The sequence below is a fragment of the Lissotriton vulgaris genome, chromosome 8, assembly GCF_964263255.1.
Source record: "Lissotriton vulgaris chromosome 8, aLisVul1.2, whole genome shotgun sequence".
Lineage (NCBI taxonomy): Eukaryota > Metazoa > Chordata > Amphibia > Caudata > Salamandridae > Lissotriton > Lissotriton vulgaris.
Window position 1 is genome coordinate 267,919,604 of NC_141696.1, and position 72,089 is coordinate 267,991,692.

The window sequence follows — 72,089 nt, forward strand, 5'->3', positions numbered from 1 at the left end:
ACCATTGATTCACACAACTCACACCAACCAGGATTTTGACCAGCCCATTTAACTGAGGCAATTATCCTATCAGTCGTGGATGACATGTGAGAAGAAGCTGATATGAGCAACCCTCAAGTGTTGATACTTCTCGACCTTTCAGCTGCTTTCGAAATGGTTGACCATGAACTCCTCATCAACTGTGTTGGTGCTACAGACCTACATGGCACAACACTGGATTGGATCATCTCCTTCCTGAAGGACCACCATCAGTCAATCTGCCTATCTTCCCTCAGCTCTCCCAAGGTCCAACTTAACTGTGGCGTACCCCAGGGGTCCTCTTTGTCCCTTACCATTTCAGTCTGTACACTCGCCCTCTTATACATTTTTGGGAAACGATAAAGGTCAAAATATACAACTCTGCATAAGATATGCAATTGCCTTTTGCTATCGACAACTCATCTGAATCCAAATTTACTGTCCAAAATACAATACTATTCATCCATGACTGGATGAATAGTTATCAGCTCAAACTAAACTGATAAGATGGAATTGATCATGACCAGCAGCAAATGTGTGTTGTGGAATCCCACATTCTGACCAGCAGGAAATGAGTACCCACCTCCATCCCCCAATCTAATCATTGACAGAAATTTTCTGTGAAACCCCAATTGATGGCTGTGAAATGTCTTGTTTTTTACAGCTATGCAAAATCAGAAAGATAGGTACATTTCTTACCTTTGAAACTCTCATCCAGGTCAACATTGCATTACTCATCAAGAGGATAGACTATGCAGACGCTCTTTACCTGGGTCTTCCAGAGGGCTCAAGTGTAGACCGCTTTTATCTCTGCCCTTATCCAAAAATATACACCCACCGGCAATTTGAGATCCACTCCCCCAAACCTTCATACCATTCTTTCTTTTAAAAAGGAAGTGACTTGGTGGCTCCAGATTCTCTGTACATCTGGAAACCCCTGCCTTTAGAAATTAAGACAGCCCCCTGCTACACAAGAATTATACAGCTTTTAAAAACTTTTCAAACATGCATACAAGTAAAACTGTGAGCTGTGTGCAATGTTTTTGTTATTCTAGTGCCAAGAAACCGCTCGCCGTATGTGCACTCTATAAGTGATTTTAACATACCATTCAAAGCATACTAATGTGGCATTTGAAAGGGACATCTAAAGCACTTCCCTTGCAAATACTGAATTTATAGCCAGTTGCAATCCCATTTTAGGAGTCATTACATCTTTTCAGACTCTTAATCTGGGATTGATAAATCGGAAATCCTTTATGTAGACACCAACTCCAATAAAGGGTGTTAGCAACCGTAAATATTTTAGTACAACTGGCCTCTTTTTGTGTTGTTTTATTTAATTTAAAATACTTCAGATTTCACATGAACTTATCTAGGAATTGCTTGCTACGTGTTTAATAGCTACAAGGGTTGACTAGGTTGTAAAGGAAATTGATTTTAGCCTTTGCAGATTTTACTGGCTATTAAGGCTCGCAAAATAAATAACCAAATTCCGACACTAGGCCATCTCCTCTGCAAATGTTCCTCTATTATGTGTGCACCCACCGTTTTTCGAGGGTGGTATTTGACTAGGCACTGTCTGTAAAACTCTACCTATACAACTCAAATTTGATTGAAGATTAGGGGGCATTATTCAGAAACTTTCCACTGGTGCAAATAAAAAGAAATATCTATTTTCACAAATGTTGCTTACTATGTTTGTTATGTTATATCTTCTTTATCATCTTTATTTCGACAACATTGTCATAAAAGAAGTCACATTACATTCAACAATATAAATTAGCACACTTCAATTCATTTCATTGGATTACGTTATATCAAGTGATAAGCCAACTTAGTTCCAGCACATTATATATAACAATTTTTTCACTATGGGAAAAACAGTACATTTATTGTAAACACATTAGGGATCATTTTAAACGAGCAATGCAAATGCTAATAAATATAACTGTCAAATAAAAAACATTTTTGGAAAGAAAAGTCAAAAGAAAAAACAGGTTTGCAAAAAACAAGAACAAATATTGTGCCTCTGAAGTTTTTTCTGGTGCTGCGGCAAGTATGTCTTTTTACGCTTTATTGGAATAGATTAGGGATTTTGATGTCGGTTTCCAATTTCTGCAGCATAGAATACTGTTTACTCTAAAAATATAGTATGTCACTCATTTATTTACAACTTCATATGATTCTTCAGCATCTGGTCATGGCCCAAACAAATGTTGGCCTCGCTGGTGTGGATCAGATTTATGGCTCATCCAGCATATCCAGACAATGTTACAAAGTGGAGAAGTGTGGCTCAATGGTTAGAGCGGCAGACCCTGATGAGGAGATCTGGCCGGGACCAGGGTTCAATTCCCGACGTGGCAGGGTCTTGGGCTCAATGTCCACAGACTCGATAATTCTCACCTCGGTGCCTATTCTTATCATGGGTCCCACTCTGCAACTCTGGACAATAGCTTGCTTAATCTCCGCAATGGCCCTAAAGCACTGGGATGCCTGGTTTCACCTTGGGGGTGCCCAGTAAGGAGCATCTCACAGGGAAAGCCAGGTCGGGTTCCACAGCGGTATACAGCGCCAAGATGCCTGTCAGGTGATAGTGCGCTTTACAAGTATACATACATTTACATTTACAAAGAAGGTGCCCGTAACCATTGACTGTGCTGCTTTGTGAATACTAAAGGCAATCAAGAGGTAGCTAGCACAAAAGTTGTTGTGAATCTCAAAAGCTTTTGGGGAGGGTTATCCTTGATAGGATCTTAGGTTGGATTGAGGATAAAGGGGTTCTGTCCATACTCCAGGCAGGCTTTAGGTCTGGCACCTCCACTCTAGATCAAATATTTCGCCTGTAGGTCCTATATTGGAAGACTGCCAAGGTGGAGGGTGGCAGCCTCTACCTTGTGTTTGTTGACCTGCGGGCAGCATTTGATCTAGTTCCACTGGAAAAACTTTGGAGAGTACTAGCTGACCTGGGCCTCCCGCCCTACTTGTTAGCCATCCTTTCTAAGCTCCATGATAAAAATTTCGCTCAGGTGAGGTGTGGTATGCATGGCGAACTCACAGAGCAATTCCCTGTCCAAAAAGGAGTTCGCCAAGGGTGCGTACTGGTGCCAACGCTATTCAGCCTTTATATAAATGGCCTTGTGGAACACCTGAATGATGTAGAAAACAATGATGCCCCTAAACTAGCCACAGGTAGAGTGCCCGCTCTGATGTTCGCAGACGACACCCTGTTGTTGTCTAGAACATCATCGGGCATTCAAAGAATACTTGATGGGTTTGTGGAATTTTGCGACCTTCGGGGGCTGGAAATCAACTTAAGTAAAACCAAATTTATGATTTTTAACCCGCCGAAGCGTGAACGCTCAAATCCTGTTTTACATGGCACTCCCCTTGAAAGGGCTAAAACATTTGTTTATTTGGGTGTCACGTTAACTGAGAACTTTGGTTGGAATATGCAGATCGCTAAATCCACACTCAAGTTATCCCAGTTAGCGGGGGGCATAGGTAAAGTTTCCAGGGCATCTATTTTCAGTCCGGCATTTCCAGCCCTAGAGATATACTGCCGGTAGGCTAGACCGGCAGCTACCTATGGGGCTGAACTTTGGGGGTATAAGCAGATCATGAGTCTCAAAAGGGTGGAGCACTCCTTTGTTAGAAACTTAGTTGGGTTACCACCTAGCACGCCTCTGATCCCTCTCAGATTTGACCTTGGCATGTTGCCAATAGAGGAGGTCACTACTGCTAGACCTATAATGTATTGGAAGAGGTTATGGCCAGTCCCTGAATTGGATGCATATAGAACTGAACTTTCTGAGATTTTGCCTCTTCTAAAGAACAAAAAGATCCCCTGGCTCCAGCATATTCGTGCTGTTAGTACCCGTTTAGGTTTTCCTGAACTGTGGGAAACTCCCGAGATCTTTTGCCCGGGGATATCGAAGAAAGAACTCCTCTCTCAGATATATACGTTAAATTATCAACTACTAATGAGCTCTACATCATTGCGTAAGCTGACATCTGAATTCCTCCTAGTCAAATCAGAATCTAAACTAGAGGAATTTATGGATTTGATTGAACCCCCAGCTGCCCGAAAGCTTTACCTACAGTTAAGACATGGCACCCTTCCAGTTAGGTCCTTTACATCCAAATGGTCAAACTGTAATAGTGAAGCTTGCCCAGCTTGCAGCCACAAAACCGAGAACGTAACTCATGTACTGTTTTTTTGCCCCACTTATTCCGCAATCAGAAAACGTTGGCTAATACCCATTTGTAAGAACTTGGGCCTTTTGCACTTTACACATGTAGGATAATGATATATGATACACATCCACCTATTGTGTTCACAGTCTCCCGTTATTTATTTAATATGTGGCGTAGGAGATTTACCTTTTTAACTTGATTGTTGTATATAAAATTTTGTCCAAATGTCTTGTCTTATGATAACTTCCAGTTTAATTCTCTTTTTAAGATTTTATGAATATTTATTGTTTTATTGTCTTTGCTGATGTATTATTATGTGCACTTTTTATGGTCTTTTGATCGAAATAAAAGTTATCAAGCAAGTTGTGAATGCCTCTTATGCTGTAGCCTTCAGAGTTGGGTCAGTAAGTAGGAAAAACATGTCAGATTGAACAGAACACAGACACTCTTTCAAGCTCAGGTAATTTCAGATATTGTTTATTCAGCATTGTACTGAATTATGCATCATAACATAAAAAGCGAGTCTTCCTTTTCAGACAAAGTGTTGTTTGACGGGCTAGTCCTGTGATCAGGACTTTGCATTTTCAGTGATAGACTGCAGAACCTTTGCTGTATTACTCCAGCTGTAATCTAATTCTAAAGCACTGGTTTCACAATGTATCTTGTACATCATAATAAAATGGTGACAGCTCTGATAGAAATTGTCTTATTTTATATCCAGGACATGACACTCATATAGGGTTAGATGTATTAGACCAAGGGTATCCAACCTTTTCTATACTGAGAGCTATTTGTGCTCAAGAAAATTCACCCTGACCCACTGACACATTTTACAAGTTACCAAATCAGTCAATAATATAACAGTGATCACCCAAATTTCAGATAGGGCTATTCAACAGAATTGTCAGAAAAAGAATTAATAACATGAAATTCCTCTAAACAACTAAGAAATAAACAGCTGGAGCAGCCTGCACCCCGTGGCACAAATAACATAACTACATCAATACTTTCCCCAACACAGCTTGAATTCCCATTCAACTACCAGCTTAAATAATGTTTTGCAAATGCAATCTTTTTGTCTTTACAAGCATATCGCTTTCTGAAAATAATCATATTTTTCCATCTATCAAAAAAATCTTATATTTTGGGCAATCAAACTCAGTTTCCTAACATTCTTTGCAGAAAGAAACATAACATTTGACTGCGAAATATAAGTATTATTTTTAATATATATGTAGTTCCAAACCATCTATTTGTCATTTTCATTAAGTAAGACACAAGTACAAATGCTTCACAAGGACAGAATCTACTTTACATTTACAGGCTTTATGGTCATATGCCATGAACGATCATTATGATGTCAAGGATGAATCGAATATGTCAACAATCATCACCATTATACCAGAGGCACCACTTTGCCAAAGATGGACATCTAATACATTAATCAATACATTAGTCTTGGCTATTGTTTTGCTCAATTGCCCCAAATAAGACTAGTCATGCTCATAGAATTCCAATTATAGCTGCCAGTATGTAAAACTAGATAGAGATACAAATGTATATATCACAGATTTAATTGTTATGCCAGGGCCACTATTTTGCCAGGAATAGGTATCATGTTGGGAGTGATGTAGGCCAAATAATAGGGAGTCACATATAAAGTTGGTCCTCCTTGACAACAGGCATAGCTTCCAGGGTGCAGACATGTTTATCAGGGAGGCACATAATGCCAAAACACATGTTTATAGACCCACAAGTAAACATGCACACAAAAAGATGCATGTACAGTGAGTCTTGGAAGTGTATCTAGGCTAATCATCCACACAATTCACACACATTGTGATCGATTAGCAAAGGTAAACTTAGACGTTTTGTCTAAACTTAGACCAAACGTAAACATTTCTAAATTTGGCAATCCGCAAAGGGCATTTATGAGTACTATCTGTACAGCTCGTCCCCTAATGGCAACATAATAAAGATAGTACTCGTAAATGCCCTTTATGAATTTCCAAAGTCTTAAACATAGATGTTGGTCTAAACTTAGATCAAAAGTCATTTTTTTTTACTTTAAAAGGAAAGTGTATCAGCAGTTGATATAGTATAATGAAGCACACCAAACAAAAGAAAGTAAATAGAAAAATAAATCTTACAACATGGTGAGAAGATACTTAATAAAACAGATAATAAAGAATTCATGGGGCTTTGAGAACTTTTTCCGTTTGAGGATCATAGATGATGGTTGATTGTGCTAAGGAATCCAGAAAATTCACCTGAGGATGCCACAGATTGTCTTGTTTAATGCCAAGTGATATGAGATTGACATATGCTCTATCCAGTCTATGGATATAAAAAACACTATACCATTTTGCTTGAAAAGATAAATTCAAGGAATCTTTCTAAGACCTGTGAGCTCATTATGATGGTGGGCAGACTTGGTCCGCCTGCCACCAGAGCGATGTTTGGACCTGCCTGCCAAACATGTGGCGGTCCCACCACTGCTATTATGATGCACCCACCATACTGGCAGGCGCACCCTGGCCTTTATCATTGCAGGCAGTGCTGAGGGCTGTAGTACCGTCCTCAATGATAAAGGTGCATGCACCACATTTCGCTGCACCACGTGGCAGGCATCACGCGTTGCCTGCCACTTGGTAAAGGGAAATGCAAGGGGGTACTATGGGTACCCCCAGTGCAGTGACAACCCCATACAAGGGGGGCCCACCATGGGCCCCCAAAGCCAATCCCCATCAGCCTATCCTTGGCAGTATCGCCGCCATGGAAAGGCCTCCTGCAACCCACAACCTAATATGGGGGGGCAGTGCCTGCTAGGCACCTCCACCATATATTAGTGGACCTGCGCCGCCGGCTAGACAATTGGTGTGACTGCCACCGGCAGAAAAGTGGCAGACAGACTTTACATCCGCTGTGATACCCACAGCCATCCTAATTTGGCAGTGGGTAAATCACTGAGTGATTGTGGAAGGACAGCCACTGCCGGCCTAGCGGTGGCGGTTCTTCCTACATCACAAGGAGCCCACTGGTTATTTGTTGAAATGCTACTGCAAAAAGGAAGTCTAATAAGGTAATTTTAGCATTTGTTATAATGCTACAGCAAGAAGTAAATATAATATAGTAATTATCTCACTGTATAAAGACCAATCTTCTGAAAGGCTACCTAAAAATATATATTTCAAATTAGGAGGGACAAGTATATTTAAACAGTATTCATTTGTTTCCAAACCCTCAGTCAAATTTATATGTGGAGGAACATTCAAAAAGCGTATGTTTAAGATCAGAGGGAAATGTGTTGCAAGAACAAAAGGAAAGGGATGTTGCGTGACATATCTTCTGTAATATGGTAGGTGTAAATATTAGGCGATTATAAATAAAAAATAAGGTTTGACTGGCATTAGCTGCTTGTTAGAATTTTGAGCCAAATTCTATTCCATAAAGGAATTTAAAAAGAGGTGCCTAAGTTGTGCTCTTACTGTAACTCCACATCTGTCTTATCTCTAATTTCTGAGGAAGCAAGAATTGTATTATAAATTTGTGATGCAGAAGGGAAGGATAATAAACAGAAAGCTGAAGGAGGAAAGGGAATTTGGGAAAAGTGTCATATGGAAAAGTAATATAAGCAGAGGAAAAGGTTGATACTAGGGAAGTGTATTTAATTGAAAACGAAGAGGGAAGGGAAAAACACTGTTGAGCCATGGTAAATAAAAGACCAGAGCCATTTTCAAAAAGTTTATAGATACATTTTAAACCCTCCAATGTTAAACCCTCCAATGCCAAGTTTTCTGATAAATAGTTTTAATATTTGTTTTAACATATTTATTATGCCACATTGAGGATTGTAAAATTATATTTAGAAGTATTATGGAGAACAGAAATTAGGTGTAAATGCTTACAAGAGTTCTTCAAAATAAGAAGAGACATAGAAAGAGCTCCGTTCAGTATCAACCCAGAGTGGTGAGGAGACTGAATAGCACTATCCTTTTTTAGTAAGAAGATAGCTTGTCTGAAGAAGAAAGCAGTATGATAAGTGTGGAAACTGGGTAAATGAACTCCTCCTAAAGGTTTGGGTTGGTGAATTTTCTGTAGGGACACACAAATCTTTTCCTTAGTCCGATCTGCCATACGAGGACAAAACTAGAGGATTCCATTGTGACATAAGACAAGTGATAGACAAGAGAACTTGTTTCATGTTAGTAAAGACTGTTTCTTTAATGGTGGAATGAAACCAAAGCCCAAGATATTTGACTTTATCTTGGTTCCAGTGAAAATTAGAATCAATGAAATCAGCAAGAAAATTAAATTAGATTCAATTAAAGGGAGAATTTGACATGTATCTCTATATAATTTATATACTGAAATAGAATCAAAATATGTAACTTCTGTTAAAAAGGCTGGCAAGAAACTTTGGGGATTAGTCATAAAAAGAAGAATATCTTCTGTATAAGCAGAGCATTTTAATTGGTATTCTTCATGTTGAAAACCATAATTATGCAGATTTAGACAAAGTTTTGTTAGAAAAGGCTCCGCAGCGAGAATAAATGAAAGCGGGGATAAAGGACAACTCTGCCAAAAAACTCTATGAAGAAAAAATGTTGAAGATATAACACCATTAACCACCATTGAAGCTTTAGGAGAAGGGTATAACAGAAAGACAAGATTTATAAATTTAGAACCAAAGCGAAACCAAGAAAGAGAGGAGAAAATGACGGGGCAAGTAACACGATCAAAATCTTTTCCTCTATTTAATGCAATAGCTGCTAAAGACTGTTTATATGATTTCGATTTACTTAAGACATACAAAAATTATGTAGTTTTATCAGAGAGATGTCTTCCCTCTAATAAAACCAGAGTGTTCCCTACCTCTTAATTGTGGAAGTAAGGGGCCAAGACGTAGGGAAAGAATTTTTAGCAGACATATTATAATCGAAGGGGTAAATTATGTGTCTGGTGGTCTTTGAGAGTCAGAGAGAACACCAAAAGAAAAGCCTGCCAGACACACGTTGAACTTGTAATCTGGTGGGCAGACCATTGCACAGCTTTGATGGTTCTGTGCCGGCGTAAAGCTGTAACAGCACTGCCAAAGTTGTAATCAGGCCCTAAATGCACAAGGGAAATGGGCTATAGTTTTTGCATATTGTGAGATCTTTATTATCTTTGGGAGTAAGGCAGATTAGAGCATCCTGAAATGAACTTCCAGGAGATTTGGATGAAATAAAAGGATGATGCAATTTGGGAATAAAAAATTTGGAAAATTCAAATAAAACAGTATATTAAAAAAATTTGCACCAGGAGGTTTCCCTTTTTTTAAGTGACCGCAAGGCAAAAAATAACCTTAATTGAATTATTGTTATCTAAAGAAGTGAAGTCAATAGAATGAGCTCCTCACCCACGCACACAAAGCACTCCACAACACCGGACCAGTCTACCTGAACAACAGACTCAACTTCTACATCGCCGCCCGCCAGCTCCGCTCCACCAGCCTCGCCCTCGCCACCATCCCGCGAATCCAACGAACGACCTCCGGCAGTAGATCCTTCTCCTTCCTCGCCGCCAAGACCTGGAACACCCTCCCCACCCATCTGCAGCAGACCCAAGACCTTCTCACCTTCAGAAGGCTCCTCAAGACCTGGCTCTTCGAACAGTAGGAGCCCCCTCCCTCAGCTCCTTAAGACCCTCACGGGTAATCAGTGCGCTTACAAGTTCACTGATTGAATGAGGTGGGTTAATAGAAGGTAAATACTGTAGAATATCTTATTGGGAAGTTTGGGAATCAGGAGTATTTTTATTACTAAAATATTTGAAAATTAAAGTGAAAAGTATTCATTCTTACTAAGAAGGGTGTTAGTCGAAGATAAAATAGAATCTATTTTAATATGTTCCTTTTAAATTTTAAGATAATTAGCAAGTATTTTACCTCATTTATTTTGTCCTCCATAACATTTAGCACTGGATTTGAGGAGATGTGAATTAGCAATTTCTGTCAAATTCTTATTAAACATGAATTTGGCTTAGATTATTTAATCTAAATACACCTTTGACTTAGAAATATAACACTTATGTTCCGATTGTTTTATATGATTCATAAGCTAGAGTACATTTTTAGAGGATGATTTCTTCTTTCGGCTCACAAAAGAAATAATGAAATCCCAAGATGCAGCTTTTAAAGTGTCCCATGCTGTCTGGGAAGAAATATTGGGTGTTTCATTTTCTTTTTTTTTTTTTAAATTTTTGAAAACCTTTATTGTGCATGAATAAAAGAACAAATACGGGCCTACAACCGTCAGGCCGGCCACGATACAATGTCAGCACAGGTGCAAGCTTTACAATTCCCCCGCAGCAGTAGTTAAAAATTCAAAAAGCAAGGAGCGTTACACTGGAAGAGTCCTGTCGCCGGGGGAGAGGAGAATTGAAGGTTAATTTTTTATGGTTTTTTTTTGCGTTTTCATCATAAGATAAGTCAGTGAAGAGTAAAAACTAAGAAGATTCGAGTCCGCACAATGGCTTCACGACACGGGTAAGCGGCGTTGTAGCTGAAAACAACAGTGGAAATTAACATCAAGTACAATATGGCGGTGCAAAATAACGGCAAGTCGTCATACAGTATGTGCGCACCCCAATAAGCGCCGCCCCCACCCTGCCAACCCCAGTTCAGACCCAGAATCGAACCAGATCAAGAAAGCGCAGAGAATAGAGAAAAGAAGGCCCATAGAACTAAAAAATGCCAAATTACCCCACCCACCCTGCATCATTGTGGAGGCTACGGCCTACCCCCCCCCCCACAGAGTGCCTGTCGCCCTTTAAAGAACCCGAAATATAGACAAGAAAGAAGAAGGAAAGAATGAAAAAAGAAGAATAACATTAACACCTATAATATAGGGAGTGAGAAAGAATAAATCAACCTAAACTCCCAAAGAGAAGAAAGTGGGGAGGAGCCCACTCGATATCAGATCACCCGGAGTTCCCGGCCCTCCTCAGACTCCCACACCATGGATATCGTCCATTACTAAAGCGTCAGTACAAAATCAATCAGCAATGACAATGCAGTTGAAGAAAGTCATCGTGTGATGCGTGCCCATGAAATATATACGAATCAGTTCCAGCCCCATCCCCGTCAGCCAGCAAAACAGTTAGTGACAAAAACAGCCTAGCCCTGACCCGATCGTGGATGTAGCTTTGAGCGTATGTCCCCATGAGAGCCCTCCCCCCTGTGCACAAAGGGACAGTATGGCCGCTTGAAAGAAGAAGACAAAGCAGGATCACAAAATGGCCGCCGATTATCGGTAGAAGGTCCTTTGTCCACAATATATAGTTCCATAAGGGCATCTGGAAAATAGAGACTCCACAGGGGGAAGGGTGAAGGCCACCAAATAAAAGTCGACAAGTCAGACAATAGTTGCGAAGCTGGATCCATAGACAAAAACGATGGTACAGGCAACAATGAGGCCAGCCCCGAGGGAAGGGGAGACAATGTATCAAACACAGAGCTTGAGGGCTGCCAGCCTTCGAATCCGTTAGAGGCAGCAGCAAGCACAGGATCATCATAGGCACAGGGAAACATTGTATCCTCATAGATCGGCAAAGGCAGGCCCACGCCTCGCTGGAGGCAGACGTTGCGTTCGCGAGCCTCATCAGACAGCATTCTATCAAATTGCTCACCCAGTGCTCGGAGGCCAGCACACATCTCCGAGTGGAAGTCACGCAGGGCGGCCAGGATGGATCCACAAGATGGTGGAGGCTGCAATTCCCTCGAGTCCGGTTCCAGAGCCGGTGCTCGCATGCCGGTGCACCACGCAGGCAGGGCAGGGCAGTCTATGGGCAGGGACGGGTGAGCTCCCCCCAGCCGCGGGTGGTCAAACGGGGCCATGATTCCGGTAAAGAAGTATTGGAGCTGGGGAGGGTTTAGCACAGGCAGGCACCACTGCAAGACTCCGACACTAACAGGGTCGAGAGCAGACGGGTGCACCTCCCATAAAACCGCCTCGCATCAGGCTGGGCACCGGACGAGAAAATCGGCAGTCTGCGCTGAGCCGGCCCGCTGGGCACCCTACGCCGCTCACCTCCCACTCAGAGCCGAGAATCCGCGTCCTCGGGGCTTCACCATTCGGCCGTCTCGTCACAGGCGCAGCATGGGTTGACATCGGTATCAGCGCGGCGGCGACCGCCTCACATGAAACGGCGCCGCGTCGAAGTCCTCGGCACTATGCAGCTGTTCCGGCCATTTCCGAGCCTCCGAGAGCCGATGACGAGCGGCATTTCAGGCGAGGGTCCGGGGCGGAGGACGTCACATCAAATAATTCCGGCATCCGGGCAGGCTGAGACGTCGGGAAAAGACCAAAGTATTCAGCTCCTCCTCAAACACATTCCGCCACCGAAATCGATCAGGATGGAGTACAGGATCCCGTTGCGGAGCTCAAGGGCCGGTGGAGCCGGGTGACTACACGTCCACTCCGGTCGCCATCTTGGCTCCTTCCTCGGGTGTTTCATTTTCAATAAAAAAGTTAGCTGGGAACTGTTCAAAAGATTGAGTGAAATTAGTGTCAAGAAGAAGGGAATTATTGAACCTCCAACTTTTCTTCCAAGAGGTGTGTGGAAGAAGGTTGAAATTCAACGTAACTGAAGCATGGTCAGAAATTACTATGGAGCCAATTTTCAGATTACATGAAGTGTTGTACTGAAGCCTGTGAAATAGATAATCAATCCTAGATTGAGAAAAATGAACCGGATAGAAAAAAATATATTCTAGTAGGATGGGGTTACACACCTTCCAGGCATCAAGGAATGCCATTTGACTAATTGTAGATGTGAAATGTGAGTGCATATGCATAATATAACAAATCTGGAATTGGAATGTCTCTCAATGAAAGGATCCAGAGCCATGTTACAGTCACCCCCAAAAATAAGTGTCAGTGAGGGTCATTGATTTAGAAATAAGATTTATCTAGTTGATTGTGACATATATTTTGAATATTATAATAGAGATTGTATTTATAATGTGTGAAAAAAGCAAACCATCTACCAGTAGTATCCAAATTGTGAAAATAACTTGAATATCCAAACATTTGTTACATAGTATTGACCACTGCTTTTTAAGTTTAATAATTTCTAATTCCTCCACATGAGTTTCTTGCTATAAAACAATGTTACTTTTCTAATTTAGAAATATGAGTTAATACCCTTTGATATTTTATAGGAGAACCCAACCCCTTAATATTCCAAGAAACAGCTCATATAGTATACTAAACGTTTGAAAACAAATCTGCACCATGAAAATAATTCAAATTAATAATCTGTTAGTTTTCATGAAATATTTGAAAAGATAAGCAATGAATAAAAAATATGCAAGGACACTTGGGAATAAGTTGTGAGTATGTAAACAAAAAGTAAGAAGGAAAGATTTATATCGAAGAATGGGGCATTTAGAAGAAGAAAGAAGAAGGAAAAAGGAAGTGGAGAAAGGAAGAAAAAGAGAACAAAAAAGAAAGGAGAAAGAAAGCAACCAAAAGAATCCAATAAACCACAAAAATAATGTACCTATAGAACAAACAAGAAATCGAGGTGGGGAAAGCCACATAGGGGGATGACTCTACCAAAACCCGAAGCAGTCAACACAAGGTACTAGACCATGTAAATGACTTCAATCAAATTATTTTGGGCACACAGAAAATATCTAAGAAAAAGAGAGGAAAACATATTAACAAATTAGAAAGCATACTTAAAACAAACAATTATTAAAATACATATAACCAATCATCAGAAACTGGAAAAATAAAATTTGAGATTTTATTCTTAGACTATAAGCAAAAAATATGAACACAGGAACACCAGGTGATATTATTCATTAGAAGTTTCCATCACCACTCCACTGCAGCTGCCAATACATTTCTGAAGAAAAGAGGCGTCTTCATATCTGTTAGCTTTATGGAACTTTGATAAACAAAGGTGAGGTGAAAAAGACAAAATTTGGCATTTAGCGAGTGAAGAGCTTGATCATTATCTAGAAGTTTCTTCCTTCTGTCCACTGTAGTTTTGGGAAAGTCTTGCGCAAAAATCAAATTAGAGCAAGACCACAAAATGCAACCTTTGGCTTTGGCTGCCTTGATAACTCTAAGAAGATTAAGATATTTCAGGAAATAGATGATGACTCGTCTAGGTTTGTGCCAAGTTGATGCAATGTGAGATGGATGACTACGTCTATGTGCACACAGGTAGTGGCCCCTGTTGTCTCTGCAGGCCATACATGCACGTCTCTGAGACACACACAACATCAATGTTGATGCACAAACCACATGGATGTGGAGACTGTCTCCCATTGGGCCCATGGAATCAGAGAAAGCTGAGACACAACATGTACACAGACTGTGGATGTACATCAGAATTGTGGCTATGGGTCTCGCTGTGACGTACATACCATCCTACCCAGGACTCATACACATATCCAACCTGCAACTGTGTCCATGACTCATGCCCATAACTGAACAGTTGCACATCACAGTGGTAATGTGCAAAAAACACAAAGGATTCTGTCCCTATGAACATGTGCCCAGGCTGGGAATGGCTGCACCAAAGTGCCACACAACAAACCAAGTGTTGCCCCTGATGAAGCAGACTTTCAGAATAAAGTTAGAATAAAAGCACATTGAATTAAAACTCCCATAATTTTTAATATACTAATAAGTGTTGCATGTTTTTGTATTAAACCAACCTAGAGTAATGTGCACCAACATAAACACACGGGTTTAATTATTTGTGCTCTTGTCATGTTTGTCATTTTGTTTTAAATAATACATTTACCTTGTCTTTCGTTTGTCATTCATTAACTGCGGCTGTTCCAAATAATGGCATGTGCTTTCTTTAAATGTGCTTTTATTTATGTTGTGTCATTTTATGTCACTGTGCTATGTTTGTTTTTGTTTGCAAAGCTAGGTAACATAGATTAATGGGTTAAATATTAGTCAAGCGGGTGGGTAACAGAACAATTATCATTTCTTGAATGAATTATTGTTTTGTGTTTCCTTGCATACTAAAGTCATGCTATAAAGGCCTGAGGCCTATTTCTAAAATGGATGTCCGAAGTCCTGTCAGAGTTGGGCCTTGCACAGCAGCGTTTGTGATGGAAAAGAATTTCTGCAATAATCCTTTGAAAGACGCTTGTGAAAGCAAGGCTGTGTGGAAGCATTAGATGTTCATTTGTCTATGTTTTCATGGTCAAGGACAGGATGTGCAGTGGCGGAAAGGCTTGGATGGAGGAAGCAAACGATTGACTTTACCTAATGTTGCAAATCACGGAAGAACCTGTGGCACTCTTAGTCTATGAACAATGCCGCTCTTGAGGAAACGTGGTTTCTGCTATGCGAAAGGCAAATGACTTCATCGGACGACATTTCTTGTCCAATCGCGCTTCGTGTTGCATGAATATTTGTATTCTTTTAGTTAGTTTCAGATAGGAAAAAGGTATAAAAATTGCCCCCTTAGAAAGAGCACTGCTGGCTCATTCCTGTGCTCCAGAGATGCTGTAGGACTTTCGTTTCACGTAAGATCCATTAAGACTTTCCTTTTTCCCTTTAGGTTTTCTTTAGTTTAGTTAGGGAAATAGGGTTTTGGGGGTAATCCTTAATGTTTGAGCACTTCTCATGCTGATTTTGGTTTGAGCGCACTGTCAAATGTGCCTTTCTAATAAATAGTTTTGCACAATAAAAATGCTAATAAAAGAAACTACGCTTTAAAAATGCATTTTGTTCTTTAATAAAGTTAATAAAATAGATTTTGAAATGACAAGCTGGTCTTGTTTGTTTCCTTGAGTTACCATTAGTTAATCCATTGCCTATGATGCTGACTTAATTAAATGTTTTATAAAGTAATTCTGATTAATTAGGTCATATGATTCAGTTGGTCAATTCATGTCTCAGTCATTTATGGGCCTAGTGTTAGATTTATGAAAATGGTGATTATCCTGGTGTAGAGTTGTACATATGAGACTGAATTTCTCTTGGCCCGCTGGATCAAATCCTTGGTAGCAGAGTGTGGTTACTATGGTAACTGACATGTTACATGGTAATTACATAGGATACATGTTTAACACATGTTAAGTTTTGTCTAGTTGTTATTTGTTGTCGAAAATTTTTCCAGCAGTGTGAAAATCCTATGTTCCGGCCGGCAGAGTAGTGTGACAGGTGAAGTTACACAGTTCATTTGTTTCCTTTCAAATTAGTGGTACAGAAATATCACTAAGTGTTGTTGACGTACAACACAAGTTTAGGGATTTAGGTATGACAGGTTGTATGAATAGTGAGGTTTGCCTATAAAATTGTAGCTTTGAGTATTGGGACTAGGAGCCCGTTTTAAAAACTCGTTGTGAAAAGAGTAGCAGGCTTTTTCCGAGCTTGTGTGAAGGGTGAGGTAGCGTTGTCTATTCTTACTGGCATTTCTGGATTTCTATTGGTTGGTTAAAGTCCTACCGAAGATTTCATGTATGCATGAGTAGGTTTTCCGTGTGAAAGTTGTAAAATTGTTTTTGTGAAAATAGCGCCGCCTATTTCACGAGAGTGGATTCTTGAATGTCTGGTAAAACTATAATTTTATTAGCGAAATGGACAAATGGTTTGTTTTTTCGTAGTTAATAACTGAAATCCATTGAAAAGGATTGTTTTAAAATGGCGCTGTGAAAATATGTTGTAAAGGAGGGGTGAGTTTACGGAGTGACACTGACAAGCGCTGCTTCGCTGCAGTGGCAGTATACGTCACAGGGTTCGCGCTGTGATTGGTCGGCATACGTCACAGCGAGCACGCTGATTGGTTCACGTGACTAAAACGAGCTGTTAGCTGATTGGTCATTTCTGAAAACTGGTTTCTCATTGGTTGAGCAAGGTAGTGACGTGGCTTAACCTGATTGGTTTGTTGGTGAGTTTCGCGCACGGATTGGTCGGAGTAGCGGAACAACAGAAAAACATTTACGGTCCTTTTTGAATTGTACGGAATAGTTTAAACATGAGTTATTGGTATTAAGAAGAGAAAAAGCCTTCATGGTTTCAGAAAATTAAACATTTATTCTACCCTCACAAGAAAATTGAAGCGCATGGTTGAAAATGACTTCATAAGTACAAAACACCTGCAGCATATATGGAAGGAGAATATGGTTATCATACTGTTCTCTGGTTTGAGAATTGGATGCAATATACTAAAGATGATGGTGTTTTAGCCTGGCCAGAAGATGGATCATTTAATGTTAAAGTTTTAAGAAACTTAAGAGATAAAATGATGGCTCTTTCACCAAGACCCAGACCCACTCAATTTGAAGCTTTAGTTGAATGGGAAGTTGAAATGATGGAACTTGAGCGAGAAAATTGGGGAAAACCGAGAGGCATAGATAGGGAAACCCACCAAGATAAAGTGCGTCGTTGGATGAAAGGAGATATGTATGAAGGATTATATCCGGTTTTAGAAATGGTTATAGAAACAGGTCAAAAGAATTCTCAAAAAAAGGTCATCTTGATCAAGAATTAGATGATGCAGTTTTAGAGGATATGCTAAATAGTCATCCACCGTATCAGCCAGGTTGTTCACATTCTACCCCAAGAAGTCTTTCAGGTATTTCTCCTAGTGCAGAGGTTGAGGATTCACCTAGATTTATGAAATTACCTGAAATAGCGAGGAGCAAAACTAATAATCCAAGAGAGAATTCTAATTCGAGAAATAATAAATAAGAAATGATAAAAGAACAGAATTGCCTGGAGATATACCAAATATTAAATAATATTTTAAGGCAAAAGGAGAATTAATTCAACAGCTACCTAAAGGCATGGAAGCAGTGACAGTTCCAGTTACAATTGGTCCTGTTGTACCAGTTTTTGACCAGAGTGAAAATAGACATTCTGTTATAGTAAATCCTTTGAATGCAGAAATTCAAAAGGTAGCTGAAATGTTTTATTCTGAGTTAACAGAAATCCATAAAGATAAGACAATGCCGAATTTAACTTTAAATCAAGGTTTGTCAAATGTCACACCATCAGCTGCAGAATCAGATTCTGGTTCCATAAATAAAATACATTTAACACAAGTTCCTGAGTCTAAACAACTTGATGTTGCAAAATTAAAAGCAGATTTAGAAGAATTAATTATTGGCACAATTGGTACTGACTGTTTAAAGCAATATCAGGATGATGAATTGCTATTTATTTGTAAGAGCATTCAGTGGAAAACTAAAAATAAATATGAAAAGTTTGAAGAGGTGGCTGCTGAATTGGAAATAGATTTAACTCACCAGAAACAATTACAGAAGCATTACAGAGTGGATTTTTCCGAGAAAGATATAGAGAACCTAAATACCACAGACAGAATAACCTGTATAAAAGAATTAATTGTGTTTCTAAAAAGATTGGGTGATTTAAGTAAATGGAGAGTTAAGTGGACATAGAAAAGAGAAGAAGAAAAGAGAGACAGCGGAGACGTCTTTGGTGAACTTCCTATGAGGGAAATAGCTGGTGGGGGTTATGTTCATGTTCCATGGACAAGACAGGATATCCTACTCTTTACAAATGATTTTCCTCGGCTGAGAGAAAAGCCGGTGGAATGGTATTGAAAAGTTGACAGATTCATTAAAGTCTCAAAAGTTCTGTGGATTGATCTTGATGGTTTCTTTGACATTGTTGTCCCATCAGATCTTTGGACAGAATGTAACATTTCTGTTAGCTGGCCTAAAGAGGAACCGCCTCGACATAAAGTAACAGGCGCTCCTTCAGACATTGTCATGGATTTCTATGACAAAGTAATTGTCTGGCTGAAAGACAAAATTCCTGCTAAAGAAGTATATTGGGTTAAAATAGACAGAACAAATCAAGAACCAAAAGAATCAGTCCATTCCTATTATGAAAGGTTGCTCCTGGTATTTAAACAATACAGTGGCTATGAAAAATTAAGTGAAAGTGACATGAGACACTTCATTTACAGATTTGATTATGGCCTGAACCCTGAAATTGGGGATATGATTAGAACAGGAATTGTCGGTTGGCAATCACTCTCAGTTGATGACGTCCTGAGAAAGGTAAAATACTGCAGTGATGAGTTAGGTGCGAAGCAGAAGAAACTCAAGGAAAAGGCAATGTGGGCACAAGTGAAGGTAGCTGAACATTAGATAGCAACATTGGAAAATAAAAATCTTCAGCAGAATCCAGGGAAGTTCAAAGGGAACTTTCCAAATAAGCCAAAATTTAATATAAATATTGAAGAGCTAAAACAAAATCTACCTTGTTTTAATTGCGGCGAAATTGGACACTGGAAGCGTGAGTGTAAAAATCCGCCCAGAAATGTAACAAATTCATCATTAAATCCACAGATGCAGATTGAGGTAAATCAGCAGCAACAGCTACAGCGACAGTTAAATGAAATAAGTCAGCAGCAACAGCTACAGCGACAGTTAAATGAAATAAGTCAGCAGCAACAGCTACAGCGACAGTTAGCGAATCAGCAGAGCCAATTGATTCAGCAGAACCAAATTCCACAGCCACCTTTGCCAAATTGCATGAATACACAGAAATACAGTCCAGAGACGGGTTTCTGCAGGGCTGAACAGGTAAAAAGATCACAAAAAGCAAATGTGTCAAATGTCTCTCAGCAATTTTGGCTAAAAGAAAATGAGAGCAGTGACTCAGAGGATTACTCATGAAGGTGCCTGATGGAGGTAGAAGAGTGTGTGCTTGGAGCCACTCTTGAGGTAGATCAGTCAGGTCCATTTGTAAATGGTAAAGTGAATGATAAAGATTTCACTTTTCTGGTGGACACAGGTGCTATCCGTTCTACTGTTAGATCAGTGGAAATTGAAAATCTTCCTCTCTCGGGTGAATCTATCCAGGTAGTTGGTGTAGCTAATCAGCAGATTAAAACAAACCTGACAAAGCCAGTTGATGTAGAAATTGGAAATTACAAAGACAAACCCAGATGTGTTGTCTGTAACAGCAGTCCTGTTAAACTTTTAGTACAGGACTTGCTTTGTAAGATGAATTGTAAAATGTACTGCTCACCGGAGGGTATTGAGCTTCAAACTTTAGAAGAAGATGGTTTGTACAAATTACCACTGCTAATGGTTGACGAAGAAAATTAAATGTTCCCTGCTTTTGATAAAAATAATTTTCCTGAGGAATTGAAAGAAACAGTAAATCTGAAAATGTGGGATCTAACTGGTGATGAAATGGGTTTGATGAAACATGTGGACCGGTTAAAATTACTGTGAGACGGGGAATAGACTTTTCAAACATTCCCCAGTACAAAATAAAGCCTGAAACTATTGAGGGTGTCATTCCTGTGATAGAAAAATTCATTAAGCAAGGTGTTTTGAGAGAGATTGAAAGCAGCCCATGTAATTCACCGATTATGGGAATTAAAAAGCCAAATGGAACGTACAGAATAGTTCAGGACCTGAGAAAGTTTAATAAGATAGTCATTCCTTGCTGTCCAGTTGTACCAAATCCAGCGGTGATTCTATATCAGATTCCACATGATGCAGAATGGTACACAGTCATTGACCTGGGTAATGCCTTCTTTATGGTTCCACTGCATCCAGATAGCCAGCAAATATTTGCATTTCGGTTCCAGGATCGCATATTAGCATGGTGTCGTATCACTCAAGGGTATACTGAGAGTCCATCTATCTTTAATCAGTTGTTAAAAAGATCCCTGGAAGATTTAAAATTACCTGGAGAGTCAACATTGGTCCAGTATATAGATGACCTCCTGATTGCAGGAAAAACAAGAGAAAATTGTGTGACTGACACCATTACACTTTTGAATCGTTTGGCAGATGAGGAGCATACAGTGTCACCTGCAAAGCTACAGTTTTGCAAACAAGAAGTTAAATACCTTGGTCACAGAATTGCAAAAGGAATTTGACAAGTGACAATTGAGAGAATAAAAATGATTCGAGCAATACAACCACCGACAACACAAAGACAGATCAGGATGTTTTTAGGAATAGTTGGTTATTGTCGCCAATGGATTTGTGGGTTTTCAGTAATTGCAAAACCTTTGCAAAGATTAACAAAAGCAGACATAAAGGATCCGATTGTTTTGACAAAAATAGAATTGGAGGCTTTTGAAAAGCTAAAGAAATGTCTCTGTGAAGCACCGCATTGGGTATGCCTGAATACGATAAGGAATTTGAGCTGTACTGTAGTGAAAGGGAAGGTTGTGCATTGTCAGTTCTCATTCAGAAACATGGAAAAATGAGAAAACCTACAGCTTACTTTTCAGCTGTTCTCGACCCTGTTGCTAAAGCATTGCCAGGTTGCTTAAAAGCAGTGGCTGCAACAAGTGTAAGCCTTGAGCAAAGTGAAGGAATCATAATGGGGTTTCCTGTAAAAGTTTATGTACCTCATTCAGTTGAAACACTTCTTACCAGAAGCAAAACACAGCACCTGTCAAGTAACAGACTGACCAAATATGAGAAAGTTATTCTGGGATCAGATAATGTATCCATTGCGAGATGTCTTAATCTCAATCCAGCTACACTTTTACCAGATAATGTGGTTTCTGAAAATGACAATGAAACTGATGATGTTGATCATGAGTGTTTGGATGTTTTGGAATACTGTACTAAACCCAGAAAAGACATTAAAGATGTGCCTTTACCAGAGTCAGACATTGTTTACTTTGTTGATGGCTCCTGTTTAAGAACAGATGAAGGCATTTTGAGAGCAGCTTATTCAGTCTGTACAGTTTCTGAAATAGTTGAGGGTTCAACTCTTGAAGGAATTCGTTCAGCACAAGTGGCAGAATTATTTGCTTTAATTCGTGCCTTTGAAAAAGCAACAGGGAAAAAGGTTACCATAGTGACTGATAGTCAGTATGGATATGGCGTAGTACATGACTATGGTCAGCTCTGGTCTCAGAGAGGTTATTTAACCTCTGCAGGGACTCCAATCAGGAATGCAAAATTGATCAAAAGATTGATTGATGGCATTCAGTTACCAGAAAAAATCGCTGCGGTAAAATGCGGAGCACACAAAAAAGAACAAGATTCCATTACTGAAGGAAATGCCTTTGCAGATGAAACTGCACGATACTGTGCGAAAAATAATCTTTCACTTAATCGGGAAAAAGATATTGACCATATAATGAACTCTCTCATGCTAATATATGTGGTAGAAACATGGCAAGGAGTAAAAGATTTACAGGATGAGGCAGACGATGAGGAGAAAAACACATCGTTCAAAGAAGGTTGCAGACAGAGGAAGATGGAATTTGGGTCTATAAAGACGGTAGACCTGTTATGCCCAATTGCATGATTGCTGACATGGCACGGATGTACCATGGACCAGGTCATTTAGGAAGAGACACAATGATCAAACAGTTCAGGGAGACTTGGTATAATCCAAAATTTAGGGTTATTGCAGAGTCGCTTTGCCAATGTTGTTTGATCTGTCAGCAAATCAATCCAAACAGAAAAACAGTTGTAAGCATGGGAACCATAGGTCAGGAGGGTGGTCCTTTTACCAGATTGCAGATGGATTTCATTTACATGCCACAACATAACAAACTGAGATATGTTCTGGTTATTGTCTGTTTGTTTTTAAGATGGGTGGAAGCGTTCCCAACACGTCACAACGATTCAATTACTATGGCAAAATTGCTTTTAAGGGAGATCATACCCAGATATGGTTTTCCAGTAACTATTGAAAGTGATCGTGGCACACATTTTGAAAACAGACTGATTGAATTAATTTGCGAAGCGTTTGGCATTAAACAAAAGTTACACTGTGCTTACAGACCAGAAGCATCAGGTGTCGTAGAGCAAATCAATGGCACAATCAAAAACAGAATTTCAAAAATGTGTTTAGCTACAGGAATAAAATGGACAGATGCACTTCCACTTGTTTTAATGTCTTTGAGAAGCACTCCAGATAAGAAAACAGGTCCCAGCCCTCATGACATACTCATGGGAAGGGTAATGAGACAGGCTTTTGTTCCAGTTGGAAAGTTGTTAGCAATAAATGATAGTGCAATTTTAGACTATTGTAAGCAGCTCTCCGATGTCGCAACTTCTGTATTCCATCAGGTGGGAACAGATGTGATTTCAAAAGAAAAGGAGCAGGCTCATGATCTATTGCCAGGAGATTGGGTCAGGACAAAGGTTCATCGGAGGAGGAACTGTTTGGTACCCAGGTGGCAGAAAGCAAGACAAGTGATTTTAGTTACAACAAATGCATTGAAGTGCAGGGGTCTGAAAAGGTAGGTGCATGCAAGCCATACCCTTTGTGTACCTGCACCTGATAACCCTGACGAAGATAGTGATAACACTACAGCTGATTCAGATTCAAAAGAAGAACCTGAAAATCCAGATTCTGAAGATCGACAGGGAAGTCGACATCTGGAAAACTCAGAACCGAATCAAGCATCAAATATAAAAGATCTAGACATCGTTGTTGTTGATGCAGAAAATGATGATGTTCTAGAAAAGAGGTCTGAAAAAGAAACTGTGTCAGAAGAGATTCAATATTAAGAGAGTATTGAAAAGCAGATTGGAAGCTCTGAAAGCAGGAACGGAAATTTTGGAACTGGGAAGAAGAGGATGAATTGCTAAGTACCAGCTACCGAGATGTTGTTCCTAATGGAGTGAAGCTGCCAAGTAAAGAAGTTCCTAGACACAGTATTGAAACTCTGAAACTGATTCTGATGATAGTGATGAAGAGTCTGAAATAAGAAGATTCAAAAAAAGAGCTTGGAAAGCTGAATGTAATGAAATTGAGCTTGAAAAGAAACTTTTGAGAAAAGGTGACGTCTGGCCAAAAGAAGACTTAAAATTCAAATTGGTTAATAGATCGAAAGAACAAGTTAATGAAATTTCAAGTCAGAAAAGTGATTCAGGCAGAAAAGAGCAAGCTGGAAAGAAAATTGAAGTAATTACTAGAAAAAGCAAGAGACCATTGAAGCCAAATCACAAGTACAAATCTCCGGAGTGGGCCTACATCTTGATTCCACCAGTAGTTGAGGTTAGCAGTAGCAGCCAAGAGGATTTGGGAGAAAATAGTGACAATGATTAGGGTTTAGCTTTCTTTAGGTTGAGGTTTGTTTTTGGCATAAGGCTGAAGAAATTGTGTTAGGTGACACAAGGTCAAAGAAATTGTGTTAGCTGGTTACACTTTTAAATTAAAAAGAGGAGGGTGTTAATATTATTTAGAGACACTACACTAATTTTAGTTTTAAATTTTGTTTTAGTTTGTGCCGAGTGAAAAGGCCTAATACTGATAATTCAAGGTGTGCAATTTTTAGAAGATGTTGTAAAGTGCCTTCTATTTGTGTGATTCTAATCATTCTAGTTTGGTTTATTTTGGCAGTCATCTTCCCTCTTGGCATTGATAGGGAGGATTACAAGGTGAATATGACAAGCAAAGCTGAGTCTAAATAGGCTGGTCATGACATGGCAGGCAAAACTAACAGGGTTATTGAGCATAAACCAGAGATCCATCAGGACAGATCTGTTGGAGATTTTTCTGCTAATTCTTTTTCAAGACTCCTATCGGAGTATGTAAGAGTCATGAATGTTAAAGATTGTTATGTGTGTGTTAAGCTTCCAACTTCAGTTTCGGAAGGGGTCAAGTATAATTTGCTTCCCCTAACTTATGGAACAACATGCAGTGTTATATCAAGCTTGTTTTACCAAACTGGTCGACTGGAGTACTATTACTCAGATTTTGATGAGATTTTTGCTAACTTAAAGATTGTGCATAGTCTTAACTCCTTGGACGCTCATGACGAGCTCAGCTCGTCATGATGTACACCTCCATACACTCATGACGAGCTGAGCTCGTCATGAACAATGGGAAACTCAATAAACCAGCACAGGGGGGGAAAATGCACAGCAGCGATGGTGTTAACAAAGTTCGGCCTGCTAAGCAGATGAGGGAATTCTTCCTGGTAACAAAGGAACTCACCTATGAGTATGCTTACAAGAATAATTTAACTTGCAAAATGAGAGATGAAGAAAGATCTTTCCTTGATCAGGTTGAGGAGAGGAGAGCGATTTATAAGAGGAATGAGATGCTGAAAAAAACTAAATCTAAGTTTTGGCAGATTGAGGACGAGAAGCTTAATGGAGAATATAAATATGCTGCTATTCACATAGATGATCCAGTTAGTGGAAAACTATGCATTAGAAGAGATAACACGCTTTACGACAATTATTTTGTCGGTGCTAGCCAATGTGAGGACACTTATCGGATTGTAGGGGGATGGGGATTTAAAGGTGGTAAAGACCCAATTTTCCCAGTAATCTATTTTGTTTGTGGAAACAAAGCGTATTTCAGTCTTCCTGACCATTGGTATGGTACCTGTTACCTTGGTCTGGTCTTTCCTAAGATTTTCCATGTTGACAGAAATGGAGAAGGCTCATTCGAAATTGGCAAACACCTGAATAGATTTAAAAGAGAAAGCTTTTCTGAGATCATGGGAGATATATTTGGCGCCATAATTCCTATGGTAGGGATTACCTTGAATTCAATTAAAATCAGAAAAGTTTCCACAATTGTTGACAGGTTGTCCACTGATACTGCAGGTGGCTTTCAGTTGGTTAATACTGAGCTTATTGCTACCAGAAGCATGGTTATACAAAACCGGCTTGCGTTAGACATCCTTCTAGCAAAAGAGGGAGGAGTCTGTGGGATTTTGCATGTTCAGCATTGCTGCACATATATCCCAGACAAGAGTCAGAACATAGAATTATTGATCGAGAATATTACAGAATTTCACTCAGAAATAGAACCCACGGAAAGTGACAGTTTTTATGAATGTTTGGCACAGAGATTTGGGGCAATAAAAGAATGGTTTGCAGACATTGGCAGTTCAATCATTGGCAAAGTGCTTTACCCTGTAATAATCATTGTTATAGTGATACTTTTGTTAAAAATCAGTTGCATGATTCACAAGAGACAAGAAGCATGTGAGGGAAAAAAGAAGGATTTATAAACTCAGAAAGGCTCAGGAAAAGGAGATAGAAATGGATGAATTCCGCAGAGCTCAATATGAGAGTACCAGAGAGACTGATGAAACAGGAGTTTAGATTTACTAACACAGAGAGAGATCATTATATGACATTACTAAAAGTAAAATTTAGAATACATTTTTGGGATTGTTTGGTGATTTATAATTCACCAGATGAGGGAGTTGATGAAGCGGATTTTCAGAATAAAGTTAGAATTAAAGCACGTTGAATTAAAACTCCCATAATTTTTAATATACTAATAAGTGTTGCATGTTTTTGTATTAAACCAACCTAGAGTAATGTGCACCGACATAAACACACAGGTTTAATTATTTGTGCTCTTGTCATGTTTGTCATTTACCTTGTCTTTCGTTTGTCATTCATTAACTGCTGCTGTTCCAAATAATGGCATGTGCTTTCTTTAAATGTGCTTTTGTTTATGTTGTGTCATTTTATGTCACTGTGCTATGTTTGTTTTTGTTTGCAAAGCTAGGTAACATAGATTAATGGGTTAAATATTAGTCAAGCGGGTGGGTAACAGAATAATTATCATTTCATGAATTAATTATTGTTTTGTGTTTCCTTGCATACTAGAGTCATGCTATAAAGGCCTGAGGCCTATTTCTAAAAAGGATGTCCGAAGTCCTGTCAAAGTTGGGCCTTGCACAGCAGCATTTGTGATGGAAAATAATTTCTGCAATAATCCTTTGAAAGACGCTCGTGAAAGCACGGCTGTGTGGAAGCATTAGATGTTTTTTTGTCTAAGTTTTGATGGTCAAGGACAGGATGTGCAGTGGCGGAAAGGCTTGGACGGAGGAAGCAAACGGTTGACTTTACCAAATGTTGCGAATCACGGAAGAGCCTGTGGCACTCTTAGTCTATGAACAATGCCGCTCTTGAGGAAATGTGGTTTCTGCTATGAGAAAGACAAATGACTTCATCAGAAGACATTTCTTGTCCAATCGCGCTTCGTGTTGCACGAATATTTGTATTCTTTTAGTTAGTTTTAGATAGGAAAAAGGTATAAAAATTGCCCCCTTAGAAAGAGCACTGCTGGCTCGTTCCTGTGCTCTAGAGATGCTGTCGGACATTCGTTTTATGTAAGATCCATTAAGACTTTACTTTTTCCCTTTAGGTTTTCTTTAGTTTAGTTCGAGACATAGGGTTTTGGGGATAATCCTTAATGTTTGAGCACTTCTCATGTTGATTTTGGTTTGAGCTTACAGTCAAATGTGCCTTTCTAATAAATAGTTTTGCGCAATAAAAATGCTAATAAAAGAATCTACGCTTTAAAAATGCATTTTGCTCTTTAATAAAGTTAATAAAATAGATTTTGAAATGGCAAGCCGGTCTTGTTTGTTTCCTTGAGTTATCATTAGGTAATCCATTGCGGGGACATAGCCGTGAGGGCAACGGCTTCCAGCGCTGCTGCAGGGATCATCGCGAGGCCAATACTTCAGGAGGGTCCGCCACCGCGCCGTGAGGGCAACGGCTAGCGGACTTCAACCCCCAGGTGCCCCGGCGGCGCACTTGTGATGCGCCCAACAGCGCCCGGAGGTGCTGCAAAACAGCGGGGCGTGCTGGGCTCTGCGGGGGACACAGCCGTGAGGGCAACGGCTTCCAGTGCTACTGCAGGGATCATCGCGAGGCCAATACTTCAGGAGGGTCCGCCACCGCGCGGTGAGGGTAACGGCTAGCGGACTTCAACCCCCAGGTGCCCCGGCGGCAGCGGTGGAGAAGTGTGGCTCAGGGGTTAGAGGCGGCAGACCTGGAGCTTGAGTTCGGCCCTGGACCAGGGTTGAATTCCCCGCCTCAGCGGGTCTTGGGCTCAAAATTCCACGGACTCGTTAATTCTCGCTCCGGTGCCTTCTCGACTCACGGGTTCACACTCTGCGACTCTGGGCAATAGCTTGCTTAATCTCCACAACGGCCCTCGCGGTGGTATGCCTGGCTTTCACCTTGTGGATACCCTGCCAGGGTTATCTCACAGGGGAATACTAGGACGGGTTCCCTAAGCAAGCGCTGAGATGCCCCAGGGTAAGTCGTGCGCTATATAAGTTTCATTCATTTCATTTCATTTCACTTGTGACGCGCCCAACAGCGCCCGGAGGCGCTACAAAACAACGGTGCTTACCCCGCCACGCGGGACGCGCGCGGGCAGCGCCGGGAGAAGCCCGGGACAAGGGCGGGTCAGTCTTCATCAGTCATCGGCAGGAAGAGGCAGGGCGGGGCCACCCTCTTTGATTCCGGCCAAACCATGGGTAAGCGCAAAAACACTACCTGTACTGATGCTGGGGGTAAAAATCCGAAGGTCCCTAGACACTCAGAAAATAATATTTCCTACTTGACATCTGCAGTGGGGGCACTATCTAAAGAGATAGAAACTGCACAACAGGAACTGGGACTACAAGTGACTGTTCCACCATCCATAGAAACTAATCTATATCAAGGTCCCCCTTTGGAACCTGTAATAACTATAACAAAACCATCATTAACATCTGGCCAAACTAATTCACAAGCTAGTGGTATACCAGCAAACTTACCTACCCCACCCACTGTGTCAACTAACCCGGCCATTCAAAATAAACCGACATCTAGAAAGAGGAAGAAAGGAGATGGGGTTCCCACCAATAATTTCATCACAGAGGATACACTTAAAGACCATCTTGAAGCCCTCTTTGAGGAACGGGTTGAACCCCTCTTAGTGGGGATTGCTAAGGATATTGTTGATACCATGAACACATGCTTGGAAGGGTTATTAAAGAAATGTGCACTTATAGATAACCTAGTTAAGACTCTTGAGACACCTGCTCCCTTACAACTACCGACTCCCATGGGCCCGAGGGGTGGTACTCAATCTGCCCCTAAACCTTTGCTGACCATCCCTACGAATAGATCTACGACCACACAGGAAACAGGGAGGAGTACGGGTGAAAAAAACTGTCAAGTAGCCACTGCACAACCTCCTTCTGTCACATCAAGTAATGTAATAGAGCAAAAATCTGTTGTATACTCTAAAGCACATCTACATCTCCCCCCCGCTGTTGTACCTTTTGTAGTGGTTTTTGTAGGGGTTCCACCACTAGTTGAGGGGGAAATAGAATCCACCAATAATCTAATTGGGAAAGCAAAAGATTGGTGTTTAAACCATAGCTGTGGGAGTATAAATATTTCAAACAGTGTCATCTTTGCAAGAAGGGTGGGATGGGTGGGGCGCCGACCAAAATCTGTGAGGGGTGACTGTGTGGCGGTAAACTTTGAGAATATACAATGTGTAGATAGACTCCTCTGGGACGGATCAGAGATTCTAGAGGATGACATTATTAGACCAGTCCCATTAGGTTTCTTCTACCCACCCCACAAAGGCAATTTCCCACTAAGCACACAGTCTCATTCACTCCCTAAGTCTGGTAGGGAAGGTACCCCATGGCAAACGATACCCCCCAGACCTCAACAAGAAAGACATGTTACTGAAAGCCCGCACCCCAACCTGGTACTGGCAAATAGTTTTACCCCCCTGGTGGGCTTAGACGATAATGACTGACAACCAACATCTACTCAGACATCGTCTTTAGTTTCACTAGGGGAGGGGGAACTTATTCCATGTCAGTTCCTTAGCTGGAACGTGGCGGGCACTAGAGCCAAAAGACTAGATCCCACATAGATAGACTTTATAGCCAGTAACCATGTAATTGCACTCCAAGAAACATGGGATACCTCACCAACTTTCTGGATGGACGGCTTTTCAAGCTTTACTATACCGGCAATACCAAGTAGTGCAGGAAGAGCCAAAGGTGGGCTAGTTCTCCTTTTTTCACTTAACCTGGCAGGGACGTTTAAACAACTAGAGTCTGGTTCCCCAAACATTTTAATTATAGAGTGGACTATTTCACCAGGTCGGGTCCTAGTGGTTACAAATTTTTATAACTCATGGGTCAGACAAACAGACACAGCCCATGTGGATCACCTGGAAAATGTCCTTAACGACTACAGTCATAAATCACGCACTAATTTCGAACTTATAATTTTAGGCGATTTTAACATTCAAAAATGTGTTTTAAAATGTAACTTAGGCAACCTGGAGGGTCAGACTGACAATGGTAATCTACATTTTGTTCACACCAAAGCGGGGGAGGCGCTTGAATTTTTTCTTACTAGCCTCAACATGTTTGAACCCCACAGCACAGGTAGTGGCGAACCATTGCCCACTTACAAAGGCTCAGAAAGTGGGTCCGTGATAGATTTTATTTTTATTTCTCAGGGTTTAACCTCTAAGGTGAAAAAATATGAGGTAATTGCCTCCCCACATAGTGACCACAACCCAGTTTCTGCTCAGATTCACTGGAGTGACTTATGGAGCAAACACCTGGGTTTTCCTAGGGCTTGCACATTGACGGTGCCCAGTGACCAGGGCAGACGGCTCAAGTGGGGCAAGGTGGTTCAGGAAACCTTTCTGGCTTCCCTGCTTCCAAAGATAGAGGAACCCATGTGTATTTGTCTAGACCAAAATGCCACCAATAGCGAGATTATTTTAGCTTTTAATTTTATTTGCTCACAAACAGCTAAAGAACTCACAGTGCTCTGCCAGTCTCCTTGCGCGGCGAACCCAACCTCCTAAAATTCCGCAAGGAACTAAAAACCCTCCTTTTCACGTAAATCTCACTACCCTCACTTGTCCCCCCAGTCACACTCAGCGCTACGAGGCCTCCGGGTAGTCTGCGCTCAATAAAACCCAATTAATAATAATAATAATAATAAAGTTCCCCAATCCCGTTTGCCATCCAAGCCTCATAAATGGTTTGACAGTAATTGTTCTAGAGCCCATAGAGACCTGAAAAATGCACTCAAAACAAAGCCGAGGGATAACATTTTAATCTCCAAATTAAGACGGGAGTATAAGCTGGTTATCAAAACAAGGAAAAACACAATTAAAAATAATGCCTGGAATGATTTACTTGATGTGGATGTTCTACGTAATAGTAGGAGATTCTGGGACATTATAAATAACCAATTCTTCTCTGGAGAGATTAATACAATCGCCGACTGCATTATCAGTGATGAGAAATGGGTTGACCATTTTAAAAATATATATGGTAGTAATGACATTGTGGATGGAAATGACATGGGGCTAGGCAGGGGGCTATCGGTAGTAGAATTCAATGAGGAGGAGGTGTACAAAGCTATAATGGACTCCACCAAAAATAAGGGTCCGGGCCCAGATGGAGTCCCGGTAGACTTTTTTAGATATGCCCTAACCACCTGGTCCAAAGTCCTCACCAATGTGTTTAGGGCGACAAATGATGGATGTTTTCCAGAAACTTGGACTACATCTGTCATAGTGCCCATTTTTAAAAAAGGAGATAGGGAGAACCCGGGATGCTACCGACCAATTTCTTTAATAGACTCTGCCTTTAAGATCTTGGGCAGAGTACTATTGACTAAATTGAGAACAAACCTGGAGTTTTGTGGGGGCCTCGCAGAGATTCAATACGGTTTCAGGAAGAAACGGGGAAACCTAGAGCAATGCTCAAACTTACATCTCCTAATATCCAAGTATACAGTGGCCGGGGAGGGTTCACTATATTTAGCCTTTATGGACCTCTCCTCGGCCTTTGACTTGGTCAATAAGTCCAAGCTCTGGACTATACTTCGCGAGCTTGGCATTGAGGATTCCTTGGTGGCCCTCATAGCAAGTTTGCACCAGGGACTCTTTGCGAAGGTCCGGGTTACCAGGGAAGGGCGATGCTCAGATAGCTTCAGGTCAAATAAAGGGGTTCGCCAAGGCTGCATCTTGGCCCCGCTTTTATTTACTATTTATATCAATGATCTAGGGAAGTCCTTGTTAGCAGGCAATGCAGATGTCCCGCGGGTAGGTGGGAAGCAGATTCCGGCTCTCCTATATGCGGACGATGCCGTTCTCATCGCCCGTACGGGCATTGGTCTACAGACCCTTCTGGAGCTTTTTGGCTCCTTTATGGCTAACTTAGACTTAAAAATAAATGTAACCAAATCACACATAATGATTGTGGGCCCACAGAAAAATAAATCACACACAAAAACCTTTACTTGTAAAGGCGAGGTTCTCTCCAGGGTCCCTGTTTTCCCATATCTAGGGGTCCTGTTTGATGAGAAAGGCTCTTGGGTTCCGCAGATTAAGGCCAAGAACATTTTTTTAGCCCGGTCCACAGCAGCCCTGATGGATTTCACTAAAAGACTAGGGGCTAAACCAATGGAGGCTGTGTTAAAAGTCTATAAAAGTAAATGCATTTCCATAGCTTCATATGGTGCAGCTTTGTGGGGGTACGCTAACCTGGATAGTATGCAGAGGGTAGAAAACAAGCTCATTAGAAGAATCTTATCGGTTCCAAATTCTACACCTACCTACTCCATACATGAAGAAGTTGGCCTACCCTATATCACAGATGGACTGAAATTGGCCCCTTTACTTTTCTGGGCCAATACCTGGTTAAATACGGAGTTGTCTTTAAACCACATAATTCTTAAAGATGTGATTGCAAGGGAGGGGGCAATGAAAATATCATGGTTGAAATACATAAAGTCATCATTCACTGCCCTCGGGAGACCAGACCTATATACAACACCGTCAAACATTAGGAAAATGGACATTGCATGGATTAAGAAGGAATTCCAGGGGAGGACACGTTTAGAGAGAGAGGAGTTTGAAGTTAACAAACCATTAGTAAGAGCACATTTGGTCTTGTCCTCTTCCCCCTCGATGGAACCATACCTGCAATTTGTTACTAAACCCTTGCACAGATTTTTATTAACCAGATTTAGAATGAACCTGATCCACTATTCACTAGGCTGTTTCCCTATGTGGGGTAAACCTGAGCACGCACCACCCTGTGAGTGTGACCAGTTTTCTAATCAGGACACTCTCCATTTTTTGTTTTTCTGTGGGTTTTACAATAGGGAGAGGATAAAATATCTAATACCCCTCCTGAAAACTATGGGCTTTATACAAGTGAGACCAGCCTTGCTTTTTCTTCAACAGTTACCGGATGCACATGTCACTTTCTGTGTTGCAAGTTTTCTAACAGCCGCATATAGAGGAAGAAACAAAAGAATCCCTAGAACTGTATTATTTTAAACTAAAAGTAAACCAGTATATCAATTGTAACTCCTTTTTATATACTATGGTGTTTAATTAAGTGACTCTTTTTACGGACGCTGTTTAAAATACATGTATTGTGGGTATTTTTATAATGTTTTAAATGTATGTATTTTTCTTGCCTTTTATGATTTTAGCAAAAATCAAATAAAGTGTATTTTGACTGACTGACTGCCTATGATACTGACTTAATTAAATGTTTTATAAAGTGATTCTGATTAATTAGGTCATATGATTCAGTTGGTCAATTCATGTCTCAGTCATTTATGGCCCTAGTGTTAGATTTATGAAAATGGTGAGAATCCTGTTGTAGAGTTGTACATATGAGACTGAAGTTCTCTTGGCCCGCTGGATTACCCCCCATACACACATAGGTAATGCAGCCTTACATGCCATGGGATACAGTGTGGCACATGCTGTGGTGTTGTACGTGAGCGCACCTTAACCACAGCAGAATACTGTTTGCCTTGTTCATAACAAGGGGGAGATAGACACATAAGATCCTACGAGTTAGTTACACCATGCTCCTAGCCCTCTGTTTAAGTGGGTGAACCACCATTATATGTATAACCTGGCATTTGACCACTGGGCCGGCGGATGGCACTTCATAAGAGCCTTGCTCTGTTTCTGGTGTAACATCCATGTCCTTATATAATCCAAATTAAATTCCTCGTGAGCGCACATTGCCTTCCACACTTTTTGCTCGAAAGCGCTCTTAATCACCAGCGCTTCTCATGCATGTCACTCATATTCTTTAGTTGTTACAGTCCGTGTATTATGAAGACATGTTCAAACCCCTTCCTGGTTTACCCTCGCCGTGTTGTTTACCCTAGTTGCTTTGACTACCGAGGCAGACCCGGCATGAACCATTGACGCTGTTACCCAATAGGAGTGCAGTTCTAACACGCACTCGGCCCAATCGCGAGACGCGCTGTGAACGCGTCACATGACTGCGCGTCCAATAGCGGCGCGGGTTCCTTCCAGGCTTCTGCCTGCCCGCAGCTGTTTACATTTACTCAGTTCGAACCTCTCCTTATCGAGCAGCGAGTGGCTGTAAATCTATACAGGCGTCTGAGCCAATCCAGGGACGCCAGTGGGACGCCCCACGTGACCTCTTACCCAATGAGTGCAGGGCTTATCTACACTCCCTCGCCAGCTGTCGGTACCTCCCCAGACGGCCAGGACGCCGGCCAGGAGTACCGACGGTTAGGTAAGGTGAGCCCTTGCGCTCAACCGCTTTTTCGAGCATTTTCCACCATGGGTATTTACTCACATGGTGCTTCTTTCCTGAGCATGACACCATTTTGATTGGTTTTCAGGACCATGTATTTTTCGGCAAATGGTTTGAGAGGAGCCTTGTTCTGTCATGTGCATTTTATGTTTTAATATGTGTCCTACATGTTTTCTAGAGCGGTGCTTCATTTTCCCCTGAGCCTCTGCCAGGTGGGGTGAGGCCAGCCAACCTTACAGATTGAGGTAAGAGCTCACTAACATTTGGCATTATAAATCTTCCCCCAAATGTTTTCTAACTGTGTTAGCACTCAGATGGTGCTTTTTCTGAACAACACTTTATGTGTTTTAGTTTAAATCATACTTGATGGTTTTACTGTCTGGCCCATTTTCTATTGAGAGCTATACCTCCTCATTTTCTTTTCACAGTGACTTGCACAGACTGTAAGGGCACCCGGAGCATTCAGGTGACCATGTGCACTTGTTCATGTTTCTTTGGTGTCACTTTTTGCTTCTGATTTACTTCTTCACCTGGTGTAGTAGCATTTGTTTTAATTCTGGTCCTGATGAAAGCAAGGACAAAAATAGTCCTCTAATTGCTGAAACTAGTCGACCATATTGACCTAAGGCTGTCTACATAAACAGACAGTTTGCGGGTGCATTGTTTTTAACATTGGTATGTTAAGCACACCTGGAATAAACCTTTGTCTAGTGCTTTTTCTAAACCAATTTTAAACACACTTTTTCTTGGTTTCTTCTTTTTCACACCTCTTTTGCACTGCACACCCCAGTCCCACTTTTCCTGCCACTCACCTACATCGAGTGGTATACCACACTGTCGTCTCTTGTACTCATTGAGGATACCCCCTACCACCGGGTTGACCTCTGAGGAGAATACTAATAACCTCTGACGGGTGGTACGGATAAAATCCCAAATGATGAAGGGCGGATCCGAATGGTGACTGATGGGTATTTTTCCTCATCCATGGAGAGCTCTCTGTGACATAACCTGTGAGTAAGGGTGAGTTTCTTTATTTGTGGGCACATTTATCTGAGACCCTCTGGTACCTTTGTTGTTTATTAGTGTTGTAGGTGTGCACCTGAGTCCCTGGCAAGTAATCTTGTGTGGAATCTGTTAACAAGTCACACCAATTTTAACTGATGCGGGTGACATCTACAGAGACGCATCGCACAGTTGTGGACCAAGCCGTGCACACACCTTGGCCATTGACTACAATGTTAACAGGCCCGGGTGACTTTTATGCATACGAATCATGCAGGCATGGACCGAGCCGTGCGCATGCCTTGTCCATTGACTGCCATGTTACTCATTGCGGGTGACTTTTATGCATACGCGTCATGCAGTCATGGACCGAGCCGTGCGCACGCCTTGGCCATTGACAGCAATGTTAACCGACCCGGGCGACTTTTATGAATACGCGTCCTGCAGACATGGACCGAGCCGTGAGTGCGTATAGCCCATTGAATAGTATGGAGAGGGGTGCGTGTGGATTTTCAAACTCAGCATCATACAGTTAGTTGACCGAGCCATGCGCACTCCTTGGCTATGCACTGTCATGGAGACGGACGCGGATTCAAAACTTGTACGAGTCATTGGCTGCCTACAACAATGTTACAAATCCTAGGGTGTTATGAAGGTGAAATTTTGAACGATGTGTAAGATGTGCACGAGTCTTACAATTCCATGGATTGGCCAGATTCATAGGATGCAACCGTGTTGGACCTATCACTTAGGACACATGGCACAGATTCTGCCTCAATAATTTTTAACAAAGGAGGGATGGAGAGGGAAAAGTGGATTCTGTCTCCCCTGGCAACTATCATAAACAAAAGGAATCCACTAGGTGGACGGCGGTTGTTACCACAATGGTGGGGAGCAACCAGTGTTGTTAAAATACCCCTCACACACCAACAGGCCCCTTGGTGTCATGCTTCATCATCGGGGTCTTCGCAAACCTCTACGGAATGCGGCGTGCTACGACTTCACGACTACGCAGGAGCACTTTATGAGTGAACTATGTGTTTGGTGTGTGAAGGTACCAATAATGTGAGTGGTGAGGTGAAAAGTGAGGAATTAAAAAATACCTGGCACGTGAGTGCTGAAAAAAATTTTTATTTAGTCTCCGGCTGGTATTATTAAAAAAAGTGCTAGAGTGGTTGTGGTTTACTAATTAGGGTAACCCAACCAAATTAGTGCGTCGACATGTTTCGGAGTACTGGAACTCCTTCTCGTCGGAGCCGCGTGGAGGGGGAACAAGCCAGACAGCCCTGTGCAGAACCGTTGCCATATCGGGTAGAACGGACCACGCCCCAACACGCTGTGGCTCATGAGGCCATTGGACCTCTATTAATAAGTATCCTGAACCGCCAACTGGGCGCAACGGACCGTACATCCAACATAGATAGGTACATTATTCACCATATCTATTTTTGTAGAGCACAATTTTTAATATCTACACACATGTGAGTAAGGTGGGGATAAGTAGTGCATATTCCCGTCCTGAAGAAGGAGTTCCAGTACTCCGAAACATGTCGACGCACTAATTTGGTTGGGTTACCCTAATTAGTAAACCACAACCACTCTAGCACTTTTTTTAATAATACCAGCCGGAGACTAAATAAAAATTTTTTTCAGCACTCACGTGCCAGGTATTTTTTAATTCCTCACTTTTCACCTCACCACTCACATTATTGGTACCTTCACACACCAAACACATAGTTCACTCATAAAGTGCTCCTGCGTAGTCGTGAAGTCGTAGCACGCCGCATTCCGTAGAGGTTTGCGAAGACCCCGATGATGAAGCATGACACCAAGGGGCCTGTTGGTGTGTGAGGGGTATTTTAACAACACTGGTTGCTCCCCACCATTGTGGTAACAACCGCCGTCCACCTAGTGGATTCCTTTTGTTTATGACAGATTCTGCCTCTGCAGCACAGATATGAGGCTGGCTGTCCCTCCGAGAGCTCACCTGCCTGCACTACATGCTACAGGACCATATCTCTGCTACCACTGCTGCTGTCTCTGCATCCTCTGGTTACTGCTATGGCACGCACTCTGGAGAGAGCCCCAGCCTTCACAGAGGAGGAGAACCAGGCCCTGCTGGATGGGCTCCTTTTACAGTACTGCAACCTGTATGGGAAACCAGGGCAGCAGGTGAGTGTGCAGTCCACTGCCCTCCTAATTGTGCATGCTGTCTGACTAGCAGTACTAGCAGTGTGCACACCAGTGGCAAGCATATGCACTGAAAACTTTCAACCCCCATAGTGTGTAGGTACATGTGATGAACATGTGTCCTGCTGCAAAAGGGCATTTGTGCAACCTTTTACTTTCCAAGCAATGTTACCATGTCAGACACGCAGTACAATTGTCCATTTCCATGGGTGCACTACCTGTGTGTCTCATTTACCTTTGTGATGACTACATGTATATCCAACTGTGTACAGCACAAATATGTGACATGTGTGGTAATGGCCTTTTCACTTTTCACTCAAAGGTTGATGCCCACCAGAAGCAGGAGATCTGGCTGACCATCGCCCGGGCAGTTACATCAGTGGGGGTCTACAAGTGCCAGATCCGCAACTGACAGAACAGGTGGAAGGACCTACAGGGCCGGACCCGGAGGATCGCAAGGGTCCAGCTGAAGACGACGCCTCCTCGAAGGAGGGGCAGACATTGGACCTTGACCCCCCACATGCTCAGGATACTAGTGGTGATCTTCCTGGCCTGATGGGCAGCTGAAGGCCAGACAGCAGCAAGGAGGGTGTAAGTCCATGCCTAATCAGTGAACTATGTCTGACATGCTATTTGCAGTCTTACACTTACACATTACGTTGGTCTTGTAGTCCAGGGCTCATGTCCCTCAATTGTGTAATGCACCCTCCTCATCTGATTCACAGATGTGGCCCCTATAGTCTGTGACTTGTTTCACTTGGGCACTGTGTCGCTGCAGTCAGCTATGCTTAAGGTTCCGGACAGCATCTGTTACTGGGACTCTGTTGTGTGCTTCGTGGGTGGGTCAAATGTTTAACCAATGCCTGATATCTAACATGTGATCTGTGTGTGCCTTTGATATGAGTTCCAATTACTGGTCTGACCTGCCACATGTGCCTGGGCAATTTTAAACACACCCATGCAGCAGGTGAGTCCAATTTTGGGGCCTCAGGAGTATGTATATCAAGTGTCTCACACTTGCTTAGCCACCTGCCTACTGTCCAGCGCTATACACTGTTTCATGTTGACCGGGGAGTCATACCTACTCCAGGGCATTAAAACACTCTGTACTCCCACTCCCGTGTATTCACTTACAGATTGTGCTTAGTGAAGTGTGCCTTCAGGTGTCTGCCTCTCTGTCATTGTGGTGTGGCTTACTTTTTAGGACAACTGGGGTGTTCATAAGTTTGAGGGTCAGCAGGACATCTGAGATGTGACTATAGGAGACGAGACCTGTGTGACATATAGGTGTGTGATAACTTGACTGTGCACAATGGTGTATGCAACTTTGAAGTTCAGGCAGCTGTGTTTCATTTAAAGCAGACTGTGAGATGCTCATGTTCAGGGTGTTGTGTTTGCAGTCCCCCGTATGTCTGATTGTATGATATGGGGTCACCAGAGTCCGGAATATGTTCTTTGCAGGGGATGGATATGTGCACTTGTCAGCTGCAGAGTTTGCTTTTCCGATGACCTATGATTGTGACACAGTGCAGACTGCTGTTGTCCGGATGCCCTGCTCCTGCGACAGGAGACAGTGATCACTGACTTTCCAGGCATGCCTGTGCCATGGCATTGAACTTGCTAGGAGGGATCCTGCAGTGGAGTCAAATGTGCTCCATGCACCCCATTGTGGCATTAACTATCAGGACATGAGGTCCTCATTGTGTGTGGTGCTGGTATGCATCACAAGCATGTGAAATGAGAATCTGGCCATCCATTCATCCTCACACCTGTACTGGGTCAGTGGCAAGAGATGTGATGTGTGTGTATAGTAACAAACTTCTACATGTTCACTTGCATGTCCAAAAACTGTGTAGGTGGTACATCTGTGCACATTGGGGTATTAGCAGCCAACATGCAACAGACATATGGGTGCAAGTCCAGGAGGGATATGAGTGCCATGGTTGATAGTGAGACTGACAATTGGCTTATTCCAAACAGATGAGAACTTTGAGAAATGTTTAGCTGATGATGCCAGGGCTTGCCCTGTGATGTGCTGTATAAGCATGGGCAGACAATTCGTTCCGCTCGCGGATTTTGCGGATTTTCGGTAAATTCGCAATCCGCGAGATTCGCGAATTTCCCACAAAATCCGCGAGCGGAACGGATTGGGTCCAAAGTTCAAGCTGACTTTTGTAACTCTTTTAGAATGGCGCCGGCAAGCTGCCAGAGCCATTCTAAAATAGTTACAAAAGTCAGCTTCAACAGGAAGCTCTAATAGATACAGTAAAGCAGGTGCTCGAGTTGAAGGTCAAATTCAGTTACACAATCATTAATCACCCCAAACTTGGGGTGATTAATGATTGTGTAACTTAATTTGACCTCCAACTCGAGCACCTGCTTTACTTTATCTATTAGAGCTTCCTGTTGAAGCTCTTTGTAGCTATTTTAGAATGGCGCTGGCAGCTTGCCAGCGCCATTCTAAGTGGGGCTGAGGACAGAAGGGCACAAAAGTGAGACAGAGGGCGAAGGGGATAAAAAATGAGTGGGGCAGAGGGCAGAAGGGCACAGAAACGAGTGGTACAGAGGGCAGAAGGGCATAAAAAGCGAGAGGTTGGCAGTGATTAACCAGGCAAAAAAAAACCTGCGAACACGCAAAGCGCCCCGCGAACACCCGCGAACACGCAAAGTGCCCCGCGAACTCGCAAAAATAAAAAAATCCGCAAATTCGCATGAATTCGCAAATTCTGCGGATTGCGAATTCGCAAATCGGCAAATTCGCGGATTGCGAATTCGTAAAATTCGCCCATGCTTAGTGCTGTACTCACTGTGGTGTGTGTGGTCAGTGCAGGTGACTAATGTTGGTCTTGGTGTCCTAATTCAATCCAGAGACATCCACGGCCACAGGAGTGGACAGCGCCACGGACCAGGAGGAGCCGCAGAGCCAGACTTTGCCAGCAACTGAGGAGATGGAGGGACCCAGTGGCTTGGAGGGTGAGGGGAGCCACACCGAGGAGTCTTCTGCACCATCCACCTCAGCTGAGGACAACAGCAGCTCGGAGGATGACTCCCTTGTGGAGGCGGTTGTCAGCAGCCACCAAATCCCAGCTATTGAGGCTATTTCCCCAACCACCACAACCACCACCACCACCATCACCACCCTCCCATCGGCTCCCATCCCAGAGGTCTGTGGAGGCTCCCGTATTCAGCAGCATGTCTCCTTCATGCCAGGCACCGCACCCCCTGCCACTGTGTCCCCTGCTGCCCTGAGTGTCGAGTCTGTGGACTTGCTTCAACAGATCCATGTAGGGCAAACATCAATGCTGAGTGTCCTCCATGCACACACCAGCCTGTTCACACAACTGGTGTTGTTAATGAAGGGCATGTCATTGGGCATGTATGCCCTACAGAGGACCAATCAGTCCATGGCATACTCCCTGACGGCAGCAGTGTCCCTCCTCCTACAGTCTCTCACCCCTCCTACCTATTCCCCATCCACAATTCATAGCACCCTACCTGTCCCAAGCACACTCACACCAGCATATTCACCCAAACCAACAGACATGAGCAGCACTCAAACACCAAAATCAATGTCTAAACGTGCATGCAAGCAACCTCGGGGGACTGATACCACACTCACAGGGGATGGTTTGCAAACACACACACAGGCATTCACAACCATTCTTAGTCCTCAGACACATCTCCGTCCAAGAGCCCTTCACTTGCCTCACCTGCAACCCCATCTCCCAAGAAGCTCTTCCTCTGAGACCTTGGCCTCTTCCCCAGCGATCCAGAAGATCCCGCATACAAGGAGAAGAGGAAGTCCCCACAAACAGAGGGGAGTGCCCCTCTCACCCAGACACCCTCCCCAGGTGCAGGCAGACTGAGGTCCCCACCCGCAAGTCCCCCCGGACAAGGAAGAGCAAGACCTCACCCCTGCCCCGCAGCTCCACAACACAGTCTCAATCCTCCATCCCCCAGGCCACTACTACACAGGTTCCCCCACCCTACCCTGCCCCAGGTTCTCCCACCCACAGATACATCATTCCCAAAATTCTCAGGCCCTCCTCCCCTACCACTTGCTCTTCCACCACCAGCACCCCCGGTCAGCCTGTTTGTGCCACTGGTGTGGGGACCGTGCCCCCCCTGTCCATCTGACCTCACCTGAACCCCATTCTGCTCCCATGGAGTTAGGCACTGCAGTGGAGTCCACAACCACCCAGTCTGACTTGGGCACTGCAGTGGGGACCCAGTCCACTCCATCTGATCTGCCCACTGCAGTTGTGCTGGCACCCACCCCATTAGACTTGTGCCTCAGATTTGTGACGGCACCCACTATGTCAGACACCTCCACTGCAGTTGTCAGTGACTCTACTCTACCCATCACCCCTTCACTGTCTCCTTCTGAAGGGCCCTGATTCTGTCCCTGCGTTGCATGGCCTACCCCTCCTAGTGGATGTCCCCTGTCCTTAGCACTGCAGTCAAGCAACGGGTGACAGTTGTCACTCACACCCTGTTTGGACTTTAGCCATGGACTGGGCATTGGCCTTTCTTTTTTCTGGACTTTACATTTGATTTTCCAATTTGCTGAATAAAGCATTTGTTGTTATCCCTGTGAATTTGATTTAGCTGTAAATTATATTGATGATGTTTACCATGACCTTGCTGTTATAATCCTGGATTTTCAATGTTGAATACTGAGGTGTTGATGTGATGTACTTCATGTGTCCATGAGAGATGTATCCTATGCTGGTCGGTATCCATTTCATCCTTTGCAGCAAACTGGGAGTGTCATGATTAACTCATTTTGCACAGGGATGTTAACATTTCATTTGCATCGTCACATCTGTGGCTTGCACCCATGCACATATGATGTGCTTCCCATTGTCCAATTTGTCTATTTCCCTGACTGTGGGCCCATCTCCACTGGACATGCAGGTGTGGGCATCATTGGTGTAGGAGTCAACTGTGTCCTCTGTGCAACTTGCTGGACATGTGTATAGAGTATGTGCAAATGACTTAGAGACACTCCCGTACCCAGACTGATGTGACCAGAGCCTTCATTGGGTGGTAACTGATGGGTGACTGAACAAGTGTTCTGCTGACATGACTGAGACCTGCTGGAACTATGTTTGGCGCAGTTGAGCTGCCACAGGAGTTGAGTCCCCTCAAGTGAGTGTGTTGTTCCGTGACATTGCCTGGGCCCATGGGTTATGTTGTGTGAGCATGTATGTGTGTGTTTGCATCCCTATTTCTACACAGGCTGTGTTCCCTTAATTTGTTCATGTTGATGATGCTTGCTGAGTTGTCCTGTGTTGATCCCACATCTTTGTCCTGGGCTTCCAGAAATGTAGGTGCACGACACACTACTGTTCATCTGTGTGTCATCATTAGATTTTGTCAGTTCTGAGTGGTGATGATGTGGTCAGACGCAGATGGGACACAGTCAGGGGTCCCCAGGACACTTGTTTGTTCGCAATATCATGTAGTTGTCCCTTGGTGGTACCATTCAGTGACTGAGACATATGTATGTGTGTGTGACTGCTCCCACTTGTCAGGTTCAGAGGTGCAATGTTGGCAGGTGTCAGCATGTGTGCTTTGTGGTTCTCCTGGGCACCTGCATTCCCCTGGGACTGTGGCAGGGATTCTAAAGGTTACGGGAGCTTTGACGTCATGGCCATGTACTGCATACTGTGCAGTATGTCTGTCATTCACCGTGATTGTAGACTGTCCTTGTGTGATGAGTCTGTGCACCTTAGATCCTCCCAACATTACTGTGTTTGCCATGGGTGCCTGTGCGATGTCACCAGTGCATGTGGGCTTCACTGATGCACATTGGTGCAGTTCAGGGTATGTGGTGTTGAGGGTGGACAGATGTGAATGATTGCATGGCTCAGCCCCTGTCTTCCTTTTGCCCCTGGATGACGGGCCATGCTGAGTGGTTTGCGTTTGTGTAGGTGTGATGTACGTTTGTGGCGCAGGACACATGTCTGAGTTTCACAGTTTGAACATCTACCTTTGTCGTCAGTGGACATATCATGCAGGCTTATGTCACCCCAATATATGGTCCCTGGGGTAGTGCTGTTGTGGGTTTGTCTTTTGCTGTTTTAGTTGCTGTTCATTCCAGGTTGTATCACATGTGTCTGATTGGATCCCTCTCATCTTACAATGCTTGATTGCCCACTAAGGAGTGCCCAATTCATGGGTTTCTTTTGTATGGCACTGTGTCCACATCTGTGTCATTGTGGTTTAGCCCCTCTCATGGGTTGTGTAGTTGCCTGGGGATACTGAGATATACACAAACACATGTTGTGTCTGATGTGCAGTGTGAGGTTGCCTGTTCGTGTTTGTGCATCTGCACCGGTGCAGTGGTATTGCTGTTGTGGGCCATTGGATGTTGTTTAAGTGATTTTCCCTGATGTCCCTGTGAGCCATATCTCATCATTCTGCACATTCATCCTGGTTGTTAGCTCCCATTGTTGCCATAGAGTGGGAGTTTGTGACCTAACCCCTACAGTCTACACAGGATGTATCCATTTGTGTGTCTATTTTCGAGATGTGTGTATGCATTATGATGGTAACTTCTGCTTTTGTGTCATTATACACTGTATGCAATGTCAGCCCCCATGGGTGGTGCTTGTCTGAACATGGCCTAGAGCATGTTTTTTTTTTCACAGCACAGTTCGCCTCACCACATCTCTGTGGGTATGTGACACAACCACTACTTTGCCACAAAAGTGTTTCATGTGTTGGGACCAGGAATCATACATGCTGTTTGGCATTTGCAACTTTTACCATGATGCCACTTACCTTTTGGTCTCTGTGATGATGGGGGGTTTAGACCCCATTACCACAATGCTCAACATTTGCTGCAGTTTGGAACCCCACACTTAACTTTTGTTCTACACAGTGATGGGGTGTTAGAGCACATTGACACAGTGCTATTGTGATGCTTGACTTGTGTATCCCACACTAAGTTTTTGGTCACATATGTGATGGTAGTTACATTGTATGTTCAAAGTCATATTCACTTTTGTGGGCATTTGTCACAGACTACACACTGTTTTCATGATGTTAGGGAGGATATATTTTGCAGACACCCCCCCTGAACATCCTCAATGACTGGAAACCAATCTCCACTGAGGACACCATCCATCTGATGAACTCTATCCACTCAGGATCCCCCACAGACCCTTGCCCTCACCACATCTTCAACAAAGCAGACTCCATTATTGCACCACACCTCCGAGACGTCATCAACTGCTCCCTCAACTCCGCAACCTTCCCGGAAAGCTGGAAACATGCCGAACTCAGCGCCCTCCTTAAGAAACCCACAGCTGACCCCACCGAACTCAAAAACTATCGCCCTATCTCACTCCTTCCATTCCCGGCCAAAGTCATTGAGAAAGCTGTCAACAACCAGCTCGCCGCATTCCTCGAAACCAACAAATCCCTAGACTCCTCACAGTCCGGCTTCCGAGCCAAGCACAGCACCGAAACCGCCCTCATCGCAGCAACAGACGACATTCGAACTCTACTGGACAATGGAGACACAGTCGCCCTCATCCTCCTCGACCTCTCCGCAGCCTTCGACACAGTCTGCCATAGCACCCTTCTACAGCGCCTCAAAAACATCGGAATCCAAGGAAAAGCACTGGAATGGATCACCTCGTTCCTCTCCGGAAGAACCCAGAGAGTCCGCCTTCCACCATTCAAGTCAGAGGCCACTGAAGTCGTCTGCGGCGTACCTCAGGGGTCCTCACTCAGTCCCACCCTCTTCAACGTTTACATGAGCCCCCTCGCGACCATCGCACACCAACATAACCTCAACATCATCTCCTACGCTGACGACACTCGACCCTAACACGGCCAAAACCAACCTACACGAAGGAATGAAAGAAGTAGCCGAATGGATGAAGCACAGCCGTCTGAAACTGAACTCAGACAAAACAGAAGTCCTCATCTTAGGTACCTCCCCCTCCGCCTGGGACGACTCTTGGTGGCCAGAGGCCCTGGGAAAAGCACCCATCCCTACGGACCACGCACGGAACCTGGGCGTCATCCTGGATTCCTCACTCTCGATGAACAGACAAGTCAACTACAACGCATCCAGAACGCCTCAGCCAGGCTCATATTAGACATCCCGCGTAAAGAACACATCTCTGATCACCTGAAAAACCTCCACTGGCTCCCCGTCAATAAGAGGATCACTTTCCGGCTCCTAACCCACGCACACAAAGCACTCTACGAAATCGGACCCGAATGCCTCAACACACGACTATCCTTCTACACCCCCTCCCGCCAGCTACGATCCTCCAACCAAGCCCTTGCCACTGTACCCCGCATCAACAAAACCACCATGGGAGGTAGATCCTTCTCCTACCTAGCAGCTAAAACTTGGAACTCACTTCCCACTCACCTTCGCCTTACTCAGAACCACCTAGCATTCAGAAAACAACTCAAAACTTGGATATTCGACAAGTGACTCCCCACCCTCTTCAAGCGCCTTGAGACCCTCTGGGTATGTAGCGCGCTATATAAATCTTTTTTGACTTTGACTTTTTTTTTTTACTTTGAATGTTGGTGTATGATGGATGTGTGGCACATCACCCATCCTATGGGTGTGGGTGTTGATATTGATAGTCACACAGCACCCTATGAGTGGAGGTGGCAGTAGTGATAGGCAACATGCCCCCTATGATTGGGGGTGGCAGTAGTGATAGGCAACATACCCTCTATGAGTGGGGGTGGCAGTAGTGATAGGCAACATGCCCCCTATGAGTGGGGGTGGCAGTAGTGATGGGCAACATACCCCCTATGAGTAGGGTTGGCAGTAGTGATAAGCAACATACCAGCTATGAGTGGGGGTGGCAGTAGTGATAGGCAACATACCTCCTATGAGTGGGGGTTGGTGGTAGTGATGGGCAACATACCCCCTATGAGTGGGGGTGGCATTAGTGATAGGCAAAATACCCCCTATGAGTGGGGGTGGCAATAGTGAGGGGCAACATACCCCCTATGAGTGGGGGTGGCAGTAGTGATAGCCATGCAACGCCTATAGTGGCATGTTGTTAGTGGACTGGATATGGACCCCCTGGATGTGTGTGACATTTGGCAGGTACGTGTCGTTTGTTTTTGTGGTGGGTGTCTGACTTACCATCTGCGCCGTCTGTGTCTGTTCCTATTCCCGTCATAGATGTACAGTACTGGTATGACCAGCACGATGGGATTCATGATGTGTTCGTCTCATGCACGCTGCTTGTTAATCTGTCTCGTACCCGTTGCTAGCTGGTCTGTCTTGTAGCCGTGGATTGTGTTCTGGCGCGAATCGTACCTGATATGCTGCTTTCCCGGATGCTGTGACGTGCTGTATGTGGTGAACCGTTCGGCATGTAGCAAGTACGCATCCTACTTGACCGCCCGGTAAATGCAGTGTAAATGGTTCTGTGCGACTCGATTTGGCGTTTACGGATCTGGCTCATCTGGAAATTGTGGATGGAGTCGGGGCATACGTGTCAGCACTTTTCCATATCGTACTTCTTTGCCCGGACTGTCCGGCTCCTGGAATGATTCGGTGTAAGGTAAGGTTACGGACAGCTCTCCGTGAGCTGTCTGACCGGGATCGGAATTGACCCTTATGTGTGACACATAAATAAATGCAAGAGGAATTAAGCAGTAATACCTGTTCAGTGAAATAAACGACAGAAATGACCCCATTTTAAGTAACAACAATGCCATTAACAAAGATTAACATCCTTCAAGTGCTTATTTAAGGTCACTACCTTACTTTCCTTCTTCCAAAATGATCAAATTGGATATTTTAAGAGGTAATCTGAAGTAAAAAGAGCTGTGCTGTTGAGAGACAAAAGGCGAGTAAGTGTTGCCTATTCTACACGAATTCTAAAATAATTTATGCAGTGTGGTGACAAAAAAGTGTGGCCTACTGATGTACTGCAGGCAGAGTAAGGCACTGCTGATGTCCTCTGTCAGACCAGCACACATGTTAATTTTGCGGTAATCTCGCCCTTTGGTCCAGTGACAGCAATGAAAGTGTGGTTAATCAATCCTTGGTGGTACAGGGTAAAGGAGTGAGGGCAGATTTATGATGCCCTTGCGCCTCAATTGCGTCACTTTATTTGACGGAACTGCGGAGCAAACAATGCGCCCTATTTACAACGTGACACATCTAGGAGATGCGTCACGTTGTAAAGCCCTGCGCCATAAGGAGGCGTTCCTGCGCAGGGGGGGGGGGGCGTTCCTGCGCAGGAACGCCTCCTGAAAGTGGCTGAGTGAAATCTATGAGATTTCACTCAGTTACTTTCTAGCCAATGCTGCGTCAAAACCCTGCGCCTGCTTGAATCCCTCGGGATGCGCCAGTTAACATAAATCTGCCCCGTGGTGCTTTACAGAATGCAACTTCAAACGAAGTCATCAATAGTGATGCTCATTTGCACTCTCACATTCTCAGAATTTCTGTTGTGTCAAGGTAGAAGTGAAAATACAAATCGTCAAGTTGAGTACCACAATTGTTTAGATTCTATGACGAAAATACATGGATCTGACATAAACATGAACTTCAATGCGGTAATAGATGTTTTTCGAAAATAATGATTATAATATTTTTCCAAAACGTAACCTGCTGTACAATTGTGCAATGCCTAAAAAAGAGAACCCCAAGAGATACGGGAAGAAATACTAGCGGAGTAGGACACTACATGTATATGTATTTGGGAATCGGTCCCACATATCCATCGGCCTTAATTCTCAAAAAACCTTCCCGTACGAAAAACATTAATTCAGAAACTGATTTACACTTTTGATTACTTTAATCATTTTTACTTGGATTGATCAAGTTGTTCTTGATGGAGAGCTAAGAAGCATAATTTAGCTTTTTTATGCATGTTACACATATGATAATTGTGATATTGTCCCTAACGAAAGGCGTCTTTGTATATTTAAAGACGCGTGTTTCTTTATTTGTAGCCAATAATTTTCACCATACAGCTGCATGCATAGGTGACATTCAATCAGCGAAGCTATTTACTTTCCACTGCGAAACCCTTAATAATTAACGAACCTATTGCCCATTAGGCTATAATTATACTGATGAAAAATTGCAGCTTTACCTTTGAGCCTAGTGTGGGCTTTAATTAACTGTTACGGAAATGTTATCTACCTTCACATATTTCAGGGGTTTTCTTTATTCATCAAATTTACCTCGAAAGAGAAATGCAAAGAGATGGAGCATGGGAGAGAGATGTTCAGATGAACAGAGTCTGTTTCGAGATAATTGAGCTCGATCGTAGCTAATTATTTCAAATAAATTATTTACTGAAAATGCAAGCAGTGTCACTTCTATTGGTGTACAAGATTCTTCTAAATCCGAAAAGCCCATTATTTTGGGATGAATAAATACCTTTGAGAATTTTAGTTCATAATGATGAATCTGCCAAAGATGGTCTGATAGTTTTAGATATTATCACCTTGATCCCGAAGTAACAGCATGTGCAGGAAGTCTTGCTACCTGAGGGACAAAGAAGCAATGGGATGCTGTACTAAATTACCATTTCAGTGACATACCAATCGCTGTGTATTCATGAAAGACTAAGCATGGAGGAGGATGCCCTTCACAGCATGGACTGTATATAGCGTACAGTGATGGGAGAGTTTTGACAAAATTATAAAAGATGTAATATGTATTATAATGATGGTGTGTCAAGTCGACGAATTACAGTTTCTGCTCTCTGTAAATCAAGTGATTTCAGGGGACTTTATTCTTAGGAACAGCTAATTATATAAGACAAAGTGGAGCTTGCAACTGTATCACTCTGGGGCATGTTTACTAAAAAATATCAGAGGCTGGTGTTACACAAAATTTGATAAGCCACGCTCTGACATTATTAAAACGCAGGGATGCACCATATTCACAAGAATACAGCGCACCCTTGCATTTCACCTAACGGTGTTAAAAAAGCTGCCTAGCGCCAGTGCAGGCACACTGCCGCCATGTTGCAAGGGTGCCTGTTGATGCAGGGGTTATTGTTTATGTGCAGGACGGAACATCTTCCTGCACATAAACAAATATTAAAGGCAATTTTCAATTTGCTCTTTCTCTAGGTGCTCTTTCTATGTGTGCAGAATGCAGCACACATTGGAAGAGCAAAATCTGAGGAGAAATTAGTAATTCTCCTCATATTGCCATACTAAGACCAGGCTCTGCATCAGGCTTGTAAATCTGAGGCAGCATCAAAAAAGAAATGCCCACTGCAACACCCATTGCATGGAGCAGAAAGGGGCACATTAAAAAGGTGGCTTTAAGCCACGTTAACTGGCTTAGTGCCACCTTGTACAAATGTGAAATGATGCGTCACCATCAGAGATTCAATAAAAGTGATTCTCCGGGGGCGAAAGGGGCTTGTAAATATGCCCCTCTGTTATAACAGTTATGGACCTCAGACCCCAAAACACTGCTGTATCACCACCCCCTAAAACACCATGTCATACTAGCCCTGCACTGCCACCCCATTCACCAATCGTTTTGCTAAAGCAATGAGCTGCCGACTTAGAGCACTACACATTGACTTTCAACTACTGCAATTCTACCCACTATTATCTCAATAAGAGCACTGCCACTCCCACCAGTATGTTTCAATGCACCCATTACAAGTTGACCTCCTAGTGCTACAAGCAGGAGCTGCTATGGGGCAGTAGTGGTGGGGAGAGGGGGGGGGGTTGAAAAAAAAATACATTTAAAGAAATATTCACTTACCTGCCAGGGGTGTTCCTTGGGTGGTACATGGACAATCTCATGCAACTACCCATGGTTTTTGAGTCTAACAATAGTAGATAGGGCTTTGCACCAAAAAAATAATTCCTCGCAGGCTTATAAATAAGAATGAGGTAATTTGTCCCAACTTTTCCAACTTTGTATGTGTGCTGCATTATGAGAAAGGTTTGAAAGATTGTGTAGACGTAGTACTTGTACTGGCAGAGTACTATTCCAATAGAAAACCAGTGCTAGAAATGAAGCTGACATAGTTCACTCTGGTGGAATGCTGTAAACGTGATGCTAGCAGCGTGATTGTGCTCCAAAATTAGGGACAGATCATGACAGTGCCATATCTTAGTAAATAAGGCACTTCCCTGATGTCCCACGCAATGCAGCAGAGCAACCTTGGTTGCTGCCCTGCATTGTGTAAAATCCTAGGGAGTCATTAGGATAGCGGTCGGATCGTAGCGATCCACCCGCATAGAATTTTCTCCCCACCACATTACCATGGCGGGGGGACCTGGCGGCCGGAAAGACCGCCGACGCTTTTTTTACCCGGTCGCAGAGTCGACCGGGAGGAAAAGCTGTTAACATGGAGGCGGTGTCTGGGAGATACTGCCATCCATATTAGCATATCTGCAGGGACATGCCTTTCCGTGGCGGTGGAAAGGAAGGCGGTTCTCGGGCCCCCAGGGATTCTGTGGGTTGGAGGGTGCTCATGGGGGTACCTAAGGTACCCTACATATGGTACCCCCTCAGGGGGGTACCATAGATAGAGCACCATCTGCCGCAATGTAAAGAATGCAGGATGCGCCCGCCAGTGTGGTGGCCGCATCCTAATGTCACCAACGGGACCGCCGCAGCAATGGCGGGCGGTCCCATTCTACGAAAGGATGCGCCATCCTAATCATGCCCTCAGTAAGCAAGAGCACACACTTCTCCCTGACACATTTCCTCCTCCAATTCCACACCACACAGCACCATGCAACTTAACACTTCCCATTGCTGTCTTGCTTCTCTTAAAACTTCAATGTATCATTATACATTGATAATTTCCAACAATATAATACCTGATGCACCCAGCACTGCATCAACCCCTACCATCATTGCAGAAAAAAAGGACTGTTGGACCACAATGGCTCCAAACAAGACCCTCCCTACTACTGACCACAGACTAGTACTACTATGCCAGCCATTGGAATACCACTTGTAACACTGAACTACCACCACAAAATACTGCACTCTTGCACCACTGCATTGCAATACAAATGCACGGTCCCACTTCACCAGTGTAGGCCTCCTCACTGCACCACTCTATATAAGAGTAAACCCCCTACATATTACTGAAGTCCCACCACCCAGTCTGGTTCTACATCCACACACCTCTACTTTAGGACTGACCATACTGAAAAGTCACTTACCACAATGACACTGCAACCCTACACCTTTGCACCACACCACACCCTCCTCCATCTCACATTCCACTTTTGCCTCCCCACAATACTATGCCAGTCTAGATGATTGATATGTTTCACAATCAAATGTAAATGTAAACCCCCTACATATTACTGAAGTTCCACCACCCAGTCTGGTTCTACATCCACACACCTCTACTTTAGGACTGACCATACTAAAAGTCACTTACCACAATGACACTGCAAACCTACACCTTTGCACCACACCACACCCTCCTCCATCTCACATTTCACTTTTGCCTCCCCACAATACTATGCCAGTCTAGATGATTGATATGTTTCACAATCAAATGCAGACATATAATCAAGATTGAGAACAGTACAAGGATGCTGTGCATGATTATTATATGCTGTTTATTTAAGCATAATATTAATTTAGTTAGCAATAGTTTCAGTTTGACTGCTCAAATTCAAGAGTTAATTAGGATAGATTCGTTAGAACTAAGGATGCTGTGCTTGTGTGTTGTGCGCTGCCCATGAAGGTGCAATATTGATTTTTTTAGCAATTGTTCCAGCTTAATTGGTCACTGCGTGGTTGTGGCAAGATAATTGGAATATGAACGTGTTGAATGTCTACAAAGAATGCTCTGTCCTATGGTGCTTACAAATGAGATTCAATTGCTAAAGCTTGTGAAAATATAAACAGTTGCTGAGTTCAGGTTAAAGAGAAGAATCACTGGTAGAGGAAGTTATGTTATCATTTGTATTTTCAGATTATTTCTTGAAGCATTCCCAATAAGAATTTAAGATAAATATAAATTGTTTGCATGTCACTTTCGATTCATATTGTTTACAGAAGCTGTCCCGAACTCCTGTGACATTGTAACAGTATGATTCTTCATCATCATTATTTCAATCTAGTTGTGTTCTAATAAAGGCAATTAAAAATAATGTTAAAAAACATTCTGTTGTCCTGTGACCAAGACAAGGATGTGCAAAGTTTGTCTACAGTATAAAATGTAGTTGGCGTTTTAAAGTAACAGACTACTACTAGAAACATGAACAAGTAATATGCTTTTATCACTATACTGGAGTAGACGTATTCATGAGTTGTCAAGTAGTTTTTTTTTAATGGATTGTTCATGGAAATGTCTTAAGTACAAAAATACAATTGTATGTGTGCATGTATGTATATATTTATGTATATATAAGTATATATATATATATATATATATATTATATATATATATACATATACATATACATATATATATATATATATATATATATATTCACTAAAAAACCATTGGTTATAGACCATATATAGTTAGGGATTAGCCTTTTCAAAACCTTATTTTACTCACACAAAACCATTGAAATTTCATATATAGTTAGTTCCACTAACTATATATCGCGCACCCGCAATCCACTGCTGATGATGTCACATATTACATCATTCATGACATGGTTAGTGACATCACTGATGACATCACTGATGACATCTCAAATGACATCACTGATGACATCACTGATGACAACATCCAGTGACTGTATGTTTCTGTAAAGTTAAAATATGTCTTACATATTGAAGAATGAGTGGATGTATAAGTGTCTGGATGAAGGATTTAGTAGGTGCATGACTGACTGTATGAGTGAGTGATTAAATGTGTCTCACTGAGTGCATGGGTTAGTGACTAAACTGTTTTAATTTGTGCATCATTATATCTGTTGTTCCACAAACTGCTACATATGTTGATCAGTAGCTATATGAGTAACTGTATGAGTTATTCATTAGTTGTCCAAGTATTTGTATGGGAAACTGAGTGTGTGTGTATGGGTGGCTGGGAGGTGTGTGACTCTGTACATAGATGTGTGAGTAGTTGATTCACTATATGTATGGGTTCAAAAGTGCATGTGGAAACAACTGTATGGGCGGTTGACTGTGCATTAGTGTATTAGTGAGTGAATGGATATCTCAGTGCTACATGTCAAAGTAAGTACATATGTAAAACACAGTACATGTGAGAGTTGACATATATAAATAACTGTGCATAAGAGCCAGTGAATGTGTGAGTGGCTGTATGGATCATTGTGAACATGTATCAGGGATTGTATAAGAGAGTAAAGTAAATGTGTTAGTATATGTTTGAATAAGTAAGGTGTGTATAACTGTATAGTTGAGAAAATGGAGGTGTGATTGATTTTTTGCATAACTGACTAGGTGTGTGAGTAACTCCATGGATGAGTGACAGTCTGTGACTGTCTATTTACACTGATTGTATCTAAGGTTATATTAGAGTCTGAAGAGGTTCACGGTATTATCACATGAATGATATCATCAGTGATGTGATCAGTCATGTCAAATGAGATGTTATCAGTGATTTTATCAGTGATGTCATTTGAGATGTCATCAGTGATGTCATTTGAGATGTCATCAGTGATGTCATTTGAGATGTCATCAGTGATGTCATCAGTGATGTCACTAACCATGTCATGAATGATGTAATATGTGACATCATCAGCAGTGGATTGCGGGTGCGCGATATATAGTTAGTGGAACTAACTATATATGAAATTTCAATGGTTTTGTGTGAGTAAAATAAGGTTTTGAAAAGGCTAATCCCTAACTATATATGGTCTATAACCAATGGTTTTTTCAGTGAATTTTCAAGGTTTTGTAAATGCTAATTCCTAACTATATATGGCCTATAACCTATGGTTTTTTCAGTGAATTTCATTGGTTTTTTAATAGCAAATATCAAAAGCTGTAAAATGTCAAGTATGTGATAGGTAAAAACTTGTTCGTGTTTATGCACGCTGATGTGCTTTGAACGCTGCCCCCCTCCCCTCTTTTCTCTTAGTAGTACTCTCTCTTTGCAGATAGTGAAGAGTAGTTAACGCAGGCCTTTACCCCCGTTGTAATCCGTCGTGCCTGCTTGTCTCTCCATTTGATTGATTGTTATCCAAGCATTTACTGTTTTACAATTGATTCTCTTTGGTTCATTCTCTATTTACTAACAAGCACAAAGTCGCAATACTCTGTTTAGTCTTTGCAGATAGTGAAAAATCATGAAAAATCGTGTAAAAAAAATAAAAGTAATCGAGCAAAATCAGTAGGCCACTAATTGGATCTCTTTTTGACCTCGCTAAAATAGAAATATTACGAACAACCCTTCATGAGAAATACGAAAATAGTGAGATGAACTGAGCTCCACACCATGAGGGCTGCAAGACAGCTCGGCTCCGTCACCCACCCCACCCAAAATAACGACAAACCCTATGCAAATATTAAAAATATAGACAACACACCAGCAAAGAAACAGGGTAAAACATTTTATTAAATAACTATTTACATAACTATTTTATACTTTTTATTGCCCGATCCGGCTAGCTCAATCGATCGAGCATGAAACTCAGGCACTCTGATAGCAAGCGTTGCTACTGATGCTATGCAGACCAAAACTGGTTTTCAGTTTGTACATTTTTCTAGATTTTTCCATCCAAGGTTGGTTGACTTTGTAGAACGATGGCTTCAGATTTTCAACATACGGTGTGGTGGCGCGGACTGGGAGGGGGCGCTTCGCTCCTGCCCCCTCCCCAAGTAAGATTTTCATACGTGAAAGTACGTTAATGGTTTTGGTCCCTGAGTTGCTTCAATGTCACTGCCATTCTCAAATGGCATAAGTTCTGGATGTTGGGTGCCATAGTTCAGAGTTCTGAGCAGCGCTTGTAACACTGTCTGAAGCTTATTTCCACCTACTGCAGCTTCACTATTCTCAAAGTAAGTGAGTGTCGTTTGTGGACCTGACTGCATTTGAAAACAATGTGATATGTTACCTTCCTAAACCGCTTGACGGAGGCCCCCGAGGGGCGGTGTGATGGCCATGGACTCGGAGAAGACGCTTGGCTCCGACCCCCTCTCCAAGTCTTATAGCACCGGTGTAGCCTGAGATCGCCCCCGACATAGGAGGCCGGCTCCCGGGGTCCGGCGGAACTTTTTGCCTTTTGATGACTCTTCTATTCTGGACCTTGTCCCACAATCCGTTTGACCTGAAGACACGCTGTAGTGGGGCGCCCCTTTACCGTTTTAGTTGCCATTCCGCCCGCTTTTGCTACACTGTGCCTCTTCCGCCATTCAGCTGTTTACCGCCCGCTCTTGCGACTACAGCGTCTCGCTCACCATGTAGTTGAGTTGCTCCCGCTCTTGCGATGCAACGATAAGCGACTGCCACAGGACTCTCAAAATGGCGGCCGGCTCTTCAGATTTGGGCGTGGTCCACTAAAATGGCCCTGGGACACCTTGGAACTCGGACGCTTCCCTGATAGGGCTTGGGTCCCATTCTCGAAAGCGTCCCCTCAGCCGTGAAGATTCTACAAAAGTCTTGGGGGCCCCCGACTCCCGCAGGCTTCTGGTGGGGAGCGGCCGCCATGTTTGCTCGTGGAATGGCCACGACGGACCTACGAGATGGTAGTGCTCTCATGCTGACGCCAGCTTTAGTCTGAAACATCCAGAAACACTGTAGACTACCAATTCGATCAGTTCCGGTAGCGCCCCAACATGACCCGGTAGAGAAGAACTTCCCCTCCCCTCTTTGACTGATGGTTCTTGTTGCCTGTCCCCTCTGTTGTCATTTTACAGAACTTTTTGGACTGCTGAAAGGGGTTGTGTCCCGAACGCTGGTTGGTGGAGACATTTTAACTATATTCTTGACCTACGTTGTCGCGTAATGCGTTATATGACACGCCGCGTTAGCGCACCCGGAAGTAGTCCGGGGCGCGGCGCGCAGCGCGTAACGTAAGCATAACAGGTCATGTGACTTGTTAATAAAACTTTTTATTGGTTCATTTTACTTTTGTTATTTTAATAATGAAAAGCTTCGTCATATGACCTAAAAAATACGCTTTTTATTGATTTCGAACTTTTTTTTAAAAAACATATATGTTATAATATTCCAGGCTAATGTACTTTCCCGGAAATTTTACAACTGTCCTGCAAGTAAAATATATTCCTTTTTCGAGAAAAAGGGCGTTTCTTCGTTCCATGACGGAGCCGTTGAGTAAAAGAGACTCGGCCTGCTGTCTTAGTCGCCGATACGCCTGATTATCAGATTCTTATCGATCACTTTATGTTGCAGGAGTGGAAAACACAACTGCCCTTGACCATTTATCTTTACTGCGTTCCTACATATTATACCTTTTATCCGTCATGTAATTGGACTGCTTTATTTCACTTGCCTTTTACTGATTCGAAAACAGTGACTAAAAGTAAAAACTTTACCAATGTAAATACTACTACCATGTTTTGTTTTAAAAACCTTTATTGTGAAAATGTCAGTATACAAATACGGGGCTATAACCACGTGGGCTGGCCACGGAGCAAACTGAAATCGTATATGATGAGGAGACATTTACATTATAGAGGAACGTAACGAACGAGCCATTAGGTTGCAAGAACTAAGGTGTCTAACAGTTGCGGAATCGGTGGACGTACATTTTGTAATTAAAATACGACAGGGCCACTTACAAAAAAGTTATCTAGATATACATTTGCGTGCAAGTACCATGGGTGACGTTAATTCGAACTTTCAATAGTACAGTAATCAATAACGCATCAGAACTTAATATCAATAGGGATGTCGAAATATTCAATCAATTCTCGTCCCCGCCCGCCATGAGCATCAAAACTGCATTCATATCTCGTGATATCAAGGTTGTTCAACCAGTACACAACAATGAGTTACGAGTCCCATTTATACCGGCGCCATTTTGGGCGAGGCCGGGCAGGTCCAAGATATAGTCAAAATGTCTCCACCAACCATCGGCCAGACCAGAACCCCTTTCGGCCCTTTATGCTACAAGATGGTGTCTTCCATTCAGAAAATATTGTTGGCAGCATTTTGAAAGGAAACATAAACAGCCGTTCTCCTAGTGAGTCTCACATTGTTACATTTAGGAAGAATGTTGAAGAGTAGTATGTGGAAAATCTGAAGCCATTTTTCTACAAACTCTCAATCAGCCTTGGATGGAAAAAAAAATCCTGAAGAATGTACAAACTGAAAACCAATTTTTGTCTGTATAGCATCAACAGCAACGCTTGAGTCAGCTTTGTGTCAATCCGCCATTTTGATTCAATCAATAACGTCCCCCTGCACACATTCAGGGACCTGGTCATGTCTTCAGATGAAACGGATTTTGGGACAAGAAGCAAAAAGGAAAAGGAAAAAAGTTCCGTCGGACCTCGGGAGCCGGCCGCCTATGTCATGTGCGACCTTTGGCCACACCAGGGCAATAGTGAAGCTGCAGCAGGTGCAAATAAGCTTCAGACAGTCTTACAAGCATTGCTCAGAACTCTCAACTATGGCACTCAACATCCAGGACTTGCCATTCGGATCTTGGCGCCTTGTGCTGGTTCCGACCTATTCACACATCGGTCCACTACTGACATCACCTCATAAGCCAACGGGGCACCCCACGCCGACTATCGGCGCAGCATTGTAGGATGGCCACACCAGTGCGGCAACTTGCTGGACACCACCTCGGTGCCATCCGGATCTCGGCGCGTTCGAGTCACTGTACCGCAAGAGCGGGAGAAACTCAGCTGGACACGCCGTCTTTCGGCGCAGCATTGTAGGATGGCCACACCAGTGCGGCAACTTGCTGGACACCACCTCGGTGCCATCCGGATCTCGGCGCGTTCGAGTCACTGTACCGCAAGAGTGACCGCAACTCAGCTGGACACGCCGTCTTTCGGCGCAGCATTGTAGGATGGCCACACCAGTGCGGCAATTTGCTGGACACCACCTCGGTGCAATCCGGATCTCGGCGCGTTGTGCTGCCTTCGGCCTACTGTAGCTGCAAGTGCGGACGCAACTCAGTTGGACGGCGAGTGAAACGCTAAGGGGCGCCGCACTGCAGCCGAGGAGCCTCCATCTTGGGGGAGACGCACAGCCCCCACTGACTGACGCGACCTCACAGGCCAACGGGCGCCCCACGCCGACTTTCGGCGCAGCATTGTAGGATAGCCACACCAGTGCAGCAACTTGCTGGACACTAACTCGGTGCCATCCGGATCTCGGCGCGTTGTGCTGCCTTCGGCCTATTCGCACATTGGTCCGCTACTGACGCCGCCTCACGTGCCAACGGATTTTCTACGCTTTTTGTAGCCCTATGCCGCATAACAGGTCATGTGACTTGTTTATAAAACTTTTCATTGGTTCATTTTACTTTTGGTTTCCTAAAGATGGAAGGCTTGGTCATATGACCTAAAAATAACACTTTTCATTGGTTTAGAACATTTTTTTTTCCCAAACGATGAAAGACCCACCTTGTTTCTGGATGATTCAGACTGAAGCTGGCGTCAGCATGAGAGCACCACCATCTCGTGGCTCCGTCGTGGTCATTCCGCGAGCAATCATGGCAGCCGCTCCCCACCGGAAGCCTGCAGGAGTCGAGGGCCCCCAAGACTTTTGTAGAATCTTCACGGCTGAGGGGACGCTTTCGAGAATGGAGCCCAAGCCCTAGCAGGCAAGCGTCCGAGTTCCAAGGTGTCCCAGGGCCATTTTAGTGGACCAGGCCCAAAACCGAAGAGCCGTCCGCCATTTTAAGAGTCATGTGGCAGCCGCCTATCGCTGCACTGCAAGAGTGGGAGCAACTCAACAACATGGTGAGCGAGACGCTGTAGCCGCAAGAGCGGGCGCAACTCAGCTGGATGGCCGCCACCTGGGGAGGCCCGTTCACGCCGCCTCCCCCACGCCCCCTCCCGGGCCGCCCCACGCCAATTTTCGGAGCAGCATTGTAGGATACCAAAACCAGTGCGGCAGTTTACTGGACATCACCTGGGTGCCATCAACATCTCAGCGCGTTCTGCTGCCTTGGGACTATTCGGACAACAGACCGGTACTGACGAGGCCTCCCTCCGCACCACCCTGGACGCCCCACGCTGTTTTTCTTTGCTGCATTGTAGGATCCCAAAAACCAGTGCGGCACCCAGGTGACATCACCTGGGTGCCGTCCAGAACTCAGCACGTTGTGCTGCCTTGGGACTATTCGCACAAAAGACAGCTTCTGACCATTGTTGCTTTTTTTTGTCAAAAATGTTTAAATGTTGGGGAGGCGCTAGGGGGCGCACGGCGACATGGCTGCCTGAGAAGCAGCTCCGTCGGGCGATCGCCAACTATGGTGGTTTTCGCCGCTCCCACCCGAACAACCGGCCCCTCGATAGCCTAGCAGGATGTGCGAAACGGTGGAGCACATGTCGGGATGAGAACCAGCCACCGGCGGACAAAGACAACCCTATAATTCGCGATTAACCGAGGCGAGGGATCCGGGCGCCTGACAAGATGGCCGCCGTGTTGGGACATACACACAACAGACGAGCAGAGAAAAATCGCCACACTACTGTCCAGGAGCAGGGACGCATGGCGGAGGTAGGACTCTGAGGGCTATCCTCCCCACTACCCCTGCATACAAAATTGTGACGCTGCGAAGCCCCTGGTTACCACATTCAGGCACTGGAGGCACTGCCTGACAAAATGGCGGCGGCAAAACGAAAAACGCGGGCATAATCGAGTACTCCCCGACTCCTGTAGCAGTGGCGAGACACTAGCGGTGGCTTGATGCAGCGGAGGGGAGATCAGCTAACGGAAGAGTACCCAGAGTTGTGAACAGTGCGGAGCGCTAGCGCAGAGGTGGACATATCCGCGCTCCTGCAGGGTGAGTGGTGCTGGCTACTGGCGGTGAGCGCTATGAGGAGCGTGCAGTCTACGGTGGACAGTGCTGCCTAATGATCTGCGTGGGCTCGCCCATAAATAGGAGACCTGTGGCCGCCACTGCCAGACCCCATCAGCCCATGTGAACAGGTCGCTGCATGTTCTTGCGCCAGGGTGGGTGCCTGCTGTGAATAGCGTGTCCTCCCAGGCGACCACGTGCGAGGCGGCCCCTCTTGGTAGGACGCTCGCAGACCCCGAACCTACAAGCCGGCGCGGGCTACACGGAGAGACAACGCCTGGCATACGTTAGACCTGCGGAAGCGTCGCACCAGCGTGGATGGCTGCCTACCCTAAACACTGAGTGTGGGGGGAGTGTGCTGACCATAGAACAACGACACACCACCTGTGGGAGCAGGAAGGCCTGTGGTATCCTCTGCGCTGCGGGCTACCGCACTGGGGCAATCTCTCTGCACGGTTGAGAGGCCAGAAGTCCACCACGTGGAGGGGGTCTGCTAGGCGGCGATCGCCCCAAGGGTGGGGTTCAACACGGCGTCGGCGACCAGACAGACGAGGGCTTCGGGGTCCACGTACAGGAAGGCAACCTCCCCACCCGCAAGCATGGGCAAACCAGACAAACACCAACAGAAGCTGCCTTTTGAGACGAAGAAAACGCAGAAATCCACTGACGGGGTGCCGGAGGAGGAGGCAGGTCAGGCGCCCAACAACAACATCGAAAAGATCCTGCTAGCGATACAATCAAACCTACAGGATATTAATGGCAAGTTGGATAACTTAACTTGTAGAATGGACACCATGGCAGCGCGACAGGAAAAGCATGGGGAGAGGCTGGACGAGGCCGAAACACGGATATCCGCAGTCGAAGATGAGGCGCGGGCCTCCACCTCAAAGTGCGCAGATATGGAAAGACTACTGGAGGTTATCAAGGCGAAGGAGGAGGATTTAGAAGCGCGCTCGAGGCGCAACAACGTACGGATCACGGGCCTGCCGGAGTCCACCAACACAGGCCGCATGGAAACCTACGTGGAAACACTGTGCAAGGATCTGTTCGGAGCTGAGGCCCTGTCGCCCCTCTTTATCGTGGAGCGTGCTCATAGGTCGCTGGCCCCGAAACCACCACCCGGTGCCACGCCGAGACCGATTGTTGCGCGTATCCTCAATTATCGCGACAGGGACACGATCCTTCGGCTAGCAAGAGAGAAAGGGAAGATCCAGCATCAAGGGAACTCCTTGGAATTCTATCCGGACCACACAGTTGCGGTCCAGCAGGCCCGGAAAGAATATACTGCAGTGAAGACCAAATTGCGTGAGTTGAACATTGTCTACTCCATGATGTATCCAGCTCGCCTCAGAGTGGTGTGGAAGGAGAAAGCGACAATACTACCGACTCCGAAAGCAGCACAAGAATTTGTCAAAAGGGTTCAACGAGAGATCAGGGACAATTCGCAAAATGAACAACGACAAGACTCGGACTAACAATGAGGGGTTGTTTCATGGCATGCCACTGGTGAGTGTACAATTCAGTTACTAAATCATGCGTTTTAGCATGGCCTTTAATTTCCGCACTTGCTAGACTGCTAAGCACTTGTTTTCCAGTTTGCCCGGTGGTGGGATTGACTCAACATACGCAGAGTGCCTGGATGGAGAGGTCCAGTTGGGGCTAAGGGGCCTCTGTTCGGAGATGCGGCACACTACTAACTTTGCACTGGGAATGCACTACAACTCATGCACATCACATAGGGCGGTGTTGGCATAAGCAATGGAATGACACTGTCATCCGGAGGCGATTACTCAATGCAGGCAAATGCGCGAATGGCGCGAAGCTGCCCCTTTGTCTGCTGTGCTCTGCTCGATATGATTGAACTATGGGAGGCCTCCGTCACTGACTGTGAGAGAGCCCCAATGCACTCTGTGCAGCGAGCAGTAAGGGTGTGAAGGGAGGAATAATGTGCCTTGATGACGAACTGTCGAAATTGCAATGGAGACACACTATGCCGGACATGTCGCTCAGCCGGTGGCTTGGTTGTTGGTTGTTCGGGGGGTGGGGGGGGGGGGGGGGCGGCGGGTATACACCTGAACTGCGCTTCATACAGCTTCTTTAGCATCGCCCACACCTGTACACCAGGTGGTGAGTTGTGCCCCTGGCGGACCTCTACAAGGGTATTACCCATTAAGAGTTTGGTTCTGGCACTATGTTACTGTTTATGGGAGTTCTGAATTGGTGCACTGAACGGGAATGGCTTCGGCAGGTTGGGGTTGCTGGAGTGGGTGGGTTCTGGGGGGGCGGGATGTATGATTGTACTGTTAGGCCGACAGAATGTGTAATGTCTTTTTGTACTGGTTCCGAGTTGGTCCCCGCTACTACTGGATCGATTGGAGCACCTAATAGGGAGATGCTCATAATCCTTATGCAATTGATTTGTATTGAACGCTCATGCATTATGTCATTGGAAATTGATGGGGACTAGGGAGGTGGGTAGACGCAGTTTAAACATACTAACCTGGAACATTAGAGGGTTCTCACAGCCGCGTAAAATACGACAGATTTTTGCAAGCCTGACGAGGTGGAATGTGGATATAGCATTCCTACAGGAATCTCACCTGGCCCCACACTCACAAGCACACCTGGGGGCAAGATGGGCGGAGGAGGTTTTCAGGGCCTCGTACTCTTCTTACTCTAGAGGGGTGATCATTCTGGTGAAACGAGGGGTGGGCTTTGTGAGTCACACAGTCACACAGGACCCTGAAGGCAGGTTTTTAATGGTTTCAGGTACATTGAGAGGGCAGAAAGTTACATTGCTGAATGTATACGGTCCTAACACAGATGCCCCGGATTTCTTCAGGGAGGTATGGGGACACCTGCAGGAACACAATAGCGCACATATATTGTGTGGTGGGGATTGGAACGTGACACTCCGTGACAGTTTAGACCGTTCAGCTAATTCGGTGGAACAGCACAAGCACTCACGCACAATGGTGGGACACATGATGAAGGATCTGGGTATGGAGGATCTTTGGAGGTTGAGATACACTGACGCGCCTGGGGCCACGCACGTTAATGCTTCCCACAACAGCTGGTCCAGGTTGGATTACTGGCTAGGCTCCTCTGATCTGGCACTATGGGTGAGACACTTACAGGTGCTCCCTCGCACGCTGTCTGATCACAATCCTGTTCTACTACAGCTGGACGTTCCACGGTACACACCCCCCCCTTCCAATGGCGCTTTAACGCACGTGCTCTAACTGATGCCATTTATGCAGACACGATTCAGAGGGCGATTAGAGATTACTTTGACCTTAATGCCCCATCGACGGATGATCCTGGCATCCTCTGGGAAGCATTCAAGGCCACGATAAGAGGGGTCTGTATAAGCACCACAGTGGGGGTTCTGAAGGATATTAGAACTCAGATACGCAGATGCGAACAGCAAATGAGAGACCTGGAATCCCTATATGAGTCCACTCAGGATATCACGCACCTGGCCCAGCTTCGCGAAATACACACAGAACACGAGACCTTTCTAGACTCTGAAATGAAATATTTAAACCGCACGCATGTGGCTAGAGCTTTTGGGGAAGGAGGTCGGCCGGGAGCTGTATTGGCTAGGAAGATCTGCACTGGTCGAGGTCAGACTACGATACTTAGGGTAAAGAACGGGGAGGGCGACACACAAACCCATGCTAATGACATACTGAAATGCTTTGTAAATTCATTTGGATCCCTATACAAATCCCAACCCACTGCTCCGGCGGATGACACCTACACATACCTGCACGATGTAGCGATAGGGTGGCTGTCAGATGCACACAGGGAGTACTTAGCAAGGCCTATCACGGCAGATGAGGTTAAAGAGATAATAGGCTCACTTCCGAATGGCAAGGCACCTGGCCCGGATGGGTTCACCCCGGAATTTTACAAACAATATGCAGACATACTAGCGCCACACTTAGTAGATATGTATGGCACCTCCTTTGAGAAAGGCATACTTCCCCCCACGTTACGCGAAGCCATGATTATCGCTCTCCTGAAACCATCTAAAGATCCGGAGGAGTGTGACTCGTACCGACCGTTATCTTTAATCAACGTAAACTCGAAAATTCTTGCTAAGCTTATAGCCAAGCGGCTATCACCACTGATGACTAGTCTGGTACTACCGGATCAGTCCGGCTTTGTGCCCACCAGATCAACAGCACATAACACCCGGACTCTATTTGCACTATCGCACTATCTACAACCTTCAGTCAAAGCTGTAGCGGTCATGCTAGACGCGGCGAAGGCATTTGACTCTATTGAATGGAGGTATATGATCACTGTCCTCAATAGAATGGGGTTCCCTAAACGTTTTGTGCAATGGGTCACCCTGCTTTACACGAAACCAAATGCTAGGGTCAGAATTAATGGGTACATTTCGGACCAATTTGCGATTGAGCGAGGGACGCGGCAAGGCTGCCCACTCTCGCCGCTATTATTTGCATTAGCACTAGAACCTTTGGCGTGTCTGATACGACAGAACTACAGGGAATCGGCACTGCACTTCATAGCCAGGCCGCTTCACATCTCCTTATATGCAGATGACATGTTGCTATACGTCCGGGACCCGGAGACTCATTTGAACGCCATACTCAGGGAATACATAAGGTTCGGGGGGCATTCGGGTCTAGCCATAAATTGGTCCAAATCATCTATAATACCCCTCACGGACACCACTTCTGCGTTTGTGGTGGACTTTCCGCTGGGTTGGCAACAGGACCCTATACGATACCTAGGGGTCATGTACCACAGGGATCCGGATGAGGTGCTCAGGGCAAACTACGGAGTGGTGCTGACGAAACTGGAGGACAGTGTACAACGTTGGATACATCTGCCCCTTTCATTGGCGGACAGGATAGCGATTGTCAAAATGAACATACTGCCCAAGCTGCTATACCTGTTTAACAACATACCGATCACTCCACCACAGGCTATCTTCCGACATATAAACTCCTTGGTGCGGACCTTGATTTGGGCGGGTAAACAGGCACGTGTGGATCTACGGACTCTGCAACTTCCACTTGCAAGAGGTGGCTTCGGGGTACCTGACTTTCTCCTGTATTACTTGTGCGCACAGGCACAATATGCGGCGTATTGGTATCACGCAGTTCCTTACCTCACCCACACCGCTATAGAGGAGAGCGACGCACACCCTATTCCACTCACGGCTATCATCTCACACACCCGCCCCCCGCTACATGCTAGAGATATCAACACGGTAGATGCCACGGTCAAAGCCTGGCATAAATTAGGGCAACTAGCACACAAGACCCCGCTATATGCACCAGCCATGATGCTACACCACCACCAGGAGCTCTCGGTAACTGGGGAGAGCGTCAGAATGTCTCTACTGGCCAAAGCCGGTATCGATAGGATGGGGGACGTGTTCCGAGATGGGGAGTTCGTGGGCTTAGACAACCTAGGTTATGTTAGTAACCAAACATCCATGTTTCGTTTCACATATTACAGACTCAATAGAGCCCTGAGGGAGCACTACCCTACGTTCCCTTCGGAGCCGCAATGCCTTGCACCACTGCAACTGTTAATCACAACTAATGATTTATCACACCTGGTGTCTAGGCTGTATTCGGCCGCACAATTGGAACTGGACGGACAAGTGTTGAAAGCGAAAGGGCGGTGGGATGCACTACTAGACGCGCCATTATCTGATGAGGAATGGGCTAACACATGCGCTCTGACACAAATACTCACACCGAATGGTAATCTGAGGCTGATTCACTTTAAATTCCTCCATCAAGTATATTACACACCAGAGAAACTGTTTAAATTTGGGCTTCAAGAGGAGGACAGATGTAAAAGGTGTAACAAGGAGGGTGCGGGCTTTGCACATTTAGCGTGGGACTGCGCCAAGGTGGAAGGATACTGGGGACAGGTGACTACTACTTTATCTGCCATGCTGGAGGAGGAGGTACACTGCACACCCAAAGTCTGCTTACTGGGGATAGTACCGCAGTTAAGAGCCTTGAAGAAGAAGTTCTGTGCGATAGCACTCTTATTGGCTAAGAGACAAGTGGCACAATGCTGGCATAGTCGCAAAGTGCCGAAGTTAAAAACATGGTTGCATGACATGTCCACCTGTCGTGACAAGTTACAAACTTACGAAGAACTGCTGCCAGCTAAGTCACGTCCAAAAAACATGTGGGTTTATCTAGAGGATTATCTGACCTCACTGCAGGATAATGAGGAACTTCCACACATGGACTGAATGGGTTGCATGACTGCATGAGTGCTGATGGGACAGGTGTGAGATGACGGCGGGGGGAGAGGGACCCTAGGTGTATCTACACGACTGCTGGGTAGTACATTAGGATTACACGATACGGCCGAATTGGGGTATGTTGTTTAATGTTCTTGTTATAAAAAGTGAAAAAAGTGAGACTCAGTTCGAATGCCAGCTATTAACCATACGTGAGATACCCTGCAATATTCTGGAACATGTGTAACATTGGATCACAATGATGGTTAATGGAATAAACGTAGCGAGCCGGCCTCCGGGTTGTAGGCTCATGCTGTGTCAAATGCTTGATTTTCAATAAAGGTCTTGCGCAAAAAAAAAAAAAAAAAAAAAAAATGTTTAAATGTTTTTACAGTTTTTGTTCCGTTCGTTATATTTAAAAGTTAATAAAGTTTTATAATCCTACTTTGTTGGAGTGTTATATATTTTTTTAAACAACGGGTGAATGGGGCCTTGAATCGGGTTATTGTCATGTGTGGGCTTTGCAAGTGTACTGCTACAGGATCGGACATTTCAAACTCAAATGCACGTTCTTTTTCTTACCTTTCCGAAGCATGGAGCGCAATAGCAGGCAGAGAAAGGGTGATGCAAGTGTTGAACACTGCCTGGCCTGGAAGTTGCTGGCAGTGCCCCCCCCCCCGCCCGCTCCTGAAAGAGGACACACACACACCACCGCCCCGAGTACTTCACAGGTCTTTAAAAGACCATGCGCTTGTTCATGAGGCTTAAATGGTTTATCACCCCTTCTAGAACCCCTGCGTCGACCCTCTGACGTTTCCTGGAAAAATTACCACGTAACACAATACCAAGCCCTGTCAGCTGAAACCCCCGAGGAATCGTGGGGCATATTATCAAGGGGGTTTATCTCCGCTTTTTTGGCTTTAAAAGCCAAGAAAGCGGAGATAAAATTATCTCCCTATTACCAAGCTGTCGCTAACACCAGTTAGTGACAGCTAAAAGGAGATAGCGACCATCTTGGGCCCCGCTTTGCATGTCAGTGATATTTATCACTAATGACATGCAAAGTGGGCGTGCCAAGATCTTAGCGACTGGAAACAGTCCCTAACATCGCTATCTCCTATTACCAACTTTTGGAGATATTCGCGCTAAGCGCGAATATCTCCAAAAGCTACCACCTGACCTGAGCAGTTCTTAGCCATGTTATCCAATGGGAGGTGGATAACATGGCTAAGAGCATTTGCTCGATAATGCATGAATATCGCTGACTTTTCAGCGATATTCATGCATTGCGGCCGTTTTGTATCGCATTTGCGATAAACCTTGCTAATAGCAAGGTTAATCTGCGATAAAAATCGCCGATGTGCGGCGATAATTTTTGTTTCTAAACAAGTTAGAGACAAAAATTATCGCTAGTTGTTGGTAATATGCCCCCGGGTTTTTGCTTGCAGAAATAGGGAGGCGGGAGACTAGCACTGAAATCAGTAGTCTCACGCCTGAATCGGGAGGGTTGGCATGTCTGGATTCTCTACAGCTGGGGCCATAAACTACATCCGCAGGGCTAGGTGATAGCCTGGGACCGGCCTGGCATCTAAAATGGCTGCCGTGCACGACAAAATTGTGGCATTGGAAAAAAGGCAAGATGGCGCAGACAATGTTTATCAATAAGGATTAATTTATAACAAAATATTTTATCGCACTGACAAATTGGTGGTCAACACTTCCTGATTTCCATCGAATCGAACGTTAACAGACGTCACGCAGCAAAAAAAAAAAAAAGCTCACGCACAGCCGCTGGAAGACATGTATCAACATATATGAGCCTCCTCAGCCACCCTCAGAAAACATAAGGGATTAGGATACGTCTCCCGCACCCCCTTATACCTAGTAATTTAATTAAAACGAAGCACAAAATGGTCTCCCGCACCCCCTTATACCTAGTAATTTAATTAAAACAAAGCACAAAATGGCGAATTCCCGTTTCGCTACCAGTTTGCGGCCCAGTTCGCGGCCCGGGAAGCGCTTCTACCGTGAAAAATATTTTTTTTTTTTTTTCCCCACGGGACCCTTTAATAACCCCAGCAACATTCCTAGGGGGTCAAGAGGGGTATACCTTTCCCCCTTTCATTAAATTCCCCCTTCGTTTTTCACCTCTTCTTCTCTCTCGATCCTACCGAGAGATAAGATGGCGGCCGCTCCGGACTGTTTAGAATGTTGACAGACACCGGGGAGCCAATCAGCTTCGCATCGCAAAGTTCCGTTTCGCGAAAAGTAAGCGGACCGGAGCGCAGCCCGGAGCGCTGTTGCAGATATATATCTTGTTTTGAATGTTAATTTCTCAAAATCCACTGGAGCACATATATTGAGACCTAGCAAAGGCACATCGGGCTAACAGTCCCTACAATTTTGCCAAGTTTCGTGCAAATCCATTCAGCCGTTCGAGCTAAAAGTGAGGCCAAAGGCCCTATGGAAATTAACATGGGAAAAACGCGTTTTGGGACCCCCCTTTTTTCTCGGCCCCCCCTTGACGAAACCCCCCCACATTTTCAGGGGCTGCTCAGAAACAAAATGTGCCATTTTCCTGAAAATTTCAGCCGATTCCGTCCACAAACGCCAAAGTTATTAGACATAGAATTTTCAAAAATCCCATAGGGAAAAAATCCTAACTATATATACCTACTGGCGACACGCCAGTAGGTAATATATATATATATATATATATATATATATATATATATATATATATATATATATATATATATATATATATATATATATCTATATTACCTACTGGCGGTCGCCAGTAGGTAGTTATAGTTAGGATTTTTTTCAATGTTAAATCTGAAAATTCTATTTGGAATAACTTTGGCGCCGGTTGACGAATCTGCCTGAAAATTTCCTCAAAATGGCCTCACGGCGTTCCGGTCCTTCCCTGAAAGTTTGGGGGGGATTCGTCAAGCGGGGGCCGAGATAAAAGGGGGGTCCCAAAACGCGTTTTCCCCATGTTAATTTCCATAGGGCGGTCGATTTCACTTTTAGCCCGAACGGCTGAATGGATTTCCACCAAACTTGGCAAAATTGTAGGGACTGGTAGCCCGATGTGCCTTTGCTATGTCTCAAGATATGTGCTCCAGTGGATTTTGAGTAATTAAGGTTCAAAAAAATATATATATCTATAGCCGCGCTCCGGTACGCGCACCGGTACGCGCACCGGGCGCTTACCGCGACTTGCGCGCAGAAAGCTGATTGGCTCTGGGATGTCTGTAAACATTCTAAACAGTCCAGAGCGGCCGCCATCTTGTGTCTCGGTAGGATCGAGACACGAGAGGTGGCCAAAACAAAGAGGGAAATGACCATAAGGGGGCAGAGTAGACCCCCCTTGACCCCCTAGGTTTGATGTGGGGGCCATAAAAGGGCCCCGCGGAGCAAAAAAAAAATAAAAAAAAATTTTGATTTTCGCGGGGTGAGCGCCCGGTACGCGCACCGGTACGCGCACCGGTAAGCGTACCGGGGAGTGTACCATGGGGAAAAAGAATGACAGTTTTAAAAGTAGCTGTTTAAAAAAAAATTGTTTTGTTGTTTTTTTTTATACATACACATACATATATATATAAATGCATATGCATATATATATATGCATATATGTGTATATGTGTGCGTGTAGAGAGAGGTAGAGAGGTAGAGGTGTAGAGGTAGAGAGGTAGAGAGGTAGCGGTAGAGAGGTAGAGATTAGTAGAGAGAGAAGAGAGAGGTAGAGAGGTAGAGAGTAGAGAGTGAGTAATAGAGAGTAGAGAGTGAGTAGTAGAGAGTAGTAGAGAGCAGTAGAGAGAGTAGCAGAGAGTGAGTAGTAGAGAGTAGTAGAGTGAATAGTAGAGTGAGTAGTAGAGAGTAGTAGAGAGTGAGTAGTAGAGAGAGAGTAGTAGACAGTAGTAGAGAGTAAGTAGTAGAGTGAGTAGTAGAGAGCAGTAGAAAGTGAGTAGTAGAGAGTAGTAAAGAGTGAGTAGTAGAGAGTGAGTAGTAGAGAGTGAGTAGTAGAGAGTAGTAGAGAATGAGTAGCAGAGAGAATAGTAGTGAGTAGTAGAGTGAGTAGTAGAGACTAGTAGAGAGAGAGTAGTAGAGAGTGAGTAGTAGACAGTAGTAGAGAGTGAGAAGTAGAGAGTGAGTAGTAGAGAGTAGTAGTGAGTAGTAAAGAGTGAGTAGTAGAGAGAGTAGTAGAGAGTGAGTAGTAGAGAGTAGTAGATAGTAAGTAGTAGGGAGTAGTGAGTAGCGAGTAGTAGGGAGTGAGTAGTAGAGAGAGAGTAGTAGAGTAGTAGAGAATGAGTAGTAGACAGTGAGTATTTGAGAGTAGTGGAGTAGGAGAGAGTAAGTAGTAGAGAGTAGTGGAGAATATTCCAAAGTTTGGCACAGCACCACTTTCACAATGAGTCCAATCAAATCATATCACTTAGAGTCCTTATTGAAGCGCTGAATCTTGGTGTATATTCAAATGCTTTTATTTTCCTTAAGTTTATGTACCACAGCCAGCCGAAAGGTTTCATTCTGTACAACAGAACTTCTTCAGGGCGTTCTTATTTCCTTCAAGTTATGTCGGTATCCAGTTGTCATATAACTAGATATTTCTTCCAAATGTTAGACGAGACATAAGTATATTCTTATTCAAAGTGACTAGGTATCAATTTTACCCACACAATTCGGGCAGACTTGAGTAATTTATAGCATCCTCAAAGTCAGTCTTTCAAAAATTCCAAAGTATAGGACATGATAATCCAAATCCAAATGTTTCTCAAGAAAAGTAATTTACAATTGTTCGGAATATCGGTGTTTGGGCAGATATGATCCAGGGACCCCCAGTATGCAAGGGGAATTAGTCCCCCCTCTACAAACGCGCCAGTGGCCTGCATTGCAGAGAGGTGTAACAAGGGTGTGGCCTCATTACACTTCTCTGCAATGCAGCTCCCTCGCGCATACTGGAGGCTCCTGGTGGACCAGTTGACCCCAGGGACCCCAGTATGCAAGGGGAATTAGTTCCCCCTCTGCAAACGCGGCAGTGGGCTGCGTTGCAGAGAGGTGTAACAAGGGGCATAGTCTCATTACACCTCTGCAATGCAGCCCCTGGCGCATACTGGAGGTTCCAGGTGGGCTAATTGGCCCCCAGGGGCCCCCAGTATGCAAGGGGAATTAGTTCCCCCTCTTCAAACATGCACGGGGG